Source organism: Nerophis ophidion, linkage group LG01 (genome assembly GCF_033978795.1).
Source record: "Nerophis ophidion isolate RoL-2023_Sa linkage group LG01, RoL_Noph_v1.0, whole genome shotgun sequence".
In the NCBI taxonomy this organism is placed as follows: domain Eukaryota; kingdom Metazoa; phylum Chordata; class Actinopteri; order Syngnathiformes; family Syngnathidae; genus Nerophis; species Nerophis ophidion.
The window spans coordinates 77,978,846-78,050,934 of record NC_084611.1 but is presented as its reverse complement, the minus strand read 5'-3'; the positions used below and the strand labels follow the sequence as shown (position 1 = coordinate 78,050,934).

Below are 72,089 nucleotides of genomic sequence, written 5' to 3'. Positions count from 1 at the left end.
CCTTACGAGAGACCCACTTTTAAAAGAGCTGTTTTCTGGTGTTCCAGGGTCAGAGCTAGCAGGGGCGGGGGTTTATGTACACATACGTATACACGTGTGTGTGTGTGTGTGTGTGTGTGTGTGTATATATGTATATATATATAAATATATAATGTTTGTATACATATGTATATTCACACACACGTATTTATATATGTGTATATAATTGTATATATGTAAATACATGTGTGTACATACATATATACATGTGTGTATATATGGATGTACATGTGTGTATATTTATACACATGTACATGTTTGTGTGTGTGTATATATATATATATATATACACACACGTATGTAAATATAAATACGTATATATGTAAATACATGTGTGCGTGTATATATATATATATATATATACACGTATGTATACAAATATACACATGTATACATATATATATAGACATGTATATACATATGTATACACCTGCATACATGTGTATACATATGTATGTACATGCACACATGTAAATAAATGCATTCATATTTATATACATAAAAACACGTGTACACATGTATATTCATACATATGTATATACATACATGTATGTATGTATGTACATATGTATATTCTTACGTATATATGAACATTCATACATATGTATACACATACTTATGTATATATGTACATACGTACATATATACATTCACAGACATACATTTATGTGTATGTCTGTGAATGTACATACATACACATAAATATGTATATACATACATACACAATTTAAATACATACATATGAATATACAGACATACATAGATCTGTACATACATATAAATACACACATAAATATGTAAACATACATACATAAGTACATTGTTACTGTTACAATCTACAAGATTAATATAGGTTGCCTCTCTTCCCTTTCATCTTTCAGTATTCTTTTTTTTTTTCATTTATTTATTCATTTTTTTAAAATTATCTTTGTAGCTATCATTATGTACACGTATCCTTGCATTTGAACAACTTTATTGTTGATAATAGAGGTAAACTATTGGTTTTGTTCATGATCAATAGCGCTTTTTCTATTGGTATTTGTATTGCTCCAGTTTTAGTGTAAAAATGCTCATTGTCATTACTATATTATTTCACTAACCGCTTATTTGCTATCACTTTTACGATCATATTTGTACATATTATGTATGTGCTGGTGTTGTTCTATTGTTGTTGTTGTTTTTCTCTCTCTGTCTAATCCCCCTCTTATCCCCACAATTTCCCCCTCTGTCTTCCTTTTTTTCTCTTTCTATCCCCTCCTGCTCCGGCCCGGCGGCACCAAATGATAATATGAATACATTTAATAAAGTCACATTCAAATAAGACAAAAAGAGAAGTATCTTACACTTCTCTTTTGTAAAGTAAATCTGAACAGCCGATATGGGCATCTACATCAACTATATGATTTGCCTGAGTAGCTGGACAGGACAAAAAAACATACATACATTTATACATACATATGTATATACATACAGGACATGTATGCACATCAATACATATTTATACACATCCATACACATGTATACAAATCCGTACATTAACACATATGTATAAACAGATACATATGCATGTACATACATATGTACTAGCTGTCGTAGGTCGGGACCCAGGATGGACCGCTCGCTTGTGTATCGGCTGGGACATGTCTGCGCTGCTGATCCGCCTCTGCTTGGGATGGTTTCCTGCTGGCTCCATTTTGGACGGGACTCTCTCTGCTGTGTTGGATCCACTTTGGACTGGACTCTTACGATTGTGTTGGATCCAGTATGGATTTAACTTTCACAGTATCATGTTAGACTCTATCGACATCCATTGCTTTCGGTTCCCCTAGGGGAGGGAAATCGAAAGCATATGCGGTTCTCTCCAAGGTTTCTCATAGTAATCATTGTCACCGGGTCATTCAGTCATTCTCACTGGGTGTGAGTTTTCCTTGCCCTTATGAGGGCCTACCAAGGATGTCGTAGTGGTTATTGTTGTGGTTTGTGCAGCCCTTTGAGACACTTGTGATTTAGAGCTATATAAAAAATCATTGATTGATACATATGTATATACATATACACATAAATATGTATCTACTTACATATATATGTATAACCATACATGTGTCTATACATACATACGTGTATGCACACATATGTACATACATACATATGTATGTACATATGTACTTGCACACATACATATGTATATACATATACATACATATATAGATATGTATACTTATACATACGTAGGTAAATACACATACATATGTATATACATGTGTATATATATACATACGCATGTAAATACATACGTACTAATATACATTTATATCTATGTCTGTGTATGTACATACACACATAAATATGTAAATACATGCATATGTACATACACACTTATACATGTATATACATACATACGAATATACAGATATACATGCATATATTTATACATACATATGTACATACTTTTATACATATGTATATATATATATGTATATATACATACATATGTAATTACATACAACCATACGTATAAACATACATAGGTATAGTATATACATACATACCACATACATACATACATACGTATTTACACACATACATACATACATACATATGTATTTACACACATTCATACATACATACATACATAGGTATTTACGTACATAAATATGTAGATACAAACATACTAATGTATAAACATACATACATACATAAGTCTATACATAAATACATATATTTACATATATATACATACATACATACATACATATGTAAACACACATGTATATACATACATACATATGTATATACACTTAAATGTATATATATGTATGTATGTATGTGAATGTATATACATATATACATACATATACATGTGAAAGTATGTACATATGTATATACATACATACATATGTATATACATACATTTGTATGTTTGTATATATATACATACATACAAACATACATGTACAAACATACATGTACAGACGTACATGTATATGTACAGACATACATACATACATACACATATATGTACATACGTATATGCACACATATATACATACATTTGTATGTATGTATATATATATATATCTATATATCTATATATATATATATATAGATATATATATATATATATACTGTACATACTTACGAATGTAGGTAAATACATACAAATACATGTATTTACATACATACACATGTACATACATACATACATATACATACATACGTACATACTTTCATACATATGTATGTATACATAAATGCATGCATACATATGTATGTATATACAGACATACGTATGTATATACATACATATGTACATGCATACATAAATACATACATTCATACATACATATTTACATTCATACAAACATACGTATATACTTACATACATATGTATGTAAACATACATATGTATGTACATACATGCATACACATGTATGTATGTATATATATATAAATTATATATACATATATAAACATACATACATACGTATATAAATACATTTAAATACATATGTACATACATTTGTATATAAATATATATACGTACATGTATTTACAAATATACGTTTGTATCAACATACATACATGCATACATATGTGTATACAAACATATATACATATATGATACGAACATTAACAACATACATACATACATACATACATATATAGATATATACATACATAAATACAATCATATGTATACACATACATTCATACATACACATTATATACATACATCCGTATATACATACATATGTATTAACATTCATACATATGTATATATATACATACATACATCCATACATATATACATACAAACAAACATACATACATATATACATACACAAATACGTATATACATACATACACGTTTATACATACATACATACATACACATGTATATACATAAATACATACATACATACATACATTTATACACATGTTAATACATACATACATATGTATATACATACATACATATGTATATACATACATACATATATATGTATATGCATACATACATATATGCATACATACATACATATATATGTGCGTACATACATACATACATACATAAATACACACATATATACATACATACGTATATACGTACGTACGTACGTACATACATACATAAATACGTGTATACATAAATACACATGTTTATAGATACATACATACATACACAGGTTTATACATACATACATACATACACAGGTTTATACATACATACATACATACATACATACATACATACATACATACATATATACATACATATGTATATACATACATACATACATACATACATACATACGTATATACATACATACATACATATGTATATACATACATACATATGTATATACATACATACATACGTATATACATACATACATACGTATATGCATACATACATACATATATATGTATATACATATATACATACATACATATATACGTACGTACGTACATACATACATACATACATACGTATATACATACATACATACATATATACATACATACACATGTTTATACATACATACATACATACATACACATGTTTATACATACATACATACACGTTTATACATACATACATACATATGTATATACATACATACATACATACATACATACATACATTTATACACATGTTAATACATACATACATACATACATATTTATATACATATATACATATGCATATATATACATACATACATACATACATACATACATACATACATACATACATACATACATATTTATATACATATGCATATACATACATACATACATACATACATATATACATACATACATATGTATATACATACATATGTATATGCATACATACATACTAGCATTAGTATATACATACATACATATGTATATACATACATAAAAACATACATACATAAGCATATACATACAAACATACATATGTATATACATGCATACAAAAATACATATGTATATACATCGATACGTACGTGTATACATAGATACATATGTATATACACAGATACATAAGTATAAACATACATACATGCATGTGTATATACATACATACATACATACATATGTATATACATACATACATACATACATACATACATACATACATACATACATACATACATACATATGTATATACATACATACATACATACATACATACATACATACATACATATGTATATACATACATACATACATACATACATACACACGTACGTATAAACATACATACATATACGCATACATACATACACACTTATACATGTATATACATACATACTAATATACGGACATACATGCATTTATTTATACATGAATACATACTGTATATACATACATTTAAATACATATTTGCATAAATTTGTATATAAATATATATATACATACGTATGTATACACTTAGACGTATATACATGTATACATTTGCATCAACATACATACATGCATTCATATGTGTATACAAACATATATAATACATGGATACGTACATTCATACATACATACTTAGATACATACATACATACGTACTTACTTAAATAGATAAATACATACATACGTAAATACAATCATATGTATACACATACATACATACATACACATTATATACTTATATACGTATATACATAAAACATATGTATTAACATAATTACAAACGCATGTTACTACATACATACATATGTATACACATACATACATACATTTATACACATGTTAATACATACATACGTACACACATACATATTTATATATATACATACATACATACATACATACATACATACATGCGTATGTATATACATACACACATACATACATATGTATATACATAAAGTGTTGGCCCTGCGATGAGGTGGCGACTTATCCAGTGTGTACCCCGCCTTCCGCCCAATTGTAGCTGAGGTAGGCGCCAGCGCCCCCCGCGACCCCGAAAGGGAATAAGCGGTAGGAAATGGATGGATGGACATACATACATATGTATATACATACATACATACATACATACGGACATACATATATGTATATCCATATGTATGTACATATATACATACATACATACATATGTATATCCATACAAATACATGCATATGAATATACATATGTATATACATACATACATATTAATATACATACATACATACATATGTATATACATGCATACATACATTTGTATATGCATACATACACATGTTCATACATACATACATACATACATACATTCATACATAGATATGTATATACATAGATATTAACATACATATGTATACATATCTATATACATACATACATGCATACGTACGTACATACACACATATGTATTTGCATACAAATGTATATACATACATACATTAATTTTTATAAATATATATACATACATATATATATACATATGTATGTATATACATATGTATATACATATATATACACATATGTATATATACACATGAATTTATATATAGATATGTAAATACATACATACACACATACATACATGTATACATACATAAATATGTACATCGATTATATATATATATATATATATATATATATATATATATACATTTTTACGAATGTATATAAATACATTCATAGATACATATGTATTTAAATACATACATACACACATACATACATACATATGTATATATACATACATATGCATAAATATGTACATATGTAGATATACATATATTCATGCATGCATACATATGTATGTAAATACATACATAAGTATTTAAATACATACATACATACATATGTATATACATACATATGTACATGCATACATGAATACATACATTCATAAATACATATGTATTTACATTCATACAAATATACGTATATACATACATACACATGTAAGTACATATGTATGGATATACATACATACATACATACGTGTATGTATATATCCATAAATTATTCATACATATATATACATACATACATATGTAAATACATACACACATATGTAAATACATACATTTAAATACATATGTACATACATATGTATAAAAATATATATACATGCTAATGTATATACATACATTTATATACATATATACATATGGATCAACATACATACATACATATGTCTATACAAAAATACATACATACATACATACATGGATTCGTACATACATAGATACATACATACATACATACATACATACATACATACATACATACATACATACATACATACATACATACATACATACATAAGTATATAAATATGTTTTGATTGGATTATCCAGAGAATAGTGCTCGATACCGTGGTATCGTCAGGAGATCCTCAATTTCCTGACTATTGAGGGAAAACCTCATGAAACAGTGCTGTAGAGATGAAGTAAGCTTGTGATTTTTGCACACATACATACATACATATATACATATGTATACAAATAAATACATTAATACATTATTTCATACATATTTTCATACATATGTATATACATACATACATAAAGACACACATACATACTTTTACACAGATGTATATATACATACATACGCACATATGCATATACATACATATGAATATACAAACATATGTATATACATACATAGATACATACATACATACATACATACATACATATACATACATATGTATATACATAAATATGTATGTACATACATACATATATATGTATATACATAAATGCGTATATACATACATACGTACATACATACATTTGTGTTGATATACACACATCTATATGTATATGCATACACACATACATACGTATGTATATACATACACACATATTACATACATATGTATATACATACACACATTAATTCATATGTAGACACGTACACACATACATATGCATATACATACATGCATATACATATATTCAGATGCATTTACATACATGCATATGCATATGCATATGCATACATACATACATGCATATGTATATACATAAATGCATACATACATATGTATATAAAAACATACATATATACATACATATGTATATACATGCATACATATGTATATACATACATTCATATGTATATACATACATTCATATGTATATACATACATTCATACATACGTATATACATACATACATACATACATACATACATACATACATACATACATACATACATACATACATACATACATACATACATACATACATACATTCATATGTATATACATACATACATACATACATACATACATACATACATACATACATATGTATATACATACATACAAAAATACATATGTATATACATGCATACATACATTTGTTTATACATACATACGTACATACATACATACATACATACATACATATGTATATACATAGATACCAACATACATATGTATACATATGTATACACGTACATATGTATATACATACATACATGCATACGTACGTACATACACACATATGTATGTACATACAAACGTATATACATTTTTACGAATGTATATAAATACATTCATACATACATACATACATACATACATACATATATATACATACATATGCATAAATATGTACATATGTAGATACACATACATTTATGCATGCATACATATGTATGTTAATACATACATAAGTAGTTAAATACATACATTCATACATACATATGTATATACATACATAAGTACATGCATACATGAATACATACATTCATAAATACATATGTATTTACATTCATAAAAATATACGTATATACATACATACACATGTATATACATACATACATATGTATGTACATACATACATACATACACATGTAAGTACATATGTATGGATATACATACATACATACATACATCTATACATACATCTATACATACATACATACATACGTACGTGTATGTATATATACATAAACTATTCATACATATATACATACATACATATGTAAATACATACATACATATGTAAATACATACATTTAAATACATATGTACGTACATATGTATAAAATATATATACATGCTAATGTATATACATACATTTATATACATATATACATATGGATCAACATACATACATACATATGTCTATACAAACATACATACATACATACATGGATTTGTATATACATACATACATACATACATACATACATACATACATACATACACACATACATACATATGTATATAAATATGTTTTGATTGGATTATCCAGAGAATAGTGCTCGATACCGTGGTATCATCAGGAGATCCTCAATTTCCTGACTATTGAGGGAACACCTCATGAAACAGTGCTGTAGAGATGAAGTAAGCTTGTGATTTTTGCACATATACATACATGCATATATACATATGTATACAAATAAATACATTAATAAATTATTTCATACATATTTTCATACATATGTATATACATACATACATACATACATACATAAATACACACATACAAACTTTTACACAGATGTATATATACATACATACGCACATATGCATATACATAAATATGAATATACATACATATGTATGTACATACATACAGACATACATACATACATACATACATACATATACATACATACATATGTGTATACATAAATATGTATGTACATACATACATACATATGTATATACATAAACACGTATATACATACATACGTACATACATACATTTGTGTTGATATACACACATCTATATGTATATGCATACACACATACATATGTATGTATATACATACACACATAATACATACATATGTATATACATACACACATTAATTCATATGTAGACACGTACAAACATACATATGCATATACATACATGCATATACATACATTCAGATGCATTTACATACATGCATATGCATATACATACATACATATGTATATACATACATGCATACATACATATGTATATAAAAACATACATATGTACATACATATGTATATACATACATTCATATGTATATACATACATACAAAAATACATATGTACATACATACATACATATGTATATACATACATACATACATACATATGTATATACATACATACATACAAAAATACATATGTATATACATACATACATACATACATACATACATATGCATGTGCATACATACATACATACATATGTATATACATACATACAAAAATACTTGTGTATATACATACATACATACATACATATGCATATACATACATACATATGTATATGCATACATACATATGTATATACATACATACATACATACATACATATGTATATACATACATACATACATATGTATATATATGTATATAATTACATACATATGTAAGTATGTATATACATGCATACATACATACATATGTATATACATACATACATGCATACATATATACATATGTATATACATACATACATACATACATATGTATATACCTACATACATGCATATGTGTATACATACATACATATGTGTATACATACATACATACATACATACATACAAATGTATATAATTCCATATGTATGTATGTGCATACATACATACATAAATACATACATACATACATACAAACGTATAAAATACATACATACATACATTAATGTGTATATACATACATTTATACGTACGTACTTACATATGTATATACATACATACATACATATGTATATACATACGTATATATATACACATACATATAAATACATCTATATGCATATACATACACACATATATATTTATACATACATATGTATACATATATGTATATAATTTCATATGTATGTATATACATACACACATACATGATTACATATGTATGTATATACATACATACATGCATGCATTTATATGTATGTACATACATTTATACGTACGTACTTACATATGCATATACATTCATATATACATACATATGTATATACATACATATGTATATATACAAACGTATGTATATATACATACATATAAATACATACATATGTAAATACAAACATACAAATGTAATTACATACATATGTGTATACATATGTATGTATGTATGTATGTACATGCATACATATGTATATACATTCATACATACATACATACATACATGCATACATATGTATATACATACATACATATGTATGTATATACATATGTATGTATATACATACATATGTATATGCATACATATGTTTATAAAACCATACATACATACATATGAACTTAGATACATACAAACAAACAAACATACATACATACATACATACATACATACTCATACATACATACATACATACATACATACATACATACATATATATCCATACATATGTACATACTTAAATATATACACATACATACATATATGTATATACATACATATGTATATACATACATACATATGTATATACATACATACATTCATACATATACACATACATACATAGATATGTTTATAGATAAATTCGTATATACATACATACACACGTACATATATATATTTTTATGTACATAAATACATACGTATGTACATACATTAATACATACTTGTATACGTACATACATACATACATACATACATAAGTATATATATACACGTACATACAGACATACATATGTATATACATATGTATGATGGTATGTGCATATGTATTAAGGTATGTATGTATATACATATGTATGAAGGTATGTATATATGTATGTATGTATGTATGTATGTATGTATGTATGTTTGTGTGTGTGTATATATATATATATATACGTATGGGAGAATATATACATATATGTATGTACATATGTATACATGTATGTAGGTATGTCCGTATGTATATACATGTATGTATGTATGTCCGTATGTATATATGTATGTATGTATGTATGTATGTATGTATGTATGTATGTATGTATGCATGTATGTAAATATGCATTCATGTATTTATGTATGTATGTATGTATGTATATACATTTGTATGTATGTATGTATATACGTATGTATGTATGTATTTGCATATGTATGTATATACGTATATATGTATATGCATATGTATGTTTTTGCATATGTGCGTATGTATGTACGTATGTATGTGTGTATGTATGTATGTATGCATGTATGTATGTATGTATGTATGTATGCATGTATGTAAATATGCATGCATGTATTTATGTATGTATGTATGTATGTATATACATATGTATGTATGTATGTATGTATGTATTTACATATGTATGTATGTATGTATATACATATGTATTTTTTTGCATATGTACGTATGTATGTATGTATGTATGTATGTATGTATGTATGTATGTTTATACGTATGCATGTACATATGTATGTATGTCTGTATGTATATACATATAAATATATGTATGTATGTTTGTATGTATGTATATACATACATACATATAAACATATGTGTATAGTTTTGTTCAATTTTAGGACTAGATAGAACAATCCCATGATACAAAATAACCTGGGCAGAGTGGAAATAATAGGCTACCTCCTTCAGCTTTGCCTCAGAGCGGTTGTGGTGTTGGACCTGGTTGGGTGGGATTGCAAGATGGGGGGGGGGGGGGGGGGGGCAGAGAGGAGGAAGGGTAATGGTTGTCAGCTTCATTGGGGTCATCAGGCAGGCACCCTCCTTCACCGGCGTTTCAATGATAGGCCCACGACACCTCCAGAGGGCTCATCGGCAACACCTGGCGTCCCTGGTGATCCCCCTCTGCTTTTAACCATTATGTGATGTAGGTCTTACTACATCCCCAGATGGTGTCTCTCCTCTTCACCTACAGCCACCGACTGGCTGTCTCTGCTGCTCCTGAGAGGGCTTTGATGGTGTTTCGCAGGGTTTGGCCTCGAACTCCGATGTCCTTAAGCAGCCTGATTGTTGTCTGGCCCACAAAACCTCTGCAGTCAACTTCCACTGGGCAGACCTTGCCTTTCTATCTATTCTGCTCAGCATCAACTACCAGCTCGGTGTACTTAAGGCTTTTGCGTTCGAATGCCTCCTCCACAGCAGCCTCCCAGGGAACAGTGAGTTCTATTATATACACAATACGCAGTGAGGAAGACCAGAGCACAATGTCTGGTCTGAGGTTTGACATGGCTATCTTAAGGAAAGCAGAACTTTTGATCAAGATCCACCGCCATTTTCCAGTCACGAGCCCTTCCGAGCTGGCCTATGTCTGTTATATGGCCTTTGGTGGACTCTGCACCTTCTCGGATGAACTCTCTTGTGGCTGTAGGATGAACTTTTGGCGGGGGCAGGGCATTGATCTTCGCTCTTCTGGCCTCTAACGTGGCTGCTAGGCACTTCAGAACCTGGTTGTGCCGCCAGGTGTAGCGCCCTTGTGACAGACTTGTCTTGCAGCCAAAGAGAATGTGTTTGAGGTTAGCTGGAGATGGACAGAGGGGGTATGTAGGGTCCTCTCCATACCACTGTTTGAGGTTGGAAGGGGAGGGAAGGGCAACATAAGTGGAGCGTAAGATGAAGCTGATGTGACCTGCCTCCATGCCCAACAGCATATGTACATACATATGTATATACATAAACATATGTACATACATACATACATATGTATATCCATACATACATATGTATATACCTACCTACATACATACATACATACATACATACATACATACATACATACATACATACATACATACATACATACATACATAAGTACATACATACATACATACATACATACATACATACATACATACATACATACATACATACATACATACATACATACATACATACATACATACATACATAAGTACATACATACATACATACATACATATACACGTATATACATAAATACGTATTTATATACATAGATACGTATAACAAATATATACATACATACATATATACGTACATACATAAGTAAGTATATACATACCTATATATGTACATACAAACATATATACGTATATACATACACACATACAAACGCAAAGACGTACATATGTATATAAATACATACATATGTACATACAAATATAACTAAAAACATACATACATACATCCATCAATACATACATACATATATACATACGTATATACATACATACATACATACATGCATATACACAGACATATGTATATACATGCATACATATGTATATACATACATACATACATACGTTTATTTATACATACATACATACATACATATATGTACAAACATATATACATACATATGTATATACATACATATGTATGTAAATACATATGTAAGTACAAACATATATACATACATTTACATACATATACATACATATATGTATATATATGTATGTTTATACATACATATGTAGATACATATATACATACCTACATACATATGTATATACCTTAATACATACGTATATACATACATACATACATCTGTATATACATACATGCGTATATACATTCATACATATGTATATACATTCATACATACATACGTACACACATACATACATACACACACATATGTATATTCATACATACATACATATGTATATACACACATACATATATATATACATACATACATACATACATATGTATATACATACATATATACATACATATGTATATACATACATGTATACATATGTATATACATACATATTTGTATACATACATACATACATACATACATACATACATACATACACACACACACATATAAACATATGTATATACATGCATACATACATATGTATACAGTATACACACATGCATACATATGCATATACATACATACCTACATACATACCTACATACATACATATGTATACAGTATACACACATGCATACATATGCATATACATAGATACATACCTACGTACATACATACATACATACATACATACATACATACATACATACATACATACATATGTATATACAAACATTATACATATGTATATACAAACATTATGTGTATATATATATATATATATATATATACATACACACATATGTATATACATAAATACCTACGTACATACATACATACATACATACATACATATGTATATACAAACATTATACATATGTATATACAAACATTATACATATGTGTATATATATATATATATATATATATATACACATATATATATATATATATATATATATATACACACATGTATACACATACTTACCTATGTATATAAATACATATGTATAGACATACATACATACATACATACATATGTATAGACAAGACATACATAGGTATAGACATACATACATAGGTATATTCATACATACATAGGTATATTCATACATACATAGGTATATTCATACATACATAGGTATATTCATACCTATGTATGTACATACATATTGATTCAATAAATAAAGTATTTTTATGTTCATTGTATCCGGCATTATGTATCAGTCTAACTGATTTTTTTGTAACACGGTTAGTGAATGAATTAATAATTTTACTTTAATTTCATTTTACGACTTAGTTTTCAAGCCAACGCCAGAGTTATGTGATTTTAGTCTATTTTCTTTTCTTTTAAGTATTTATTGTCTTTTTAGTGAAATGTTCTTTTTTTACAATTGACATTTTTTCATCCTTCTTTTAAATGTGTGTTTTAACTCATGTGCAACGCTTTGTGAAACTTTGTTATTGTTTCTTTGAAATGTGCTATATAAATAAAGTGGATTGGACTGGAAGTGTCAACATGTCCCGAGCTAATATTTAAACTGTATGTGTGTTCGAGTGTTTTGTCATTTTTCCATAGGAATAACTTTTGTGGGAAAGCAGCATGTATGTTTGTTTGATTACACCCTACACTGGAGTTTAAAGTACCTCTTTTGAACTCTTGCGATCGATCACGTTATGTAGATTTTAGCAGTGTATTGAGTACTGTATCAACTTTGGAGGTCGCCTATGGGATGAGTGCAAATAACCGACTGTGTTAACGGTAAAAATTGGGAAAAGGGGGGCGATGCAAATGGTTTGATAGCCGGGTAAATGACAAGACGTATGAGCGATAATAGTATGTTTAATCCAGTTAATAACGTCAGATTTCCTCTGCTGTAGGAATAGGAATCATTGAACGTAACCACGTTACATCGTTGGATGAGACAACTGCTAAGACAGTTGCTAAGACAACTGATGATACGATGACATCACATTCCAAAAATATATTGTAACACTACTTGTGGTTTAATGCTGAGTTGAATCTTACTTTAGTAACACAGAATGAGTTAGAAATAAGTCTTTCTTTGCTTCTAAAAGGTGTTTTGATTTTAAAAAACTACAGACAAATAACTTTATTTTGCCAACTTGAAAACATATCTTTCAACATCGTGTCATTGATTATATGGTCTAACTAAGCTTTCAAGCCACATCATGCAGTTAAAAAAAAAGATGAACAATTAGTTTTGCATGAATGGTAAATGTTTTTAAACTTTTAAAACTTCAAATGTCTGTTTTTTCCTTTGTAAGATTTTAAGAAAAAATATCTTTAGTTTGTTTTTCATATTGCAGGAGTTTTGATCCATGCTTTGTTTGAATAGCATTAATGTCTAATCCGCATGTTTTTTTTCCCCAAATGGTAATTGTGAAGTGAATAATATTTATATAGCGCTTTTCTCTAGTGACTCAATGCGCTTTACATAGTGAAACCCAATATCTAAGTTACATTTAAACCAGTGTGGGTGGCACTGGGAGCAGGTGGGTAAAGTGTTTTGCCCAAGGACACAACGGCAGTAACTAGGATGGCGGAAGCGGGGATCGAACCTGCAACCCTCAAGTTGCTGGCACGGCCACCCTACCAACCGAGCTATACAGCCCCACTAATTCTTAGACTTCCTTTTATTGTCGTACAAATTTGAACTTTACAATACAGATAAGAACAAAATTTTGTTGCATTAGTTCGTCGTAGTGCAGTATAAAAGAGCAATAAGGTGCAGATATAAATCGATTTATGTACAGATAAATATATTGCACTTTTGCATATGCATCCATGTTTATGGATGTATGTTATATTGTCTTTGTATTACAGCGAGTTAATCCATTTTTGGTAGAAACTGAGGGGATTATTTTGATGCGTTCAAGAGTCTTATGGCCTGAGGGAAGAAACTGTCACAGAACCTGGAGCTTCTGCTACGGAGGCTGCGGAACCTCTTTCTAGAGTCCAGCAGTGAAAGCCGTCTTTGGTGGGAGTGGAAGGAGTCTCTACAGATTTTCTGAGCCTTGGTCAGGCAGCGGCTTTTTGCCATTCCGTGAATAGGAGGAAGAGGAGTCCGCTTAGCATCTAACAATCTCTGTGAAACCTTTCAATCCGGTTTCAGGGCAAATCACTAAATGACTAATGATCTATTGCGAACGATGGACCATCTGATGCATCATCTATGTTGCTGCTCCACTTGCACTTACAGATGTAGCGACAACCTGTATTTAGTGACAGTGGTTTTCTGAAGTGTTCCTGAGCCCATGTGGTGATATCCTTTAGAGATTGATGTTGGTTTTTGATACAGTGCCGTCTGAGGGATCGAAGGTCATGGTCATTCAATGTTGGTTTCCGGCCATGCCGCTTACCTGGAGTGAGTTCTGCAGATTCTCTGAACCTTTTGATGATATTATGGACCGTAAATGTTGAAATCCCTACATTTCATGCAATTGCACTTTGAGAAACTTTGTTCTTAAACTGTTTGAATATTTGCTCACGAAGTTGTGGACAAACGGAACATCCTTTCTTGTAAAATACTGAGCATTTTTTGGGAAGCTGTTTTTATACCCAATCATGGCAGCCACCTGTTCCCAATTAGTCTGCACACTTGTGGGATGTTCCAAATAAGTCTTTGATGTGCATCCCGCAACTTTATCAGTATTTATTGCCACATTTCCCAACTTCTTAGTCACATGTTGCTGGCATCAAATTCTAAAGTTTATGATTATTTGCACAAAATTTTTTTTTTTTATCAGTTTGAACATCCACTGTGTTGTCTTTGTAGCATTTTCAACTGAATATGGGTTAAAAATGATTTGCAAATGTGATAGCAAAATTACTTGTACTTGTTTTAATTGATGATGTTCTTTGAACGGGTCGCCAAAAGTTGTTTATTGGGCTCAGGAATGTGACACTTAGCAAGACATCTATTATCTGATCAAGCTCTGTCTCCTGTGTCTTTGATGTAACGTGGACTATAGTTGACCTGGGCACATGTGTCATCTATTCTTGACCCCCAACAGAGCTAAATTGTTCCCCTTTCCTGAGTGACCCCCCACCCCCTTCTGGGCAAACGACACCCTCTCCTTCTTCACATGACTTTGGGTATTCATTCCACTGGTGTACTGTATGTGAATGAGCATGGAGGGTGGGACGTCTGAGAATGTATAATTGTCATGTAAAATCCCAAAGGAGTTACAACAAGCTGGAACGAACGGATGTGTCGTTCAGGTTTGGTCTCGCTTTGCAAAGCTTGTTATTATTTGTTTGTTACTTTAATAGATCATTTTAAAGCTATTTGTCACTAAAGGATCGTCTTTAAGAAATTTCCACGACACAAATCATTGTATTCCGTTCATATTTACATCCAACACAATTTCCCAACTTATATGGAAACATGGTTTGTCGTTGTCTTTAATGGCTATCTCAGCCAAAAACGTTCCAGACCCCTGATGTACTTACTGCAGCTGCACGTACAGCCTTTCTGTTAGTCATGTATAGTATGTCATTAGTCTACTGATAAGATAGAGCTCAAGCAAAATTATTTGGAAGCGGAACAGCGGAACAGCGGAACAGGCGTTACGCAACTGATAAAACCACAATGACTAGCATTTAGTACACAGAAATCACGCCTTCAGCTCAAGTGCACCTAGGCTGTGGACAGCTCTCGCTGACCGTCTTAGATCTGGGCAAAATACGGCCCGTTAAGCTTTTAACATGGCCTGCCGGACTTTTCCAAATGATTATCATTAAAGAGTATTCCAATCGCTGCAATATGCACTTTGGAGTGATAAATGGGTTATTACTGGACACATTTAAAACAGCAGTTTTTTTCATTAAAAAAATGTCGGCTAATTTTTATACTTAGGTTTGACACCCCTGCTCTAGGTGGAAGTGGACTTCTTGTTGGCTGAAGTGTGAACATTACTACTGACACGGATGATGGTATAAACGTTATTTTTCAAACTGTAGTTTTTAAGTATACATTGAAGAGTTATGATGTCATTATGGGTGGATGGATGGATAGTTTTAAAAACCTTTTTATCCAAAAAACACCTATGTGCTCATAAGTCCAACTTTTTTTAAGAAACAAAATAATATGTCAATCAATCAGTCATTCAATGTTTATTTATATAGCCCTAAATCACAAGTGTCTCAAAAGGCAGCACAAGCCACAACGACATCCACGCTACAGAGCCCACATAAGGGCAAGGAAAAACTCATCCCAGTGGGATGTCGATGTGAATGACTACGAGAAACCTTGGAGAGGACCGCAAAAGCAATGGACGTCGAGCGGGTTTGACATAATATTGTGAAAGTCGAGTCCATAGTGGATCTAACATGTTCACACTTCAGCCAACAAGAAGTCCACTTCCACCTAGAGCAGGGGTGTCAAACCTAAGTATAAAAATTAGCCGGAATTTTTTAATGAAAGAAACTGCTGTTTTAAATGTGTCCAATAGATGTCGCAATAGCAATTCCTTGTATCTCTGTAGGTTATGCCAGTGGTCCCCAACCACCGGGCCGCAGAATATTTTTTTATTCATTTTTATTAAAAAAAAAAAAAAAAAAAAAGATGTATATATATCCATCCATCCATCCATTTTCTACCGCTTATTCCCTTTTGGGGTCGCAGGGGGCGCTGGCGCCTATCTCAGCTACAATCGGGCGGAAGGCGGGGTACACCCTGGACAAGTCGCCACCCCATCGCAGGGCCAACACAGATGGACAAACAACATTCACACTCACATTCACACACTAGGGCCAATTTAGTGTTGCCAATCAACCTATCCCCAGGTGCATGTCTTTGGAAGTGGGAGGAAGCCGGAGTACCCGGAGGGAACCCACGCATTCACGGGGAGAACATGCAAACTCCACACAGAAAGATCCCGAGACTGGATTTGAACCCAGGACTGCAGGACCTTCGTATTGTGAGGCAGACGCACTAACCCCTCTTCCACCGTGAATATATATATATATATATATATATATATATATATATATATATATATATATATATATATATATATATATATGTATATATATATACACATATATATATATTTTTATATATATATATATATATATATATATATATATATATATATATATATATATATATATATATATATATATACATATATATATACATATATATATATATATATATATATATATATATATATATACATAAATTTTTTTTAATTATTAAATCAACATAAAAAACACAATATACACTTACAATCAGTGCACCAACCACAAAAACCTCCCTTTTTCATTACAAAAACGTCCCTTTTTCATGACAAAGAGAAAGAAAAAAAAAAAAGAGAAAAAAAAAAGGAATCCCCCGACGACAACCCCCCACCCACCCGGGACAAATTATTAAGCGTTGACCGGTCCGCGGATACAAAAAGGTTGGGGACCACTGGGTTATCCTATACTGTATATGTAAAAATAAACTATACCACAGGGAGCGGTATAGCTCGGTTGGTAGAGTGGCCGTGCCAGCAACTTGGGGGTTGCAGGTTCGATTCCCACTTCTGCCATCCTAGTCACTGCCGTTGTGTCCTTGGGCAAGACACTTTACCCACCTGCTCCCAGTGCCACCCACACTGGTTTAAATGTAACTTGGATAGACTAGAGAAAAGCGCTATATAAATATAATTCACACTTCACGTGATGTTAGTACATCAGAACATCTTGTAATTTGATTTTGATATTTTTTTTTTATCTTGACAGATTGAAAATGAACACCAGTGAGGTGACTGATGAACGTTATCAGATAATTTATTCAGAAAGTATAAATAACGACAAATAAAGGTAGAATTTGATTGATTGATTGAGACTTTCATTAGTAGATTGCACAGTTCAGTACATATTCCGTACAACGGACCAATAAATGATAACACCCGAATACGTTTTTCAACTTGTTTAAGTCGGGGTCCACGTTAATCAATTCATGGTACAAAATATTATTATCCGTATCATGTAAGTGTAAAAAAAAACCCAACAACATTATAATTTGTACATTTTCAGAATATCCTTGTTGTATTTTCAAACAAAGAAAACAATCTGAAGTTGTCTTTATTATTAAGTTACCATGCCGTGATTTTACCAGTCCGGCCCACTTGGGAGTAGATTTTTCTCCACGTGGCCCCCCATCTAAAATGAGTTTGACACCCCTGCCCTAGAAAAACCCTGGTGTGGTAAATTGGAGATATTTTAGCTGAACGTATGCTAACATTATAGCCCTGTAATAACATCATACTGTAAGTATTATGATTAACGTGGACCCCGACTTAAACAAGTTGAAAAACGTATTCGGGTGTCACCATTTAGTGGTCAATAATTGTACGGAATATGTACTGTACTGTGCAATCTACTAATAAAAGTTTCAATCAATCAATCAATGCAAAGCCATGTGAACTTGCTGAGTGAATGACTGTCACAGTGTGTGTGTGTGTTGACACAAGTTAAGCGCTTCAGAGCACTTTTATCAATTGTCGCGTCATAAGTGTTATTATACATTAACGTTTTGCGCTGGTTTGCTTTAGGCAATTGCATCTCAGTGCGGAAAGAATGAAGTTCATTGTTGACATTGCAACGGAAATAGCAGTCGGATTGGTCACTGCAAATAAAAAGTTTTATATTAATCTTTATCCATATACATCATCCATATCTGCGCAGCTGACTGCATGAGCCTGGAAAAATTTGCTCTCCGTCCATGGCTATCTGTCGGTTTTCGGACTCCCACTTTATCCATTACCTGAACGATGCATTAGTTTGACAATATCAATTCAATAGTTCAATTTGAGGGAGTTCCTCAGACCTCGCCCCCCCCCAAATTCAAGACTCTCATGGGAAAAAAATGCATTCTAATATTTTGCCACCACACAGTGGAATGCACTACCAACAGGCCTTAAAATCTGATGTTCCGTACTAAATTTTAAAACTGCCTTAAAATCATGGCTCAGCTCAACCTCTACCTGATCAGAACCAAAATTGATCCCCAGCAGCTCTTCGAAGCTTCAAACAGGTTTATATGTGGTTATAGTGGGGCGGAATAGCTCGGTTGATAGAGTGGCCGTGCCAGCAACTTGAGGGATCCAGGTTCGATCCCCACTTCCGCCATCCTAGTCACTGCCGTTGTGTCCTTGGGCAAGACACTTTACCCACCTGCTCCCAGTTTCACCCACACTGGGAGCAGGTGAGATCCGCCTGTCGTGAGATCGACAGGCGGATCGGTGCGGCGTCTTCAGTAATGCGGACGTTGTACTGATCCGTTGTGGTGAAGAAGGAGCTGAGCCGGAAGGCAAAGCTCTCAATTTACCGGTCGATCTACGTTCCCATCCTCACCTATGGTCATGAGCTTTGGGTCATGACCGAAAGGATAAGATCACGGGTACAAGCGGCCGAAATGAGTTTCCTCCGCTGTGTGGCGGGGCTCTCCCTTAGAGATAGGGTGAGAAGCTCTGCCATCCGGGAGGGACTCAAAGTAAAGCCGCTGCTCCTCCACATCGAGAGGAGCCAGATGAGGTGGTTCGGGCATCTGGTCAGGATGCCACCCGAACGCCTCCCTAGGGAGGTGTTTAGGGCACGTGCAACCGGTAGGAGGCCACGGGGAAGACCCAGGACACGTTGGGAAGACTATGTCTCCCGGCTGGCCTGGGAACGCCTCGGGATCCCCCAGGAAGAGCTAGACGAAGTGGCTGGGGAGAGGGAAGTCTGGGTTTCCCTGCTTAGGCTGTTGCCCCCGCGACCCGACCTCAGATAAACGGAAGATGATGAATGGATGGATGGTTTAAATGTAACTAAGATATTGGGTTTCACTATGTACAGCGCTTTGAGTCACTAGAGAAAAGCGCTATATAAATATAATTCACTTCACTATAGTGTGTATATATATTTTCTCATTCTGTTTTGCACACTCTTGGAGTCAACATGTACATAGTGTCATGTACATAGCGTATCAATTTATCAATTTTTAACGTACATTTTTATGTACATGTTACAGGTTATATATCTTTTATTAGCTCGGTTGGTAGAGTGGCCCTGCCAGCAACTTGAGGGTTGCAGGTTAGATTCCTGCTTCCGCCATCCTAGTCACTGCCGTTGTGTCCTTGGGCAAGACACTTTACCCACCTGCTCCCAGTGCCACCCACACTGGTTTAAATGTAACTTAGATATTGGGTTTCACTATGTAAAGCGCTTTGAGTCACTAGAGAAAAGCGCTATATAAATATAATTCACTTCACTTCACTATTACTGAATGGATCTAATGTGATGAAAATTTAATGGACCACAATGAAAACAAACCTTTTGGTTTTTTGTGCCATCCATTTGCCTTTTTAAAGCATTACATGGATTCAATTGTTAAAGATGTCAATAAACTTCTCAATCAATCAATCAATCAATCAATAACTGTACCCACTCGAGATCCATTGTGGCCGGTCACTCTGGAAGGGGAGTCCGACTTTTGCCATCCCTTCACAAGGTGTTTTCTTTTTTGCCATCGGGGTTGTTTGTAGTTTTTCCTTGCCCGGATGTGGGTTTCGATCAGGGGGTGTCCTTGTGGTCTGTGATTAGGGCTATATGAAAACGTGTTTTGATTGATTGATTGATTTGTCGATCAGTGCAACAGTTTGGACAACAAAAATAAATAGCATTGGGACCTCTCTGTCAGAAGGTGGACTTTGGTGCAGTTTTCGGCATGGATAGTTTTCCTGGGATGCAAAAGAAGGTGACGGGACATGGCGTGAAGGTAAATACATGTTTTAATTATACTATAAAAGTGCAAACAAAAGGCGCGCACAAGGCAGAGACACAAAACTAACACTAAGGCAGAACTATGTACATAAAACAAAAACACTTACGCTGACGAGAGCAGAGCAGCATGAACGATGAAAACAGTCAATGGGGACATCTCATGCTTATCAAAGTTGACTAAAACTGTCTTACACTTACACTTTTGACCGTTTAGATCATGGGTGTCAAACTCTGGCCCGCGGGCCAAATTTGGCCCGCCGTGTAATTTAATTTGGCCCTTGAGGCAATATCAAATTAACACTAGAGCTGACCCGCCAGTATTATAACACCGCATTCACCGCTAATACTCATACTTACCAACCCTCCCGATTTTCCCGGGAGACTCCCGAATTTCAGTGCCCTTGCCGAAAATCACCCGGGGCAAACATTCTCCCGAATTTCTCTCGATTTCCACCCAAACAACATCATTGGGGACGTGCCTTAAAGGCACTGCATTCAACGTCCTCTACAACCTGTCGTCTCGTCCGCTTTTTCTCCATACAAACATTGTGTCACATACTATATGCGGATTTTACACACAAACAAGTGAATGCAATGCATAGTTGGTCAACCGCCATACACATCACACTGAGGGTGGCCGTATAAACAACTTTAACACTGTTACAAATATGCACCACACTGTGAACCCACACCAAACAAGAATGACAACCACATTTAGGGAGAACATCCGCACAGTAACCCAACATAAACACAACAGAACAAATACCCAGAACCCCTTTCAGCACTAACTTTTTTCCGGGATGCTACAATATTTGAAAATCGATTTTGCATGTCACTATAAAGTTATACAAGCCTTGCTCGTTCAATATTCAACGCAAAACTTGTTTGGGTCCCTATTAAAAGGTTAATTTGTTCAACCTTGGCCCGCGGCTTTGTTCCGTTTAAAATTTTGGCCCACGCTGTATTTGAGTTTGACACCCCAGGTTAAGATGTATTCCGTGTTTGTTGTGTAATTCTAATACAGTGCCAAAAAGTTGTGAGCGAAAAGATCTTGCAAGTGCATCACAGGAACCTCCTGTGGGCTAAGCAACCCCTGTTCTTCAAACTGAGTGACGCCCCGGATCTACTCCTTTCTTCCTGGATTACTGGGACAGAGTTTAAACCGCCAATGGTATGACCTCTGTTCTGTTTTACCCATTGATTCCATTAATATGTTTCCCAAATTTACAGGGTCTCGCCCACCGACCCAAATAGCTCCATCAGGATAAAAACCCGCCTCGCGTTGCTTCTGATTGGTTTACAATACATGGTGCCTTTTGTGGCTGCAAAGATTCAGGCACACAGGACTGATGCATTGGTTTGGTTCTGGTAATCTCGGTCAGTCAATCGAAGTTACTCGAACTACTGCAAGCCGTGAGGACTGAAGTTTACTGTCATTAAAAAAATATGATTGCATAAATATAAGCGTTCCAAAGACATGCACCTGGGGATAGGTTGATTGGCAACACTAAATTGGCCCTAATGTGTGAATGTGAGTGTGAATGTTGTCTGTCGATCTGTGTTGGCCCTGCGATGAGGTGGCGACTTGTCTAGGGTGTACACTGCCTTCCGCCCGATTGTAGCTGAGATAGGCGCCAGCGCCCCCCGCGACCCCGAAAGGGAATAAGCGGTAGAAAATGGATGGATGGATGGATGGAAATATAAGCGTGAGAAATGTTAAGTGTGGCGTGAGAATGGGTTCAATTGCGGGACTATCTCTCTCAAAGCGTGAGGCTTGGCAGCGTTTTAGTACTACTTCTACTGCTGTGCATGTGGAGAGCTGTGTTGTGCTGCGGCATGTGAAGGCTGTAATTACTGCTTAACTAACAGGTGTGCTATGAAGATTGCTACTGCTATTGCTGTGATATTTTGAGTGTGTGAATCTGATTGTTTCTCGTGCACTGCCTTTGTTCTATGCTGCACGATTATTAGACCTTTTTTTTCCCTGCAACATCACCTTTCATTGCAGTTTAACTGTTCTGCTTTTATTTTAATATCTACCTACTTACTTTCTGGGATACACAGAGTCGCTGCATGAACAACCATTTTGTTAGTCATGCCAAAGACATGCACCTGGGGATAGGTTGATTGGCAACACTAAATTGGCCCTAGTGTGTGAATATAAGTGTGAATGTTGTCTGTCTGTCTGTGTTGGCCCTGGGATGAGGTTGCGACTTGTCCAGGGTGTACCCAGCCTTCCGCCTGAATGCAGCTGAGATAGACTCCAGCATCCCCCGCCACCCCAAAAGGGACAAGCGGTAGAAAAATGGATGGATTTATACTGTCAGTCTACTGATACGGCAAATAAACAGAGTCCAATTTGTTGAACTTGCTCTTTTAAGTTAAAACTTAACTTTAACTTTAACTTGAAGGGGAAGTTCAACAAATTGGACTCTGTTCATGAGCCGTATCGCAGAACAGACATGACATAACTGATAAAACTCAAATAATGAACAGCTTTCAGCAAACAGAAATCACACCTTTAAGTGAGCTGCACCCATTCTGTAGAACGTACACTCACCCTGACTATCTGTGGCAGACCTATATGCAAAATACGGCCCGCGGTCCATACCCGGCCCGTTAAGCTTTCAACTCGGCCTGCCGGACGTCTTCAAATTATTATTATTTTTAAACTTTAAACATCGAAACCGGAATGGCCAATTGGATTTGCAATGCAGTTTTCAAATTACCGCAAGGTTGGAATTTGTGCGTTTGAGTGAAATACGGGTTATTACGGTAATATCCGTCACAGACAAGGCATAAAACAGGGTTTATTTAAAAAACTGCCAGCCTGAGTCGTGAGTGTCAGGGAAAGACACGGAAACATGTTTTGGTTACAACAGAAAAGTAATACAATATCGGATTTGTGAGTGTGTTTTTTTTTTATCCTCTGTGTTCATGTTTTGTTGTGTTTGTTACATATTTGTTGCATTTTGATTTATTGTAAAAGATCAAACCTGCACTGGCTTCCTGTGCACTTAAGATGTGACTTTAAGGTTTTACTACTTACGTATAAAATACTACACGGTCTAGCTCCAGCATATCTTGCCGATTGTATTGTACCATATGTCCCGGCAAGAAATCTGCGTTCAAAAGACTTCGGCTTATTAGTGATTCCTAGAGCCCAAAAAAAGTCTGCGGGCTATAGAGCGTTTTCCGTTCGGGCTCCAGTACTCTGGAATGCCCTCCCGGTAACAGTTCGAGATGCTACCTCAGTAGAAGCATTTAAGTCTCACCTTAAAACTCGATAACAGTCTGGATAGTTCACTTCCGCTTTGGTCCGGACGACACGATGTCGAATATTTCCAAAAACAATTTGAAATGTGGACTCGTCAGACCACAGAACACTTTTCCACTTTGCATCAGTCCATCTTAAATGATCTCGGGCCCAGAGAAGCCGACGGCGTTTCTGGATGTTGTTGATAAATGGCTTTCGCTTTGCATAGTAGAGCTTTAACTTGCAGTTACAGATGATGCGACGACCTGTATTTAGTGACAGTGGTTTTCTGAAGTGTTCCTGAGCCCATGTGGCGATATCCTTAAGAGATTGATGCCAGTTTTTGATACAGTGCCATCTGAGGGATCGAAGGTCACGGTCATTCAATGTTGGTATCCGGCCATGCCGCTTACGTGGAGTGATTTCTCCAGATTCTCTGAACCAATTGATGATATTATGGACCGTAGATTTTGAAATCCCTAATTTTTTTGCAATTGCACTTGGAGAAACATTCTTAAACTGTTTGACTATTTGCTCACGCAGTTGTGGACAAAGGGGTGTACCTCGCCCCATCCTTTTTGTGAAAGACTGAGCCTTTTTTGGAAAGCTGTTTTTATACCCAATCATGGCAGCCACCTGTTCCCAAGTAGCCTGCACACCTGTGGGATGTTCCAAATAAGTGTTTGACGAGCATTCCTCAACTTTATCAGTATTTATTGCCACCTTTCCCAACTTCTTTGTCACGCGTTGCTGGCATCAAATTCTAAAGTTAATGATCATTTGCAAAAAACATGTTTATCAGTTTGAACATCAAATATGTTGTCTTTGTAGCATATTCAACTGAATATGGGTTGAAAATGATTTTCAAATCATTGTATTCCATTTATATTTGCATCTAACACAATTTCCCAATTCATATAGAAAAGGGGTTTTTACATTCTGGGTGTTTTATCCAGCGAAAAACAGTTATGAGTTGGTCTGTGACAATGTTTTTAGTATTCTCTCAGTCATTATTGTGTAAAACTTTGCAGATAAATAGATATGATGCAAAAATATTTATATTTTGATTTTGTAGATAATGTATTTTAGCTACCTGCTTCTCTTGTTCAGTGCTCAATTAATAACGGGTGCTTGTCTCAGAGAGGTTTGCTTTGGATAACATTAGTGAACTTCTGATATAGTTCTACCGAATTTCTTCTGATAAGAAGTCACACCCAGGTTTCAGTTTCCAGGTCTCCATCCAAACCAATCAGATTCAACAGGATATCAGGCGATTTCAAGATCCCAACCTATAAAACAGAAGGTTCCCCTGACTCTCATCATTAGTCTGACCACAGAAGGTCCCTGCACTTCTTACCGGTCTGATATTGTCTGTCAACTCTTCAACTTGTGAGTACATGCACGTCTGGTCATTGATCAGTCATACTCTGCTCCTATCAATCTTTCTAGATATATCCTGGTTTGGTTTTGTATTTGTTTATCAAATGTACTAAATTATTCAACGTCTTACTCCAAAGAACATCAGATGACTGCACCTTTGTCTATCCTCAACAACAGAATGTGATTTCCAATGCATGTTAACACTCTTATTCCTATTAATAGGTGAGTCCCCATCTCCAGAAGAACCTCCACATTACAGAAACCAGGCCACCACTGCTTTCTTCGTTTGTGTGTCTCTGGACTATCAGGAAGGTGAGTTGAAAGTAGAGTAGATATCTACCGCCCAGCTGTTAAGCAACAGTCTGTTTAACCATTAACCTGGAAAGTACATTGTTCACACTCTGCTACAGATCTTCAGGAAGTCCCGTAATTGTTAAATATATTGAAGAGCATTTCTCTTTCAGGTTATTAAACATGGCGACGTCACTCTATTTAATTGGTGGACAGGGTGGCTATTCATTTTCTTTGAATGGCATTGGCAATGGTGCCACCCTCAAGAAGATTGGAGTGGCAGTGGGCGGCTGGCAGATCAAAGCCGTGCGGGCTGAACTGACCGACGGGCGTGTGCAGACCTTTGGAAATGCGCACACTTTCAGTGAGTTTACGTTCAACCTTGGCGAGCGCATCACCAAGCTGTCCCTGTGGGGGAATGGAGCCGGGTCACGTCTAGGTGGCATCAGGTTCTGGACGAGTTCTGGACGAGAGTTCTTCGCACACATGACTGACTGGCCCCTGAAGACTGAGTACTCTATAGATGTTGGGTCTGGAATCTGTCTGGGGTTGGAGGGGAGAGCTGGCTCAGACATCGACTGTATGGGGTTCCTCTTCATCAATGCCATCAAGTCGTCTGTGCTAACCAACATGACCTATCCCAGCCTGGCCTTGTACACACCCCAGGTGAGTGGTACTATGTGTGGATCACCTGAGTCCCAATATGGCAAGATAAGTGCAATACGTTTTAATAATTTTTTTTCTCTATTAACTCCAACAAGCAATTGAAATGGGATAATTATTTTCAATGCATAAATAGCACTTCTTTTTAAAGTACAAGCCGCTCCGGAGTATAGGTCGCACCTGCCAAAAATGCATAGTAAAGAAGGGAAAAAACATATATAAGTCGCACTTTTTGGGGAAATTTATTTTATAAAACCCAACACCAAGAATAGACATTTGAGAGGCAATTTAAAATAAATAAAGAATAGTGAACAACAGGCTGAATAAGTATACGTTATATGACGCATAAATAACCAACTGAGAAGGTGCCTGGTATGTTAACGTAACATATTATGGTAAGAGTCATTCAAATATCTATAACATATAGAACATGCTATACGTTTACCAAACAATCTGTCACTCCTAATCGCTAAATCCCATGAAATCTTAGACGTCTAGTCTCTTACGTGAATGAGCTAAATAATATTATTTGATATTTTACGGTAATGTGTTAATAATTTCACGCATAAGTCGCTCCTGAGTATAAGTCGCACCCCCGGCCAAACTATGAAAAAAACTGCGACCTATAGTCCGAAAAATACGGTAGGTTGTATCCAGGACAGATATTGCCAAGTATTTTTACTATTTCCTACCACTGACAAAAGCATGTTTTATATTTAAAGGTCAGAGGGTATAATAACATGTTGTATTAGCAGTTGTCACAAGGTTTTTTTTTTTTTATAAGAGAATAATTAAGGACTTGTTTGGATCTCTAGCGGCCTGGGTCGGAGAAGGTCGGAGGATGGCCCCCGAACCTGGTTTTGGGCCTCTTTCACGGCTTGGACCCTGAAGAGCTCAGATCATGCAAACAGTTTCATTCTGATTACCACTACTACAAGAACTGGAAGTATGCACACAGGACTGATGCATTGGTTTGGTTCTGGTAATCTCGGTCAGTCAATCGAAGTTACTCGAACTACTGCAAGCCGCGAGGACTGAAGTTTACTGTCATTAAAAAAATATGATTGCGTAAATATAAGCGTTCCAAAGACATGCACCTGGGGATAGGTTGATTGGCAACACTAAATTGGCCCTAGTGTGTGAATGTGAGTGTGAATGTTGTCTGTCTATCTGTGTTGGCCCTGCGATGAGGTGGCGACTTGTCCAGGGTGTACGCTGCCTTCCGCCGGATTGTAGCTGAGATAGGCGCCAGCGCCCCCCGCGACCCCGAAAGGGAATAAGCGGTAGAAAATGGATGGATGGATGGATGGAAATATAAGCGTGAGAAATGTTAAGTGTGGCATGAGAATGGGTTCAATTGCGGGACTATCTCTCTCAAAGCGTGAGGCTTGGCAGCGTTTTAGTACTACTTCTACTGCTGTGCATGTGGAGAGCTGTGTTGTGCTGCGGCGTGTGAAGGCTGTAATTACTGCTTAACTAACAGGTGTGCTATGAAGATTGCTACTGCTATTGCTGTGATATTTTGAGTGTGTGAATCTGATTGTTTCTCGTGCATTGCCTTTGTTCTATGCTGCACGATTATTAGACCTTTTTTTCCCATGCAACATCACCTTTCATTGCAGTTTAACTGTTCTGCTTTTATTTTAATATCTACCTACTTACTTTCTGGGATACACAGAGTCGCTGCATGAACAACCATTTTGTTAGTCATGCCAAAGACATGCACCTGGGGATAGGTTAATTGGCAACACTAAATTGGCCCTAGTGTGTGAATATAAGTGTGAATGTTGTCTGTCTGTCTGTGTTGGCCCTGGGATGAGGTTGCGACTTGTCCAGGGTGTACCCAGCCTTCCGCCTGAATGCAGCTGAGATAGACTCCAGCATCCCCCGCCACCCCAAAAGGGACAAGCGGTAGAAAAATGGATGGATTTATACTGTCAGTCTACTGATACGGCAAATAAACAGAGTCCAATTTGTTGAACTTGCATTTTAAGTTAAAACTTAACTTTAACTTTAACTTGAAGGGGAAGTTCAACAAATTGGACTCTGTTCATGAGCCGTATCGCAGAACAGACATGACATAACTGATAAAACTCAAATAATGAACAGCTTTCAGCAAACAGAAATCACACCTTTAAGTGAGCTGCACCCATTCTGTAGAACGTACACTCACCCTGACTATCTGTGGCAGACCTATATGCAAAATACGGCCCGCGGTCCATACCCGGCCCGTTAAGCTTTCAACTCGGCCTGCCGGACGTCTTCAAATTATTATTATTTTTAAACTTTAAACATCGAAACCGGAATGGCCAATTAGATTTGCAATGCAGTTTTCAAATTACCGCAAGGTTGGAATTTGTGCGTTTGAGTGAAATACGGGTTATTACGGTAATATCCGTCACAGACAAGGCATAAAACAGGGTTTATTTACAAAGCTGCCAGCCTGAGTCGTGAGTGTCAGGGAAAGACACGGAAACATGTTTTGGTTACAACAGAAAAGTAATACAATATCGGATTTGTGAGTGTGGTTTTTTTTTTATCCTCTGTGTTCATGTTTTGTTGTGTTTGTTACATATTTGTTGCATTTTGATTTATTGTAAAAGATCAAACCTGCACTGGCTTCCTGTGCACTTAAGATGTGACTTTAAGGTTTTACTACTTACGTATAAAATACTACACGGTCTAGCTCCAGCCTATCTTGCCGATTGTATTGTACCATATGTCCCGGCAAAAAATCTGCGTTCAAAAGACTCCGGCTTATTAGTGATTCCTAAAGCCCCAAAAAAGTCTGCGGGCTATAGAGCGTTTTCCGTTCGGGCTCCAGTACTCTGGAATGCCCTCCCGGTAACAGTTCGAGATGCTACCTCAGTAGAAGCATTTAAGTCTCACCTTAAAACTCATCTGTATACTCTAGCCTTTAAATAGTCCTCCTTTTTAGACCAGTTGATCTGCCGCTTCTTTTCTTTCTCCTATGTCCCCCCCTCCCTTGTGGAGGGGGTCCGGTCCGATAACCATGGATGAAGTACTGGCTGTCCAGAGTCGAGACCCAGGATGGACCGCTCGTCGGGACCCAGGATGGACCGCTCGCCTGTATCGATTGGGGACATCTCTACGCTGCTGATCCGCCTCCGCTTGAGATGGTCTCCTGTGGATGGGACTATCGCTGCTGTCTTGGATCCGCTTTGAACTGAACTCTCGCGGCTGTGTTGGAGCCACTATGGATTGAACTTCCACACTATCATGTTAGACCCGCTCGACATCCATTGCTTTCGGTCCCCTAGAGGGGGAGGGGGGGTTGCCCACATCTGAGGTCCTCTCCAAGGTTTCTCATAGTCAGCATTGTCATTGGCGTCCCACTGGATGTGAATTCTCCCTGCCCACTGGGTGTGTGTTTTCCTTGCCCTTTTGTGGGTTCTTCCGAGGATGTTGTAGTCGTAATGATTTGTGCAGTCCTTTGAGACATTTGTGATTTGAGGCTATATAAATAAACATTGATTGATTGATTGATTGAATCTGGAGGAGGTGGTCTGCAAACAAATATTTGTTTTTAAATATTGAGTATTTTTTCATTTATATTTAAAGGGGCTGTTTGCAACATTCACACGGTTGCCTTGAGGGCGCTAACTTTCCATCTTACAAAACCAGTTTCCATTTGAGTTGGGAAATTGTGTTAGAGGTAAATAAAAACAAAACATAATGATTTGGAAATACTTTTCAACCCATATTGAATTGAATGCACAACAAAGACAAGATATTTGATGTACAAACTCATAATCTTTTTTTTTTTTTTTTTGCAAATAATAATTAACTTAGAATTTCATGGCTGCAACACGTGCCAAAATAGTTGGGAAAGGACATGTTCACCACTGTGTTACATCACCTTATCTTTTAACAACACTCAATAAACGTTTGGGAACTGAGGAAACTAATTGTTGAAGCTTTGAAAGTGGAATTCTTTCCCATTCTTGTTTTATGTAGAGCTTCAGTCGTTCAACAGTCCGGGGTCTCCGCTGTCGTATTTTACGTTTCATAATGCGCCACACATTTTCGATGGGAGACTGGTCTGGACTGCAGTCGGGCCAGGAAAGTACCCGCACTCTTTTTTCACGAAGCCACGCTGTTGTAACACGTGCTGAATGTGGCTAGGCATTGCCTTGCTGAAATAAGCAGGGGCGTCCATCAAAAAGACGGCACTTAAATGGCAGCATATGTTGTTCCAAAACCTGTATGTACCTTTCAGCATTAATGGCGCCTTCTCAGAAGTGTAAGTTACCCATGCCTTGGGCACTAATGCACCCCCATACCATCACAGATGCTGGCTTTTGAACTTTGCGTCGATAACAGTCTGGATAGTTCACTTCCGCTTTGGTCCGGACGACACGATGTCGAATATTTCCAAAAACAATTTGAAATGTGGACTCGTCAGACCACAGAACACTTTTCCACTTTGCATCAGTCCATCTTAAATGATCTCGGGCCCAGAGAAGCCGACGGCGTTTCTGGATGTTGTTGATAAATGGCTTTCGCTTTGCATAGTAGAGCTTTAACTTGCAGTTACAGATGATGCGACGACCTGTATTTAGTGACAGTGGTTTTCTGAAGTGTTCCTGAGCCCATGTGGCGATATCCTTAAGAGATTGATGCCAGTTTTTGATACAGTGCCATCTGAGGGATCGAAGGTCACGGTCATTCAATGTTGGTATCCGGCCATGCCGCTTACGTGGAGTGATTTCTCCAGATTCTCTGAACCAATTGATGATATTATGGACCGTAGATTTTGAAATCCCTAATTTTTTTGCAATTGCACTTGGAGAAACGTTCTTAAACTGTTTGACTATTTGCTCACGCAGTTGTGGACAAAGGGGTGTACCTCGCCCCATCTTTTTTGTGAAAGACTGAGCCTTTTTTGGAAAGCTGTTTTTATACCCAATCATGGCAGCCACCTGTTCCCAAGTAGCCTGCACACCTGTGGGATGTTCCAAATAAGTGTTTGACGAGCATTCCTCAACTTTATCAGTATTTATTGCCACCTTTCCCAACTTCTTTGTCACGCGTTGCTGGCATCAAATTCTAAAGTTAATGATCATTTGCAAAAAACATGTTTATCAGTTTGAACATCAAATATGTTGTCTTTGTAGCATATTCAACTGAATATGGGTTGAAAATGATTTTCAAATCATTGTATTCCATTTATATTTGCATCTAACACAATTTCCCAATTCATATAGAAAAGGGGTTTTTACATTCTGGGTGTTTTATCCAGCGAAAAACAGTTTTGAGTTGGTCTGTGACAATGTTTTTAGTATTCTCTCAGTCATTATTGTGTAAAACTTTGCAGATAAAGGGAATAAGCGGTAGAAAATGGATGGATGGATAGATATGATGCAAAAATATTTATATTTTGATCTTGTAGATAATGTATTTTAGCTACCTGCTTCTCTTGTTCAGTGCTCAATTAATAACGGGTGCTTGTCTCAGAGAGGTTTGCTTTGGATAACATTAGTGAACTTCTGATATAGTTCTACCGAATTTCTTCTGATAAGAAGTCACACCCAGGTTTCAGTTTCCAGGTCTCCATCCAAACCAATCAGATTCAACAGGATATCAGGCGATTTCAAGATCCCAACCTATAAAAGAGAAGGTTCCCCTGACTCTCATCATTAGTCTGACCACAGAAGGTCCCTGCACTTCTTACCGGTCTGATATTGTCTGTCCACTCTTCAACTTGTGAGTACATGCACGTCTGGTCATTGATCAGTCATACTCTGCTCCTATCAATCTTTCTAGATATATCCTGGTTTGGTTTTGTATTTGTTTATCAAATGTACTAAATTATTCAACGTCTTACTCCAAAGAACATCAGATGACTGCACCTTTGTCTATCCTCAACAACAGAATGTGATTTCCAATGCATGTTAACACTCTTATTCCTATTAATAGGTGAGTCCCCATCTCCAGAAGAACCTCCACATTACAGAAACCAGGCCACCACTGCTTTATTCGTTTGTGTGTCTCTGGACTATCAGGAAGGTGAGTTGAAAGTAGAGTAGATATCTACCGCCCAGCTGTTAAGCAACAGTCTGTTTAACCATTAACCTGGAAAGTACATTGTTCACACTCTGCTACAGATCTTCAGGAAGTCCCGTAATTGTTAAATATATTGAAGAGCATTTCTCTTTCAGGTTGTTAAACATGGCGACGTCACTCTATTTAATTGGTGGACAGGGTGGCTATTCATTTTCTTTGAATGGCATTGGCAATGGTGCCACCCTCAAGAAGATTGGAGTGGCAGTGGGCGGCTGGCAGATCAAAGCCGTGCGGGCTGAACTGACCGACGGGCGTGTGCAGACCTTTGGAAATGCGCACACTTTCAGTGAGTTTACGTTCAACCTTGGCGAGCGCATCACCAAGCTGTCCCTGTGGGGGAATGGAGCCGGGTCACGTCTAGGTGGCATCAGGTTCTGGACGAGTTCTGGACGAGAGTTCTTCGCACACATGACTGACTGGCCCCTGAAGACCGAGTACTCTATAGATGTTGGGTCTGGAATCTGTCTGGGGTTGGAGGGGAGAGCTGGCTCAGACATCGACTGTATGGGGTTCCTCTTCATCAATGCCATCAAGTCGTCTGTGCTAACCAACATGACCTATCCCAGCCTGGCCTTGTACACACCCCAGGTGAGTGGTACTATGTGTGGATCACCTGAGTCCCAATATGGCAAGATAAGTGCAATACGTTTTAATAATTTTTTTTCTCTATTAACTCCAACAAGCAATTGAAATGGGATAATTATTTTCAATGCATAAATAGCACTTCTTTTTAAAGTACAAGCCGCTCCGGAGTATAGGTCGCACCTGCCAAAAATGCATAGTAAAGAAGGGAAAAAACATATATAAGTCGCACTTTTTGGGGAAATTTATTTTATAAAACCCAACACCAAGAATAGACATTTGAGAGGCAATTTAAAATAAATAAAGAATAGTGAACAACAGGCTGAATAAGTATACGTTATATGAGGCATAAATAACCAACTGAGAAGGTGCCTGGTATGTTAACGTAACATATTATGGTAAGAGTCATTCAAATATCTATAACATATAGAACATGCTATACGTTTACCAAACAATCTGTCACTCCTAATCGCTAAATCCCATGAAATCTTAGACGTCTAGTCTCTTACGTGAATGAGCTAAATAATATTATTTGATATTTTACGGTAATGTGTTAATAATTTCACGCATAAGTCGCTCCTGAGTATAAGTCGCACCCCCGGCCAAACTATGAAAAAAACTGCGACCTATAGTCCGAAAAATAGGGTAGGTTGTATCCAGGACAGATATTGCCAAGTATTTTTACTATTTCCTATCACTGACAAAAGCATGTTTTATATTTAAAGGTCAGAGGGTATAATAACATGTTGTATTAGCAGTTGTCACAAGGTTTTTTTTTTTTTTATAAGAGAATAATTAAGGACTTGTTTGGATCCCTAGCGGCCTGGGTCGGAGAAGGTCGGAGGATGGCCCCCGAACCTGGTTTTGGGCCTCTTTCACGGCTTGGACCCGGAAGAGCTCAGATCATGCAAACAGTTTCATTCTGATTACCACTACTACAAGAACTGGAAGTATGCGTGCTTATAAGTTGCCCCGGTCAGGATGAGTCATGGTTGCTAAAATCTTACCAAGACTGACTTTAGTGATTTAGGCTTTATTTTCACTCTCACATTTCAATTTCCGACGTGTAAATTGGTCTCCAAGTGTATTTGGGATAAAATCGTCATCAACCATCCACCGATGTCATCAGTCACTTGTCAACAAAGTACAAGCTCGGTGAGCCTTCTTTACTCAGAAGCTCTTTACAGTAAACATAAAAGTGGAGCGGTAAAGCGCAAAGAAAAGAAGAAAAAGAGAACAAGAGGTTGTGTACTCTCTCTCTCTCTTGGCTGCGTTGGGTTTTTCCTACTGCTCCGAGCAGAGATCAAACCCAAGGCGTGCGGCGTGGGGCAGTGGGAGAGTGGCCGTGCGCAACCCGAGGGTCCCTGGTTCAAATCCCACCTAGTACCATCCTCGTCACGTCCGTTGTGTCCTGAGCAAGACACTTCACCCTTGCTCCTGATGGGTGCTGGTTGGCGCCTTGCATGGCAGCTCCCTCCATCAGTGTGTGTGAATGTATGTGTGAATGGGTAAATGTGGAAGTAATGTCAAAGTGCTTTGAGTACCTTGAAGGTAGAAAAGCGCTATACAAGTACAACCCATTTATTTATTTATTTATTTACTGAGCTAAAAACCCGATCCAGCACCTCGATAAGCAGAGTTTAAAGGGACGTGCCCATGGCTTGGATCTGATTAGTTCCGCCACTGTGCCCACCATAAAGATTGTAATTTGATATTGGTTTGACAGTAATGTATTTTGTTTGATTTAATAGGTCAATAAAATAGTGTCATATTTCAAAAATTTCCCCCATAGGATTAATAAGTCTAAGTGTTAAGTAGGTCAAATATATCAATATATCAAATTTAAGTAGGAATGTATGTTTTGTAAAAGCACATTCGCTTGATAACTTTATAAAAAGTTTATATTTTCTGTCCTGGTTACTAATTTATTTTGTGTTAACTAAACAATATGCTTATGTTTGTGTTTTCCTGTTTGGGGGTTTTGTCTGGTTCTTTGATCTAGGTCAACAAAGAATACATCAAATCGGTGTCTTACCACAACGACACCACTGAGGCTCAAGAGCAGAAATGTACCTACAGCAGATCTGTGACCAAGTCTCAAACCTGGAGCACCACCAATAAGATCGAGTCCACCGTCAGCATGACCGTTTCAGCAGGGATCCCGGATCTGGTGGAGGTGTCCGGTGGGTTTAGCGTGACCGTGGGAGCTGAGACGACCTCCGCAATGACCCATGAAGAGACCATAACAGAATCAGATGAGGTTAATGTGAAGGTCCCGGCAAAAAAGACAGTGAGCGTTGAGTTGTCAGTGGGACGAGCAACCATCGACCTCCCCTACTCGGCCACCGTGAAAATCACATGCCTGAATGGCAGCCAGCTGGAATTCGCATCCACTGGCAACTACACCGGTGTGGCTTACACTGCAGTGAATGTGAAAACCACTCAGTCTGACAAAGTCATGAATGTTGAATAAGATGCATCAACATCTTCCTGTGCACCGTTTTTACGTTGATTTTGAACATTGGTTTGATTGCCAATGCATGAATTGATTAACGTGGACCCCGACTTAAACAAGTTGAAAATATTATTCGGGTGTTACCATTTAGTGGTCCATTGTACGGAATATGTACTGCACTGTGCAATCTACTAATAAAATTTCCAATCAATCAATCAATCAATCAATGCAAAGCCATGTGAACTTGCTGTGTGAATGACTGTCACAGATAAATAAATCATCACCATAAAAGTTGAAATTATGGATGCTCACACTGTGGTGGTTTTATACTGCGTCTCCTTTGCAATTTTTTTTTTAAATTGTTCAAGGCGTCTATGCTGCAACTTGTTATTGTGTTACTGTTTTGACACCATAATTCAGACCTGGGCAAATTAAGGCCCGGGCCTATTGGGCTTTTCAATCTGGCCCGCCGGACATTCCCAAATAATTGTTTTAGATGTTTAAAGGCCTAATAAAATGAGATTTTCTTATTTAAACGGGGATAGCAGGTCCATTGTATGTGCCATAAAAAAAAACAAAAAAACTTTTCTAGACACTCAAAGCGCTCACAGAGAAGTGGGACTCAACATTCATTCACACCTGGTGGTGGTAAGCTACATCTGTAGCCACAGCTGCCCTGGGGTAGACTGACGGAAGCGTGGCTGCCAATTTGCGGCCCCTCCAACCACCACCTATCATTCATTCATCATTCATTCACAAGTGTGAGTGGCACCGGGGGCAAAGGGTGAAGTGTCCTGCCCAAGGACACAAAGGCAACGATTTTTGGGATGTCAATAGGTGGGAAGCAAACCTGCAACCCTCAGGTTTCTGGCCGGCCACTCTACCCACTACGCCATGTCACCCCATACTTGATCCTTTCGCGATATTGCCATATTTTTGCTGAAGGGATTTAGTAGAGAACATCGACGATAAAGTTCGCAACTTTTGGTGCTGATGAAAAAGCCTCGCCTTTACCGGAAGTTGCAGACGATGACGTCACAAGGGTGAGGGCTCCTCACGTCCTCACATTGTTTTTAATGGGAGCCTCCAGCAGCAAGAGCTATTTGGACCGAGAAAACGACAATTTCCCAATTAATTTGAGCGAGGATGAAAGATTCGTGGATGATGATATTGATAGCGAAGGACTAGAAAAAATTTGTGTTTAAAGGAGTTTCGACTATGTGCAAAAACTGAACAGTGGCAGCTGGACTACTGTTCAGAAAAGTCCAATTGCATCAAATAAACATTTTTGATGACTGACAATCACACACATATTTCTAAACTATTTGACTTTAACCAACATTTCAATCAATCAATCAAAGTGGATTTATATAGCCCTAGTTTTAAGTCTCGTCTTAAGACCCACTTTTATTCTTTGGCTTTTAACACTACGTGAGTTGTGTGGTCCTCTGTTCTCTGTTGTCCTCTGTGTTTTTTATACACTTTGATTTGTATTTTACTGTTTTAATTGATTTTACCCTTTAAAATAGTTTTTAATCATATTTGTTTTTATATTGTTTTTATTGGTTTTATATTTATTTATTTTTTGTTTTTATTCAGTCATTGGTTTAGCATAATATATATATATACTTTTTTTAAATTGTATTTTATTTTATTTATTTATTTTTTTACAATTGTTTTTAACATGGCTGTGCAGCACTTTGGAAACGTTATTGTTGTTTAAATGTCCTATATAAATAAAGTGGATTGGATTGGATTAATCATAAGTGTCTCAAAGGGCTGCACAAGCCACAACGATCCCACATCAGGGCCAGAAAAACCTCAACCCAATGGGATACAATGAGAAACCTTGGAGGGGACCGCAGATATGGGGACCCCCCACCCCTGGGTGACCGGTACAATGGACGTCGAGTGGATCAAGTTAATAGAGTGAGAGTCCAGTCCACTAAGGGCCAGCAGGGGGTCATCTTAAGTGGAGACAAGTCAGCAACGCAGAGAAAAGTGTTAAAAAAAAGTATTACTTTTTTTTTTTTTTACTTTCAACAGTCAAGTCTCAGTCTACTGTAGACAGAGAAGAAAATAGGAGAACACAGCACTGAGTTTATCCTGTTTTTTTTTTGGTGCTGGGTTTAAAAACAAATGCTGTGGTCTGTCTTTTAAAAAGGTATTTATCCAAATTACTCAGTATTCTTCTTCCCCCAAACAAGACAAGTTGAGTTTATACCATAACATTTTATTTTGGTTTCATCTGACCACATGACATTCTCCCAATCCTCTGCTGTATCATCCATGTATCCATTTTGGTATAAACTCAACTCATCGTGTTTGGAGGAAGAAGAATACTGAGTTGCATCCCAAGAACACCACACCTACTGTGAAGCATGGGGGTGGAAACATCATGCTTTGGGGCTGTTTTTCTGCTAAGGGGACAGGACGATTGATCCGTGTTAAGGAAAGAATGAATAGGGCCATGTATCGTGAGATTTTGAGCCAAAACCTCCTTCCATCAGTGAGAGCTTTGAATGGTTGACCAAATACTTATTTTCCACCATAATTTACAAATAAATTCTTTAAAATTCCTAAAATGGGAATTCCTGGATTTTTTTTCATATTCTGTCTCTCACAGTTGAAGTGTACCTATGATGAAAATTACAGACCTCTGTCATCATTTTAAGTGGGAGAACTTGCACAATCGGTGGCTGACTTAATACTTTTTTGCCCCACTGTATATATGTATGTGTATACATACACACACACACACACACACACACACACACACACACACACACACACACACACACACACACACACACACACACACACACACACACACACACACACACACAATATACATATATGTATATATATATATGTATATATAGTGTTGTCTTATATATGTGTATGTGTATACTTACATTCACACACAATATATATATATATATATATATATATATATATATATATATATATATATATATATATATATATATAGTCAAAGTTTCTGTGGTGTATCCGTTATACGGTGCTCAATACCGAAAGAGCGGAATATAATTTTAATAAGTTACACGGCAAAAGTAGCTTGCTACATCAACATTACATACATACATACATATATATACATATATATATTTATATATATATATACATATATATACATATATGTATATATACACATACATATATATATATATATATATATATATATATATATATACATACACACACACACATCTCCTCTCTGAGCTGCAACCTTATCGTGGTAGAGGAGTTTGCGTGTCCCAATGATCCTAAGAGCTATGTTGTCCGGGGGCATAAAGCCCCCTGGTAGGGTCTCCCAAGGCAAACAGGTTCTAGGTGAGGGATCAGACAAAGAGCAGCTCGAAGACCTTTATGAAGATGAAAAACCATGGACCCAGATTTCCCTCGCCCGGACGCGGGTCACCGGGGCCCCCCTCTGGAGCCAGGCCCGGAGGTGGGGCACGATGGCGAGCGCCTGGTGGCCGGGCCTGTTCCCATGGGGCCCGGCCGGGCACAGCCCGAAGAGGCAACGTGGGTCACCCCTCCAATGGGCTCACCACCCATAGGAGGGGCCATAGAGGTCGGGTGCATTGTGAGCTGGGCGACAGCCGAAGGCAGGGCACTTGGCGGTCCGATCCTCGGCTACAGAAGCTAGCTCTTGGGACGTGGAACGTCACGTCACTGGGGGGGAAAGAGCCTGAGCTAGTGCGCGAAGTCGATAAATTCCGGCTGGATATAGTCGGACTCACTTCGACGCACAGCAAGGGCTCTGGAACCACTTCTCCCGAGAGGGATTGGACCCTCTTCCACTCTGGCGTTGCCGGCAGTGAGAGGCGACGGGCTGGGGTGGCAATTCTTGTTTCCCCCCGGCTCAAAGCCTGTACGTTGGAGTTCAACCCGGTGGACGAAAGGGTAGCCTCCCTCCGCCTTCGGGTGGGGGGACGGGTCCTGACTGTTGTTTGTGCTTATGCACCAAACAGCAGTTCAGAGTACCCACCCTTTTTGGGAACACTCGAGGGAGTACTGGAAAGTGCTCCCCCGGGTGATTCCCTTGTCCTACTGGGAAGCTTCAACGCTCACGTTGGCAACGACAGTGAAACCTGGAGAGGCGTGATTGGGAAGAATGGCCGCCCGGATCTGAACCCGAGTGGTGTTTTGTTATTGGACTTTTGTGCTCGTCACAGTTTGTCCATAACAAACACCATGTTCAAACATAAGGGTGTCCATATGTGCACTTGGCACCAAGACACCCTAGGCCGCAGTTCCATGATCGACTTTGTAGTTGTGTCATCGGATTTGCGGCCTCATGTTTTGGACACTCGGGTGAAGAGAGGGGCGGAGCTTTCTACCGATCACCACCTGGTGGTGAGTTGGCTGCGATGGTGGGGGAGGATGCCGGACAGACCTGGGAGGCCCAAACGCATTGTGAGGGTCTGCTGGGAACGTCTGGCAGAGTCTCCTGTCAGACAAAGTTTCAATTCCCACCTCCGGAAGACCTTTGAACATGTCACGAGGGAGGTGCTGGACATTGAGTCCGAGTGGACCATGTTCCGCACCTCTATTGTCGAGGCGGCAGATCGGAGCTGTGGCCGCAAGGTAGTTGGTGCCTGTCGGGGCGGCAATCCTAAAACCCCTTGGTGGACACCAGCGGTGAGGGATGCCGTCAAGCTGAAGAAGGAGTCCTATCGGATCCTTTTGGCTCATAGGACTCCGGAGGCAGTGGACAGGTACCAACAGGCCAAGCGGTGTGCAGCTTCAGCGGTCGCGGAGGCAAAAACTCGGACATGGGAAGAGTTCGGGGAAGCCATGGAAAATGACTTCAGGACGGCTTCGAAGCGATTCTGGACAACCGTCCGCCGCCTCAGGAAGGGGAAGCAGTGCACTATCAACACCGTGTATGGTGCGGATGGTGTTCCGCTGACCTCGACTGCGGATGTTGTGGATAGGTGGAAGGAATACTTCGAAGACCTCCTCAATCCCACCAACACGTCTTCCTATGAGGAAGCAGTGCCTGGGGAATCTGTGGTGGACTCTCCTATTTCTGGGGCTGAGGTCGCTGAGGTAGTTAAAAAGCTCCTCGGTGGCAAGGCCCCAGGGGTGGACGAGATCCGCCCGGAGTTCCTTAAGGCTCTGGATGCTGTGGGGCTGTCTTGGTTGACAAGACTTTGCAGCATCGCGTGGACATCGGGGGCGGTACCTCTGGATTGGCAGACCGGGGTGGTGGTTCCTCTCTTTAAGAAGGGGGACCGGAGGGTGTGTTCCAACTATCGTGGGATCACACTCCTCAGCCTTCCCGGTAAGGTTTATTCAGGTGTACTGGAGAGGAGGCTACGTCGGATAGTCGAACCTCGGATTCAGGAGGAACAGTGTGGTTTTCGTCCTGGTCGTGGAACTGTGGACCAGCTCTATACTCTCGGCAGGGTTCTTGAGGGTGCATGGGAGTTTGCCCAACCAGTCTACATGTGCTTTGTGGACTTGGAGAAGGCATTCGACCGTGTCCCTCGGGAAGTCCTGTGGGGAGTGCTCAGAGAGTATGGGGTATCGGACTGTCTTATTGTGGCGGTCCGTTCCCTGTACGATCAGTGCCAGAGCTTGGTTCGCATTGCCGGCAGTAAGTCGAACACATTTCCAGTGAGGGTTGGACTCCGCCAAGGCTGTCCTTTGTCACCGATTCTGTTCATAACTTTTATGGACAGAATTTCTAGGCGCAGTCAAGGCGTTGAGGGGTTCCGGTTTGGTAACCGCAGGATTAGGTCTCTGCTTTTTGCAGATGATGTGGTCCTGATGGCTTCATCTGACCGGGATCTTCAGCTCTCGCTGGATCGGTTCGCAGCCGAGTGTGAAGCGACCGGAATGAGAATCAGCACCTCCAAGTCCGAGTCCATGGTTCTCGCCCGGAAAAGGGTGGAGTGCCATCTCCGGGTTGGGGAGGAGACCCTGCCCCAAGTGGAGGAGTTCAAGTACCTAGGAGTCTTGTTCACGAGTGAGGGAAGAGTGGATCGTGAGATCGACAGGCGGATCGGTGCGGCGTCTTCAGTAATGCGGACGTTGTACCGATCCGTTGTGGTGAAGAAGGAGGTGAGCCGGAAGGCAAAGCTCTCAATTTACCGGTCGATCTACGTTCCCATCCTCACCTATGGTCATGAGCTTTGGGTCATGACCGAAAGGATAAGATCACGGGTACAAGCGGCCGAAATGAGTTTCCTCCGCCGTGTGGCGGGGCTCTCCCTTAGAGATAGGGTGAGAAGCTCTGCCATCCGGGAGGAACTCAAAGTAAAGCCGCTGCTCCTCCACATCGAGAGGAGCCAGATGAGGTGGTTCGGGCATCTGGTCAGGATGCCACCCGAACGCCTCCCTAGGGAGGTGTTTAGGGCACGTCCAACCGGTAGGAGGCCACGGGGAAGACCCAGGACACGTTGGGAAGACTATGTCTCCCGGCTGGCCTGGGAACGCCTCGGGATCCCCCGGGAAGAGCTAGACGAAGTGGCTGGGGAGAGGGAAGTCTGGGTTTCCCTGCTTAGGCTGTTGCCCCCGCGACCCGACCTCGGATAAGCGGAAGATGATGATGGACATACACACACATATTAATACATACACATATATATACATACACACATATTAATATATACACATATATATATATATATATATATATATATATATATATATATATATATACACACATATATATTTACACACATATATATATATGCACATATATATATAAATATACATATATATAAATATACATATATAAATATACATACATACACATATATATATGTATATATATATATATATATATATATATATATATATACATATATATATATGTGTAAACTTGAGAAATACCAAGGGTTGAAAGAGCAGTTGGAACGGATGTGGAAGGTCAAGGCTAGCGTGGTCCCCGTGGTAGTGGGGGCGCTCGGACCAATAACCCCCAAACTGCCAGACTGGCTTTAACAGATCTCAAGAACAACATCGGAAGCCTCAGTCCAGAAGAGGGCAGTCCTAGGAACAGCCAAAATACTGTGCAGAACCCTCAAACTCCCAGGCCTCCGGTAGAGGACCCGAGCTTGAGGATGACACAGATGGCACTCAACCGGGGTGAGAAGGAGATTTATATAAATATATATATATATATATATAAATATATATATATATATATATATATATATATATATATATATATATATATATATATATATATTATATGCACAGAGGCTATTTAATCCCTACAAGCCTGTTTCGCAGGTTTCTCTACTCATCAGGGAAATCCCTTGAAGAGAAACCTGCGAAACAGTGTCAGTTTGAAACAGACGGAGGTCCGTTTAAACAGGAAGTGAACTTGGCTGACGTCACACAAACCGGAAGTGAATACCCAAATTTCATGAGACAAAAAATATTCTAAATCGTTTACAAAGCAATATGAAATACTATATTTCCTTGAATTGCTGCAGGGTATATAACATGCGCCTGTCTTGAATTACTGCCGGGTCAAACTCACTTCCCAAAACAATTAGCGCATGCTTAGTATTACCGCCTGGTCAAACTCGTGACGTCACGAGTGACACTTCCCCTGTCATCATTTTCAAAATGGAGGATGCTGATTTCAATACTGGTAATTTGAAATCGCATAAGGGGAAGAAGATTAAGAGCTATTCAGTAGGATTTAAGGTCCAAGCTTACATCACACTCAAATTTTAACTGCATACCTTTAGTAAGTGCTGGAGTGAGAAGAAGTTTTAAAATAATTAGCGCATGCTTACTTGTACTGCATGCCTTTGGTAAGTGCAGGAGTGAGAAGAGGTTTTAAATTAATTAACGCCCTGGCGGCAATTCAAGGAAATACGGTAAGATAAACATATTTAAACACACAATTAAAATAATATGGCTCTTATGAAGCCTGAACAATATTTGATTTTTCCTATGGCAGTAAGGTATAATGTTTGGGTATTTATTTTAGGTATTTAAAAAATAAAAAATCGGTTAAAAGATTTTAGTGTGTGTAAAAGTACTTTTTGAGCGCATTTCACAATATTGTGATAATAACAGAAACTTGATTTAAGTTTATTTCGAACATGTTTGCAGTCACAATATGATACTTCATACAATTTACACATTGTCCTTTATCTTCAAAACATATCTGAAAAGTAGTAGGAAGAAACAAAGCTTATTTAACCCTCCTACTTTTCCAATTCATTGCTGTTACTGCCACATACTGTATGATCACTACCTATTCTCACATTGTAACACAATTTACATCAATGAAATGCAACACTTCTCCTCACGGTTGTACTTTTCCATAACGAGATGAGTTATTTATCATTTGCAATAAGGTTCAATACGTTTATCAAAATTCTTATTTTATCTTCCTTGTACTGTGTAAACCAGGGGTGTCCAAACTTTTTCCACTGAGGGCCGCACACGAAAAAATTCAAGCATGCAGGGTCCATTTTGATATTTTTCATTTTCAAACCATAACAAAATATATGGATTTTTTTTAAAAATCCTTAGGGCTCCTGGGTAGCATAGAGTGTCTCAGTCACTAAAATGTTAAGAATAAGTCAAATTATTATTATTATTTTTTGTTTAATGTTTACAGTAAATCTCTATATCAACTTGAGGTTGATATAAAGTAAAACAAATAAGGTTTATGCCTTTTCTGTCAAGGACAACTTTGTTTTTATAGTAAAACTGAAATATGCAGTATTTAGTACTTTATTGATTCCTTCAGGAGAGTTCCTTTATTCACCAATTAAAGCTCTCAAAGATCAATAATGCAGGAAATTATTGATTTTAATTATTTAATATGTTTGAGTAATCACAGTGAAAAGTTAAATAAAATCCTCCTAAATATATTTGAGATCCCAAAGGTTCCCCACTCATAAAGTGATGTATTTTTATGAGTTGTTTTTTTTTACTTTTAACACTTACATTTCAAGATCAACTTCCGATATATCTGTCGATTTTAAGTTTGAACTATTATTTTGTTTGTTTTATGCTCTTTTGTCAAAACGTTGATGTTTTTATATGGCAACCACACAACATATGCAATATTTTTTCCACATAAAACATTTTAAAGTGATAATTTTCAAGTAATAATTCATTATAACATAGATTTTTTTGTCCGTTTTTTTTTTTTTTGAGTGATGGAAAAAGAAAAAAAAAAGACAGAAGAAACAACAAAACTGCCTGTAAGGCAGCTTTGTGTCAACATTGCCACTTTTTGTCATTAGTGGAAATGTTCCACTTTTTTTAAATGTTTTTTTAAATTTTTGCAATATTATCAATTTTGCAATTTTTGCAGAATGTATGGCGGGCCGGTAAACGATTAGCTGCGGGCCGCAAATGGCCCCCAGGCCGCAGTTTGTTCACCCCTGGTGTAAACACTTCCGTTTGAACTGGATCATATTTGTACTTTGACTTCTTTGCGTAATCTTTTACGTAATTTAATCCCACACACTAACATACTAAAGGTGCTAAGTGTTGTTCGTGCATACAAATGTTTCAAGTTGCATTTTTCTCCAAGATCAGATATTTGTTTTTCTGAGAAGAGTTGCTGTATATTCTTGGGTAGCAGGTTCTAGTATGCTTCGTGCATCATTTTAGCTGTTTGCAAACGTGCCGAATCTGTCGGTCTTAAATCAAAAGATGCTGAGAAGCAGGCGTAGCGTAGGTCAACATGACTTTAATGTCACAAGCAAAGTAGGAATATTGCACCTTGGATGCGCACACAGAACACGAGCAGACGTGACACAACAGGTGACAATGCTCTAGCCCTGTGTGGAATATGAAGAAGCGTGATTGGCAATCTGCAACAGGTGTGCCCTGACTGACATTTGGGGACAGGTGAGGGAAACAGCGTTCAGGCCAGAGAAGTGGCGAAGGCAAACAGGAAGGAAAACCAAAATAAGAGCGCAGGAAAGGAACTTGATACAGAAATAAGGAGGTAAAATAGAAAATAAAGGTCAGGCCAGACATGACAGGCCCTAACAAAATCATTGAATTTCAATGTTTTTGATTCAATAAATAAAGGGTTTGTATGTCATTTATGTTGTCACGGCCCGGGCCCGCGTCAGTGCGCAGACATCTGTGCAGCTTTGGAGAGCCAGACCGGCGGCAGCGAGAAGCTGCAATCAATCACCGGGAATCTGCATACCTGAAGCTGAAGATCAGACCCGCCTTCAAAAGCCTGCACAACCTGCTATCCCGTGCCGGAACGTAACCGTCTGTTGGCGTACAGTAAGTGATCTGATGCTTGATGAAATCCTGCTCTCTCTCTGTTTTCCCCTCCGTGTTTTATTGTCTTGTGTTGTTCCCGCAGCAAATCCATGTTCCTGCGCGGCAAGCAGTGCGTTTTGTCTTCCTCGTTTTTCTTTTTGGTTCTCTGGCTGCCCGTTGTATCTTGACCCCTCGCTTTGGACATGGACCTGTTGACGCCCCGCTTAGCCCCCGACTTCCTGCTGGCCACAAGGACCTCCGAGCTCTGCCTTGTCCTCCTGATGTTCCGCCTCTCACTCATCACTTCTGGTAAACACTTGGCAATTAATTCCTACATATAGTTTTATACTTAGACAAACTTTAATGATCCCATACACACTCTTGGATTTTGTCACACCATTCTCTGGTTAATTTATTAGTATTGTTTCATTATTTTATATATATTATATTGTGTGTATAGCTCGGTTGGTAGAGTGGCCGTGCCGGCAACTTGGGGGTTGCGGGTTCGATTCCCACTTCCACCATCCTAGTCACTGCCGTTGTGTCCTTGAGCAAGACACTTTACCCACCTGCTCCCAGTGCCACCCACACTGGTTTAGATGTAACTTAGCTATTGGGTTTCACTATGTAAAGCGCTTTGAGTCACTAGAGAAAAGCGCTATATAAATATAATTCACTTCACTTCATATATAAAATAAATCATGGAGCTTAACTGTCCCCTTGTGGAACCGTGCCGTCACTCCTCCTCCACACGTAACAATACGTTCCGGCCAATTGATGAGGGACCAGATGGCACAGTTTCTTGATCCCTGCTCACAGTGACCTTAGCCACGCCCCCAGTGACTTTTGGCCCCTCTCAGGATGTGTTTTTCTTTTACATTCGCCCTGGAAAATGTTTCTAGTCCAAAGTTACGTTGTACTTGTGTAATGACACTAAAGACCTATCATTCTATCCGTCTATCTATCTATCTATCTATCTATCTATCTCCTCATCAATATCATGGACTGTTTAGCAGTGCGGTAGGGATGGAAGAATTTTGTCGCGACGTACATTACCAGTTTCTTAATGCGATATTTAGCTTTTGCGCAACGGTATGAAAAGGCAGCTACAGATAGCACACTAGGGCCACAATGCCATCTGAATTAACATCAACAAATCTAAAGACAAGACTGGTTCATTTTTATATTTAGTTTTACAGGCTTTAAAGGTGGACGTGGAAACACAAGCAGGTTTATGATGATGATTTATTTATCTGTGACAGTCATTCACTCAGCAAGTTCACATGGCTCTGCATTAGCAATCAAATCAATGTTATGCAATCAACATAAAAACGGTGCACAGGAAGATGTTGATGCATCTTATTCAACATTCATGACTTTGTCAGACTGAGTGGTTTTCACATTCACTGCAGTGTAAGCCACACCGATGTAGTTGCCAGTGGATGCGAAGTCCAGCTGACTGCCATTCAGGCATGTGATTTTCACGGTGGCCGAGTAGGGGAGGTCGATGATTGCTCGTCCCACTGACAACTCAACGCTCACGGTCTTTCCTGGCGGGACCTTCACACTGACCTCATCTGATTCTGTTATGGTCTCTTCATGGGTAATTGAAGAGGTCGTCTCAGCTCCCACGGTCAAGCTAAACCCACCCGACACCTCCACCAGATCCGGGATCCCTGCTGAAACGGTCATGCTGACGGTGGACTCGATCTTATTGGTGGTGCTCCAGGTTTGAGACTTGATCACAGATCTGCTGTAGCTACATTTCTGCTCTTGAACCTCAGCGGTGTCATTGCGATAGGACACCGATTTGATGTATTCTTTGTTGACCTAGATCAAACAACCAGACCCACACACACACAGACACAGAAAAGCACAAAAAGATGCATTTTGTTTAGGAATAACACAAACTAATTCTTGATAACCAGGACAGACATAGTCAACTTATTTTTAAAGTGATAAGGCAAATTAGTTTTTACAAAACATGCATGCATACATTTATTTGATATGTTTGTTTGTGATGACCTGCTTAACATTTAGACTTTAACACTATATTAATCCCCTGGGGAAACATTTTGAAATATGATGCTATTTTATTCACCTATTGTAATTAAACAAACTACATTACTGTCAACCCCATATCAAATTACAATGTTTGTGGTGGACACAGTGGCGGAACTAACCAGAGCCGTGCCAGGGGCAGGGAACTTGACCGAGCCCTTTAAACCCTTTGCTTTTCGAGTGGCAAGATCAGGTTTTTAGCTCGGTAATCAGCACGCTCAGCTCTCATGCCAGCAATTTGGGTTTGTGCCCTTCTCGGAGCAGAAGGAAAATCTCAACGCAGTCGAGAGAGAGAGAGTATACAACCGCTTGTCTTTTTTCCTTTTCTTTGCGCTTTGCTGCTCCTGTCATGATCCGCGGCACAGATCAAGTCATATTCTGGTTTTGTTCTGTTTGTATATCACATCCTGTTTGGTTTTTGTCTTCCTTAGTTCCTGGTGGCACTTCCTGTTTGTTTCCGTTGCCATAGCCACGCATTAGTGTCACCTGCATCTTGTTTTTCACGCGCACCCGCCCGCTCTGTGATTATCTCCTTTATTTAAGCCTGCCCTTTTCATTCATTCGCTCTCACAGTCTAGTTTGCTGTCCGATGCAATAGGTGACGTCGCTATCCCCGATTATGGTAAAGAACTTTTTGTATTTGTTAGCTTCCACGCTATTCCTCTGTTTGTTTACCCAGCTCACAGTGTGTGAATGTGTGTGTGAATGGGCGAATGTGGAAATACTGTCAAAGCGCTTTGGGCTCCTTAAAAAGGGGTAAGAAATCACTATACAAGTACAACCCATTTACCATTTTACCATTTACCATTTACATGCTAGCGCTTTCAGTTCTTTCTAGCTCCCACGCTAGTTCTGTTTGTTTTGTCTTTAGTGCCTTGTGCAAGTGTTTTCTGTTCGTAGTCTGTTTTTGTAGTGTTAAATAAACCATCATTCCTTGCCTTCACGATGTGTCCATATCCGACTGCTTCCTCGAGAGAACAAAACCCGCACCACAATGCCATCTAAGCGTCACAGCTCCGCTTCTCTGTTTACTGTAATGAACCAGCTCATGCCAGCTTCTTAGGAAAAATGCTCACCTAGCTTGTACTTTGTTGACAAGTGACTGGTGACGTTGCTCGACAGTTGATGACGATTTTACCCCAAATTCACTTGGAGACAATATCGTTGATCTATTTGTGAATTTGCACGTCGGAAAGTGAAACGTGAGAGGGAAAATAAAGACACACACACAGATCATTTGTTACATTCTTAACACCTGTTGAATCACTAAAGTCAGTCTCGTAAAGTTTATAGCAACCATGACTCATCCTGACTGGGACAACCTATAAGCACGCATAGGTCCAGTTCTTCTTTTAGTGGTAATTAGGAAAAAAACTTTTACATGAGTGAGTTTCAGTTTTGTCTGCAATGCATTCCATGCCATAAGGGCAGCAATGCCAAAAGCTCTTTTGCCAAATTCAGTTCGTACATGGGGAACAGTTAAAATATACAAATTGTTAGAACGTAACGCATAAGAGCTGTTTTTTATTTTTTTTAAAAAGTACACAAGTATGGAGGTATTAAACCTAAAACAGCTTTATAAATGATGGTCAGCCAATGTGTGTATCTGCGTGCACTCAATGAAGATAAGTCTGACTTCATATACAGTTGACAGTGGTGGGTGAGACTACGACAGCCAGTAACAAATCTTAGTGCTGAGTGAAAAACAGTGTCCAAGGACTGGAGGCATTTAGATGAAGCACTAAAATAAAGCACGTCTCCATAATCAATTACGGGCAAGATAGTCGCTGTCACCAATTTCTTTCTGACTTTAAGAGAGAAGCAGTTTTTATTTCTAAAAAGGAAACCAAGCTTTACCCTAAGCTCAGAGACCAAGTTGTTAATATGGGCTTTAAATGAAAGCTCCTGATCCAGAGTAAAACCCAAGTACTTGTAATTTAAGACCTGCTCTATAGGGTTTCCATTTAATGTTACAATATTTGGAATATTGCGATGTTGATATTGTTACATCCCTAGAAACGTATCGAAACGTATTTTACTTATCTTGCAATATTGTGACTCAGGTGATCCACACATAGTACCACTCACCTGGGGTTTGTACAAGGCCAGGCTGGGATAGGTCATGTTTGTTAGCACAGACGACTTGATGGCATTGATGAAGAGGAACCCCATACAGTCGATGTCTGAGTCAGCTCTCCCCTGCAAACCCAGGCAGACTCCAGACCCAGTGTTGATAGAGTACTCGATCTTCAGGGGCCAGTCAGTCATGTGTGCGAAGAACTCTCGTCCAGAACTCGTCCAGAACCTGATGCCACCTAGACGTGACCCGGCTCCGTTCCCCCACAGGGACAGCTTGGTGATGTGCTCGCCAAGGTTGAACGTAAACTCACTGAAAGTGTGCGCATTTCCAAAGGTCTGCACACGCCCGTCGGTCAGTTCAGCCCGCACGGCTTTGATCTGCCAGCCGCCCACTGCCACTCCAATCTTCTTGAGGGTGGCACCATTCTTAAGGCCAGTGAAGGCAAATGCATTGCCTCCATTTCCACCGATTAGATGCAGTGTAGTCGCCATGTTTAACAACCTGAAAGAGAAATGTTCTTCAATATATTTAACAATTACTGGACATCCTGAAGATCTGTAGCAAAGTGTGGTGAACAATGTATTTTCCACATCAGTGGTTAAACAAACTTCTGTTGTTTACCAGCTGGGCTGTAGGCATCTATTCTAGTTTCAACTCACCTTCCTAATAGTCCAGAGATACACAAACCAAGAAAACAGTGAAAGCTTCGGTTCTGTAATGTGGAGGTTTTTCTGGAGATGAGGTTTGCAAGGTAAAGGACTTACCTATTAATAAAAAGAAGGGGGTTAACATGCATCAGAACTCACATCCTGTTGTTGAGAATGAACAAAGCAGATTAAAGATTTGCAAATAAATATATAAGACAAGTCTAATCATCCGATGGCCTTCTGGAATGAGAAGTATAACACATTTTTTTTTAAATTTGGTGGACTTAATGAGCATACATAAAACTAAACCAGGATAGATGTAGATATATTGTGACGGGAACAGAATTTGAATCATCTAAGACCAGATGTGCATACTCACAAATTGAAGAGTGGAGGGATGATATTAGACCCTAAGAAGTGCAGGGATGCTGTGATCAGTTTTTCCTGGTTTTATAGGCAATGAGGTTGGGGGTTGTGATATTACCTGAGATTCTGTTGAATCTGATTGGTTTGGATGGAGCCAAAGGGGGAATTGGACACGGACATCTGGGTGTGACTTCTGATCAGAGGCAGTTCCGTGGAAATGTCAGTAAAGGTCACCTATGATATCTAGAGCATCGCTCTTTGAGACAATAGCCTCAATAAATAATAGATATGAGTGAGCAATAAAAATGGTCAATCTGAACACATTCACATTTAAAGTGTGTAATATACTGTAGTTTAGAATCAAAAACTGATGAATTTATATATATATATATATATATATATATATATATATATATATATATATATATATATATATATATATATATATATACATACATATATATACATATATATATACAACTGGTTCACAAAGAGTCAAGCACAAAGATAAAGGTGACGCTTTAAATTTGGAAGTGCCGCGCTGCAATCACTGCTTTAAAAAAAGCCTCGCCAAAAGCGTTAATGCAGTATGACCACCTTTGCTTCAAACTAAAGTGAGCATTTAAATAAACACTCACATCTGGTCAAGGAGTTTGAAGAACGGCAGGTAATGTAGTTAACCAGATGGTAGTTAACCACATACAGATACTTAGATACGCACACAGCCAGTTTGTTGGCAATTATTAGTGGAGTCGAAACTGCCAACGCAGCGTAAACTAATGCAAGTGAATTGATTTAATTATTTCAAACAAATTATTATAATTTGTGTTTTATCATTTACAACAGTGGTCCCCAACAGTGGTCCCCGCGGCCTGATTGGTACCGGGCCGCAGAATAATTTTTTATTCATTTTTATTTAAAAAAAAAAAAAAATAAATAAATATATATATATTTTTTAATGAAATCAACATAAAAAAACACAATATAAACTTACAATTAGTACACCAACCACAAAAACCTCCCTTTTTCATGACAAAAACGTCCCTTTTTCATGACAAAGAAAAAAAAAAAAAAGGATGTGTGCGTGACGTCACCGGTGTGAGGGCTCCTCACATCCTCACATTGTTCACAATGTGAGCCACCAGCATTAAGAGCAATTCGGACCGAGAAAGTGACGATATCCCCATTAATTTGAGAGAGGATGAAAGATTCGTGGATGACGAAAGTTAGAGTGAAGCTCAAAAAAAAAAAAAGAAAAGGCGAAGGCTCCAGGCAGCAGAGTTTCAGATGTAATTAAACACATTTACTAGGATAATTCTGGAAGATCCCTCAACTGAATATTGTGTTAATAGTATTTTAGTGAGATTATAAAGTCATATCTGAAGGTTGGATGGCTGCGGTGAACGCCAGTGTCTCTGAGAGAAGCCGAGGAGCCAAGATCACAGCTGCCTTTTTGAGCTGCAGGATGAGGCCGCGTAATCCACTCAAGTCTCCGGTAAGAGCCGACTTAATATCACAATTTTCCCATCCAAAAACTTGCTGGTTGACGTAGAGAAACATGTTCGCTTGACCGCTCTGTGTTAAAGCTTCAGAACAAACAAAGAAACACCGCAGCTGCAATCCACCGCTTTCCACCAACAGCATTCTTATTTATAGTCTCCATTATTAATTGAACAAATTGCAAAAGATTCAGCAACACAGATGTCCAAATTACTGTGTAAATGCGCAATGAAAAGAGCCGACTTTTAGCCGTAAGTGGTGCTTGGCTAATATGTGCCCTCCAACCAATAACGTCACAAACACGCGTCATCATTCCGCGACGTTTTCAACAGGAAACTCCGCGGGAAATTTAAAATTGTAATTTAGTAAACTAAACCGTCCGTATTGGCATGTGTTGCAATGTTGATATTTCATCATTGATATATAAACTATCAGACTGTGTGGTCGGTAGTAGTGGGTTTCAGTAGGCCTTCAAGAACATATGACAGCCATCGAAACACATTCAATCTATTTAACAAGCAGAGACAAAACAATCGGGTGAAAATATTTAAAAGAGCTAGCATCAGAGCCAACAATCTGCCTTTGCTAAATGCTAAAGCTAACAAACACAGCACTAGGCAGTGGGCAGGCACACACACACACACACACTCACACACACAAGCACACACACTCACACACACTGCTCCAATATGAAAAGTCTCTCAACTGCATATGCCAGATGTTAGATATTTGTTTTTTTTAAAGTAACGTATAATTACTTTACCTAGTAATTAATTACATTAACTAAAAAGTAATTCCATTTCTTTTTTGGTAAAGTAACGAGTAAGTAGGTAATTACTTTTTAAAAGTAATTTTCAGAACACTGGCTATATGTCATACATACACTTTGTTCTTTGAGTGCAATAAGAAAAGCCAAATATGTTTAGGGCCTTTTAATTTTTGCTTTTATCTTCTAAAATTGTTCTTTGAGTGCTGTAGGAAACATGTTTAAAGTATTGTAAGATTTTCTGTGAAAATTAAGCCAAAAATTAAACATTTTTTGTGGTCTCATTTCTTTTGAAAAGTATCAAAATTAATTTTGGTACTGGGACAACCCTAGTACCTGTGTAAATATGGTTTGGGCTGGGAACATCATGTTCTGGCGTGGATTTAAGAATTTACATTGACTTATGTTTGTCTATGTCAGATATTTTCTGTTGCACCCCCAGCCCAGCTCTCCACCATAAATAGTATCATTTCTGTATAAAATTGTTATAACTATATCCCTGCATAACATAGTAAGCTTCTTATACTTTAAAGGAAACAACACACCCGTTTTTCCTTGTCCCCCACCGTGGCTCCAGTGAAGCCAGGGGCTACATACACTTCATCATGCTCTAGTACGGTAAAAAACATGTTCCCCGAGGTCAAGCGTGCAATGCCAGGGGGATCCGCCCTACTATTTGAGATGGTCTATATAAACAGTATACTCGTTCCCCTCCTTCAGCGTCTTTGCTGTTGAAGACTCCACTCCCTTCATAAGCCAGCGCATCCTGCGTTTCAGTGCCAGAACGTAGCTACCTGTCTCAATACTGTAAGCCTACAGGTCTCTAGCTCTCTTTATGTGCATTCGCTCTCTCTGTGTTTCCCTTCCTCTGTGCTCATCGTCTTGTGTCCTGCGTCGTCAACTGGTTTTCGAGTTGTGTGCCTCGTCTCCCCGGATCGCCTCTGGACTCCCTGCTGCCTTTGTGGATCTCGACCTCACGTCTGGACACGGACCTTACCGCCTCGATCCTACCTTTGACCTCCCGCTTGCCCACGGACCTCCCAAGCTTGCCTTACCCTCCCTGGACTTCCGCCTCTCGCTCAACACGCACCTTCAACAACTCCTGGTAACACTCAATTAAAGACAACACATAGTCACACCATACTTATTCGGATTAATTACACATTCCACTTCCTTGTGTTGGATAAACACATCTCAAACTATCGACGTCCCTGTCTCAGGGCCGTCTCCTTCTCCATAGTACTGTCACAACTTTCACTTTATTTGTCATAACTTCATTAAATTACTTATGTTTAATACTGTGCATGGAAGAGTGAACCATCTCAGGTCTCAATTCGGGTCAGCTAACACCTCCTCCCACCTAGACAAAGTAAGATTAATATTACATTTTTTTATCTGCAGTCACAATTCCGGCTTCTATTGTAATCTAATGCAATGTCAGCAGAAAACTTCATTCATTGCACAATAAACTGTGAACGCATAAAGCAAACCAGGGCATGACAGTGCAGTGCAATCAAACATTTATCTGCAATATCAATTCTAACAGGACAAGCAATAAAAGTGCACTGAAGCGCTGATCTTGTGTCAACACACAAGGAGACACCAAGATTTTTTATTATTTAATGTCTGACTTTACTGGCTATCTTTGTGGAGTCATTTTGAAGACCTTGTGTGCTTTGTGTGTCTACCACAGAAGAACTTTTGTCCGTCTCTGTGTGTTCTTGTATTTCTACCCTTCTTGAGACATCAACAAGGAAAAGCACCTTCCATATGAGGACCGATGAACAAGTTAGGACCGAAATTATGGTCCCATACGGAAAAACCATTGCATCTAATAGAGAATGTCTCATTTTCTCCCCTGTGGGTTAAATCTATACAAATTAGGGTGGTCCCAAAATTGAGGGATTTTTCAATTTGACTGTGTCGGTTTTAAAAGTGCTCTCCCTCTGGTCAACATATGAAATAACAAGTGTGTGTAAAAATTTGAAGCGCTTACTTCTTACTTACTTATGGCAGTCCATCGATGTCGATGATGACGTTGCTCCAAACGAAGTATTGGATTGGTTATTGTTGTGCTTTTCGCCTGTGCATAGCCAGGTGGCTGCTCAGGCCTATGCGTGATCCACAGACTTTGTCACAGGAGGGGCAGGGGAAGGCAGCGGTGATGGTCGCTGGTGCTGTGGCACGTTGGTGTCTTTGTGCACGCCGCTGTGCTCTCCGCTCTGTGAACTTCTCCTGAAGATGAGTGATTCCCTGGTGGCAAGTAGAGCTCCAAGTCTGGCGGTCAGCAGCCAGGGACTCCAGTGCTGGTGGTTTGATGTCACACTTTTTCAGGAGAGTTTTAATGTGGTCCTTGTGCCGTTTTTTCTGGCCCCCGGCAGACCTTTGACCGACTGAAAGCTGGCCATACAATATTTGACGGGGTAGGCGGTGGGCTGGCATACGAATCACATGTCCGACCCATCTTAGGTGTTTTTGGCCAAGGAGTGCTGTGATGCTGGGTGTGTTGGTCCGGTCATAAATTTCAGTGTAGGGCACCCTGTCTTCCCAGGTCAGACCCAGGATCCTTTGGAGGCAGCGGATGTGGAAGGCCTCGAGACTCTGGATGTGCCTCTGGTAGGGTGTCCAGGTTTCGGAACTATAGAGCAGCGTGGAGAGGCAGACTGCCTTATACACGACTGTCTTGGTGGAGATGGTTAGATTCCTGTTCAGGAAAACCCTGGACCGTAGCCTTCCAAAGGCAGCAGAGGCCAGGCCAATACGGGCCTGGACGTCATCGTCAATGGTGCAGGTTGGCGACAGGGTGCTTCCGAGGTAGGTGAAGTGGGGGACGGTGGCTAATGGGTGCCCGTCAAGGGTGAAGATTGGCGTGTTTGGCTGGGGAGTAAACTCCTGCACCAGTATTTGTGTTTTCTTGGTGTTTATCTGAAGACCAATGGCACTGTAGATGGAGGCTACCACATTCAGTGCGCGCTGGAGAGACTCTGGTGAGTGTGCAAGTACAGCGCAGTCATCTGCATACTGTAGTTCCAGAATATGCTGGGAGGTGAGTTTAGTGCTGGCTTGGAGGCGACGGATGTTAAAAAGGTTACCATCCAGCCGGTATTGTATCTGAATCCCATCTGTGGGGTCCAGGTGTTTATGGGACAGGAGGGTGACAGTGGAAATAAACATGTTGAATATGGTTGGGGCAAGGACACACCCTTGCTTGACCCCCACATCCACACTGAAAAATGGGGATTGTTGGCCGCCGTTGCTCACACAGGCCTGCATGCCATCATGTAGCTGCCGCAGTAGGTTGCAGAACTTTGCTGGTACACCTAATTTTCCAAGTACTTCCCACAGCAAGTCCCGGTTTACTGTATCGAAGGCCTTGGACAGGTCAATGAATGCCATGTACAAGTCTTTGCGGTGTTCTCTGCATTTTTCCTGTACCTGTCTGGCCACAAAGATCATGTCTGCGGTGCTCCGATCACGTCTAAAGCCGCATTGAGATTCGGGCAGGATGTTTTCGGTGACATGAGTTGCTACTCGATGTAACATGATCCTTGCTAGCACCTTCCCGGCTGCGGATAGTAGGGAGATACCTCTGCTGTTGCCGCAGTCTGCTTTGTCGCCTTTGCGCTTATAGATCGTTATGATGTTAGCATCCTTCCAATCTTGCGGGATGACTTCAGACGACCAGATGGCAGTGATCAGCTGGTGCATTCTGCGGTGCAGGAGATATCCACCGTGCTTCAAGATTTCTCCCGGGATCTTGTCAAGGCCTGGGCTCTTGTTGTTTTTTAGACCCTTGATGGCCTTGAGTACCTCTGAGAAGCTTGGAGAGGAGTCCAGCGAGTCTACAGGGGGCAGGCATGGGAGGTCAGAGAGTATGTCTGTCTGTACAGGGTTTGTGGTGTTCAGCAGTACCCTGAAGTGCTCAGCCCATCTGTCCAGGATCTGTTGTTTGTCCTTATAGAGAGTGGTTCCGTCAGCTGATCTAACTGGGGTGATGTTCTTCCTCTGTGGGCCATAGATGGACTTGATGGAGTCGTACAAGGCATGAGAGTTGTTGGTGTCTGCGTGATGTTGTATTTCGCGGGCCTTCTGTGTCCACCAGTCATTCTCCATGGCTCTGAGGGTGCGCTGGGTTTCACTTCTGAGGCGGATGAGCTGAGCCTTCAGGACGGTGGATTGAGGGTTTGATATGTGAGCTGCAAGGGCCTTGTGCTTTGCCTGAAGCAGGTCATAGATTCCTGGCGCACTATTGTCAAACCAGTCTTGATGTCGCCTTGTGGTGTACCCTATAGACTCCACGGCCGCCTGGTGGAGGGCAGCGCGTAGGGTGCTCCAGGTAGTTCCAGTGTCCAGCTCTGGTGGCACCCAAGGAATCTTGAACAGCTGATCTGCTACATTTTTCCTGAGCTGGTTGACGCAGTGCGTGGACTTCAGTGCATCGCAGTTGAGCCTCTTGGAAGGTGGTGTTTTTCTCTGTTGAGGACGTATTTCTAAGTCAATCTTTGTTCTGATCAGGCGGTGGTCAGTCCAACAGTCAGCTCCACGCATGGCCCTAGTGATGCGCACCTCTTTCCTGTCCGCGTGGCGGGTGATGATGTAATCTAGGAGATGCCAGTGTTTAGAGCGAGGGTGTTGCCAGGATGTTTTGTACTTGTTTTTCAGTTGGAACAAGGTGTTTGTGATGACCAGTTGATGCTCAGAACATAGAGTGAAAAGACGGAGACCATTGCTGTTGAGCTTGCCAACACCGTGCCGACCCATCACATCCCTCCACAGTACACTGTCCGAGCCCACTCCTGCGTTAAAATCCCCTAGAAGGATGAGCTTGTCAGTGAGTGGTGTTTTGCTGATGACGGAGTGCAGGGAGGCATAGAACTCTTCCTTACATTGCAGGTCGGCAATCAGTGTTGGGGCATAGGCGCTGATGAGGGTGCAGTAACGGTTATTTGTGAGGGGAATCCTCCAGGTCATCAACCGTTCACTAATGCCAACTGGAGATTCGGGAAGCTTCTGAAGTAGGGAGGTCCGCACAGCGAAGCCTACACCATGGAGGCGACGGGAGCCTTCCGGAAGCCCTTTCCAGAAGAAAGTGTATCCTTCTCCCACCTCGGCTATGGAGTCCTCCCCATGGAAGCGGGTCTCGCTGAGGGCCGCAATGTCGATGTTATACCTCTTCAGTTCGTGCGCCACCAACGCTGTTCTTCTGCGGGCACGAGATGAATCATCACGCACATCCAAAAGCGTACGGACGTTCCAAGTCGCTAGTGTGAGTGTCAGTCGGGTTTTATTCTTGTGTTTTCGACCGCATGGGGGGATGACCCGGCAGCTGCGGTAGGCTGGCCGGGAGTGGAGGAACAGACCATTTTTAGGCCATATTTTCTAGGCCCTTCCCATCTCAGGGTGAGCAGGGTGGGGCTGCTCAGTCACGTGGGGAGCTGCCGAAGAGACACGCTGTTCCATCCCGTACCTCAGCGACCGTCTATCCCACACCGCCTGCGTGCAGAGTTGGGCTAGATACTCCCAGTCACATCCAGACCTGTATCTGCCACCCTTCTCCATCGCCGCAGGACTTGAAGGGGAGGGGATGGGGTGGGAAAGGGGGTGAGGGTGTTTGGAGCAGGCCTGCGCAAGGAGTAGATTAGAGTGAAGGAAGTGGTGCGCAGTCACTACCCTCACTACCTTGGCTCCCCCCTACGTCTTCCAGTGGCATGAAAAGCTCATGACGACCTTCTACAGGAAGGAGTTGCAGAAGACTGCCAGCACACCGGTCTGTTGATGGCTGCCTGATGCGGGTCTTCCCAACAGATTTGTCGTTAGAGGTTTACTCCCGTAGCCAAACACACGGTGCACCCAGTAGGCAGTGAGGCACCCTTAACCTTCATCCGCCTTTACTGCCGGAGGCGACGCGTCATTATCCGCCAGTTCCGCCGTTGAGGTTTTTGGATCGCGCTTCGTCTGGAACTTCCCCCTCGACCTTACCGCCATGGTTGAACCTACCAGGAGCCGAGGCTCCCGACGGCATCGCTCTTAGGTTCATTGGAACACACAAGACTCTCCACCACGACAAAGTGGCGACCCGTGGAGAAAAATTTGAAGTGCTCCCCCTCTGGCTAACATATGTAATAACAAGTGTGTGTAAGAAATTGAAATGCGCCACCTTTGGCCAAAATTAATTTAAAAATTAAATAAAGATGTATATAGAGACATACTGTAATAACTAAGTAAATAATGAAGATTACAAAAAAAAATCAACTAAAAGCTTACCTTTTTTATATTTGCATAGCTTGTATATGTTGTAAATACAAATTTTTATATAGCTCCAAAGGGTGGTCCTAAAGAGGTAAGCAATTTTCAGAGGTCTCAAGAAGGTACTAAACACAAGAATGTGTGTGTGTCAGAGACAGAGAGACTACTATAGCATGTACAACAAAAGAAGCACATTTTGCAGTCACTTACATTAAGACATTATAACAGGGCTAACGTTAGCATATGCGCAGCTGAAACATTAAAAAATCTACACCTTACCACAACATGTGTTCTCTATTTGGAAGAGCAATTCTTGTGGGCTGAAACGTAAACATATCTACTGACACAGACAATGTTATGTTTCATACAGGAGGAACGGGATTCATATGGCCCCATTCGTTGCGATTTGCCTGACACTAGAAATGTGACGAATTTGGGGCGTGCTATCCATTTCAGCCACCAGATGGCAGTCAAGTATTGAATATCTTAAAGGCCTACTGAAACCCACTACTACCGACCACACAGGCTAAAAGTCGTCTGCTTTAATCGCATAATTACATAGTATTTTGGACGTCTGTGTTGCTGAATCTTTTGCAATTTGTTCATTTAATAATGGAGACTATAAAGAACAATGCTGTTGGTGGAAAGCGGTGGATTGCAGCTGTCTTTATCACCGAGACACAGCCGGTGTTTCTTTGTTTGTTGTGAAGCTTTAACACAGAGCGGTCAAGCGAACATGTTTTCTCTACGTCAACCAGCATGTTTTTGGATGGGGCGATTGTGATATATATCTTACCGGAGACATCAGTGGATTATTCGTCGTCCTGCAGCAGCTGTCAAAAAAGGCAGCTGTGATCTTGGCTCCTCGGCTTCTCTCTGAGACACTGCGTGTTCACCGCAGCCATCCGACCTCCAGGTATGTCTTTACAATCTTTAAAATCTCACTAAAACACTATTAAAGCAATAAGCAGATAAGGGATCTTCCAGAATTATCCTAGTAAATGTGTCTAATTACATCTGAAACGCTCACACTGCCGCCGCCCGGAGCTTTTTTTTTTTCCTTCCCAGTCCTTCACTATCTTTCATCCTCGCTCAAATTATTGGGGAAATTGTCGCTTTCTCTGTCCGAATTGCTCTTACTGCTGGTGGCTCCCATTAAAAACAATGTGAATATGTGTGGAGCCCTGCAACCCGTGACGTCACGCGCACATACTTCCGGTAAAGGCAGGGCATTTCTATTAGCGACCAAAAGTTGCGAACTTTATCGTCGATGTTCTCTACTAAATCCTTTCAGCAAAAATATGGCAATATCGCGAAATGATCAAGTATGACACATAGAATGGACCTGTTATTCCCGTTTAAATAAGAAAATCTAATTTCAGTAGGCCTTTAAAATGTGTTTTGTGGCAAAACCAACTTTGACCACAGGGCCAATTGCTATGTAGTCATACTTGCCAACTCTCCCGACTTTTTCCTTGAGAGTTTCGAGTTTTAATGCACCTTTCGAAAATCTCCCGTGGCTACCATTCTCTTGAATTTCACCCGATTGCCACCCGGACAACCAATTGCTGCATCACTCTTCACTGGTTGCCGTTTACGGCCAAACAATAATAAAAGTCACATCTCAAAATCAAGTACGGCAATCAGAACAAACGAAGGAGAAGAACAGACGTGTTTCAGACATTGCAAGTAAAAAGAGGAAGTATACATTCTCTTTTTATGTATGTACCTGTATCTGTTGTTGTATTGCAGGTCTATTCAACTAGTAGCCCGCGGGCCACATCCGGCCCACCAAAGCTTTTCATTTGGCCCGCCAAACATCACCCAAATAGGCTTGATGAGACCATTCAAAACAGGGTTAACAGGGACGCATTTGTGTCATAATGAAGCAGCAGTGGGTGCACTGCAAAAACAAAAATATAAGTAAAATGAAATATCTCAAAAAAGGGAGATATTTGCTAATTTTCTGTCTGATAAGATAATTCTTCTCATGATGTTAGAGTCTTTTACTTGTTTTAAGTGTTTTAGTCCTAAATGATCTCAGTAAGATATTACAGCCTGTAGCTGAGATTTAATGACCTATATTGAGTAAAACATGCTTGAAACTAGAACATCAACTGTTGCAAAGCTGTGTCATCAACACTCACAAGTAAAAAACTACTTTTTTAAAGTAATAATTTCTTACTTCAAGCATAAAAAAAAAAATCCTGATGCCGAGCGCATATCATTATGTGAAGATAATGGCAGTATCATTTACTCAATTTAAGAATATTTTTCAACACATATAGCAAAAAGGTCTCATTTTTTTTCTACCAAGAAAAGTGCACTTATTATTAGTGAGAGTATACTTATTTTAAGGTATTTAGGGGTTCATTGAAGTTTTCTAATTGTACTTGTTTTGGAAAGTCTTGACAGGTTGAATTTTCTTGTTCTGTTGGCAGATAATTTTGCTTAGTTCAAATAAAATACCCCTCAGTTGTGTTTGTTTTTTTCTTGTTTCTGAACACTGACTTTTTGCAGTGTGAGTAGAAGAAGATGGCACTATTGAACCTAAAAAAAATTAAAAACAAATGCCGAAAATCTGACTTTTAACAGCGACTGGACAACAAAGTATGAATGTATGGATTCTGATGCGTCATCTATGTTGCTGCTCCTCGATCTTAGCGATGCTTTCGATACCGTCGATCATAATGTTTTATTAGAGCGTATCAAAACACGAATTGGTATGTCAGACTTAGCCCTGTCTTGGTTTAACTCTTATCTTACTGACAGGGTGCAGTGCGTCTCCCATAACAGTGTGACCTCGGACTTTGCTATGGTAACGTGTGGAGTTCCCCAGAGTTCGGTCCTTGGCCCTGCACTCTTCAGCATCTACATGCTGCCGCTGGGTGACGTCATACGCAAATACGGTGTTAGCTTTCACTGTTATGCTGATGACACCAAACTCTACATGCCCCTAAAGCTGACCAACACGCCGGACTGTAGTCAGCTGGAGGCGTGTCTTAATGAAATTAAACAATGGATGTCCGCTAACTTTTTGCAACTCAACGCCAAAAAACGGAAATGCTGATTATCGGTCCTGCTAGACACCGACCTCTATTTAATAAAACAACTTTAACAAATAATTAAACAACGTGACTCGGTAAAGAATCTGGGTATTTTCTTCGACCCAACTCTCTCCTTTGAGTCACACATTAAAAGCGTTACTAAAACCGCCTTCTTTCATCTCCGTAATATCGCTAAAATATACTCCAGTTTTGTCCACTAACGACGCAGAGATCATTATCCATGCGTTTGTTACGTCTCGTCTCGATTACTGTAACGTATTATTTTCGGGTCTCCCCATGTCTAGCATTAAACGATTACAGTTGGTACAAAATGCGGCTGCTAGACTTTTGACAAGAACAAGAAAGTTTGATCACATTACGCCTGTACTGGCTCACCTGCACTGGCTTCCTGTGCACTTAAGATGCGACTTTAAGGTTTTACTACTTACGTATAAAATACTACACGGTCCAGCTCCATCCTATCTTGCCGATTGTATTGTACCATATGCGGCAAGAAGTCTGCGTTCAAAGGACTCTGGCTTATTAGTGATTCCTAAAGCCCAAAAAAAGTCTGCGGGCTATAGAGCGTTTTCCGTTCGGGTTCCAGTACTCTGGAATGCCCTCCCGGTAACAGTTCGGGATGCTACCTCAGTAGAACCATTTAAGTCTCACCTTAAAACAGATTTATATACTCTAGCCTTTAAATAGACCTCCTTTTTAGACCAGTTGATCTGCCGCTTCTTTTCTTTTTCTCCTCTGTCCCGCCCTCCCTTGTGGAGGGGGTCTGGTCCGATGGCCATGGATGAAGTACTGGCTATTCAGAGTCGGGACCCAGGATGGACCGCTCGCCTGTGTATCGGTTGGGGACATCTCTACGATGCTGATCCGACTCCGCTTGGGATGGTTTCCTGTGGACGGGACTCTTGCTGCCGTCTTGGATCCGCTTTGAACTGAACTTTCGCGGCTGTGTTGGAGCCACTATGGATTGAACTTTCACAGTCCCACTGGGTGTGAATTCGGCGTCCCACTGGGTGTGAATTCTCCCTGCCCACTGGGTGAGTTTTCCTTGCCCTTATGTGGGTTCTTCAGAGGATGTCGTAGTGGTTTGTACAGTCCTTTGAGACATTTGTGATTTAGGGCTATATAAATAAACATTGATTGATTGATGGTATTGAAATTGCTGACTTTTTGATGTATTTTTGTATTTGTGGTCGTGTTGTCTGGCGATCAAAAACTGGTTAAATACATGTAGTGTTGAATTTGACCAGCAGAGGGTAATAAAGCTACACCTTTGGTTTAATTGTGTTAAACCACATGTGTGCAATGTTTGCTGTGTGTATAAACACTAACACACCTATTTTGTCGATGTAACATACACAATGGACAATATGTAAAATGCATAATGGACGTTATAAACATTATAAAAGTATAATTTCAGTCTTAAATAAAGGAAGATGCATCAAGAAACACAACTGAGGTGGAAACATTATTAAAAAGAAGGAAAAGCAATCATCCTCAAAACCAGCTTTTGTTTCTTCATGCTGTTAAATAGTGATGGTCAGATGAAGCCTCATGAGGCATTGAAACACTTCAGACAATTGGTTCAAGAATTTCTCAAGACTTCAATGCATGTTTCAGCACAAGACTCCGCCTGCTGGTCAAATGTGTGATTACAATCAGCTGCATCTTAACCACATGTGTGATGCATTGAAATGTTGCATCGGTTATGGCTAGTGTAAATGACAATGAATAACAATAAATGTTTGGCAAAATGGTTTTGCTAGGTAAATATACAAAGCATAATAAAATATGCTTTATATATATATATATATATATATATATATATATATATATATATATATATATATATATATATATATATATATAGTGTTTGTCTTTTGCCAACATTTTATAATGGGGCAGGTTGAATAATGTTAATCTGTCACCTTGAGGAAATGGCATAAATCCAATCAATTCAATCCACTTTATTTATATAGCACATTTAAACAACAATAACGTTTCCAAAGTGCTGCACAGCCATGTTAAAAACAATATTATGCTCCACCAATGACTGAATAAAACAAAAAATAAATTAAAATAAAACCAATAAAAACAATATAAAAACAAATATGATTAAAAACGATTTTAAAGGGTAAAATCAATTAAAACAGTAAAATAAAAATCAAAGTGTATAAAAAACACAGAGGACAACAGAGGACAGAGGACCACACAACTCACATAGTGTTAAAAGTCAAAGAATACAAGTGGGTCTTAAGATGAGACTTAAAACACTCCACTGTGGAAGCAGCTGGAACATGGAGCGGCAGAGTGTTCCAGAGCTTAGGGCCGACCACAGAGAAGGCCCTGTCTCCCCTGGTCTTAAGTCTGGTCTTGGGCACCACGAGCTGGAGCTGGCTCTCGGACCTTAGAGCGCGCGCAGGAATGTAAATTTGGATGAGGTCCGAGATATATTGAGGTGCCAGTCCATGTAAAGATTTAAAAACAAACAGCAATGTTTTAAAATCAATTCTAAAATGAACAGGGAGCCAGTGCAAACTCTGAAGAATTGGGGTTATATGCTGGCGTTTCCTGGCCCCTGTTAAAAGTCGTGCTGCCGCGTTCTGGACTAACTGCAACCGGGAGAGAGCTTTTTGGCTAATGCCAGCATAAAGTGCATTGCAGTAGTCCAGGTGACTTGAAATAAAAGCATGCACGACTTGTTCAAAAAGATTAAAAGATAAAAAGGGTTTAACCTTTACTAAAAGACGAAGGTGATAAAAACACGATTTTAAAACGCCATTGACTTGTTTGTCTAGTTTAAAATCGCTGTCTATAGTGACGCCAAGGCTGATGGAAGATGACCATATAATGAACTTGGTCAGTGATTTACAGAACAAAGGAGATTTAGATAATTTTATTTGTTTTGGTTATAGGCAATTTGTTGTGGCACAGGCGCAGTCTGTGTCTCCCTCCGCTGACAGCGCACCCGGACACGCCCTCGCTTACGCCGAGCGCAGCACGCCCACGCAGCGACAAGCCTGCACTCATTTACCAATCTACTCACCTGGTATTGATGAGGGCAAGCTCTATAAAGTACCTGTGGACCCAAGGATCGGCGCGGGAACTTAGTTCTCTAATCGTATACCTGTTTCCCTTCCGTTGCCCTGGATTTGTACTGCCTCCCTTGTTTCCCGACTATTCGCTCGCCCCCGGACTCTGACGTCTCTCTCTCTGCCCCACGCACCCCTCTCGAAATTTGGACTCCTTTGCCTTGCCCTCTTTGGTTTACAGTAACACACATTTCAGTTAATCTACACACATAGTTCGCACTTGGGTTTGACACACTCCATTTCCTTGGGTTATCTTATTAGTTTAGTATTGTTTATTCTTCTTCTTCTTATATATATTTACTATATATAATAAAGTATTGAAAATACTGACCCCTGGTGTCCGTTTGCTGCCACTCCCTCTGCAATAAATAACACATCTCTGTGACGATCTGTTACTTGACATCTGGTTATGTTTCCTTAGTTTGTGTTTATTTCCTGTCAGCGCTCCTATTTTAGTTCCACTTCCTGCATGTCTCCCCGATCGCTCCTTCTGGTTGCAGTTGCCAATCAGGCTGCCATTTATGCCTGCCTCGCCCTCCAGTCAGGGCTCGAGGATTGATTATGTTACTGACTTTTAGCGGCATGCATAACTTTTCCTCCTGTGTTGAGTAGTACACTTAAAGACTTGTCATACCTGTACATCGTTCTCCTGTCTCCTGCATCTTGGGGTTACAACTACTGCAGCCATGCGAGTCCGTGACAGATTCTTTTTTTTTTTGACAAAACCTCTCCATCCAGCTATTGATTTCTGGTTGATCGTTAAAAAGAATAAATACAGAATGTGTTATTTTAATAAATTTAATGTTTACAGTGATAAACATTTGAGAAATGACGTTGCCGAGAATCGAACCCACGCCTTGTGGAATAAGTGCAATCTGTTGCTCTATCAAAGTTCTGATGATGTTTCCAACACAAAGTGATTATTTAATATTCATTACACATATATTAATATACAGTTGTTGAAACAAACAAATGTATTTACCTTGTACAGATGACAATGCTGATCTCCTTTTTTTTGGTACAATGCGACCCCAGCTCATTGGGATTACTTACAAATGTCCAACGTTCTCCAGGAAGCAAAATAAATTCACATTTAGTGGGTAGTTGCAAGTTGATGCTCATGTTTGTGTAGTACAGTTGGTTTATCCTTGTAATTGTCTCTCTCCAGTCCAAGGTATTGTACGACCAATCAGCTGTGGTGATACGAGTGACATCTTCTTGCAGGAATTCGCGTCTTCCGGGTTAAGGCTTAACCCAGAAATTATTCATCTTCATTTATATTTGACAATGTGATAGTTTATTTTTATTAATCACATGCGTTAACGTGCTAAGTTTGACAGCCCTAATATACATGTATTATATATATATATATATATACACATGTATTATATATATATATATATATATATATATATATATATATATTGGATATATAATTAATAATTAATATAACTGGATGTTAAGAGTATGTAAAAGTTGGACTCCTACCTTGTTTACCTCCGTTTGTTGGTTTGGAGTGGATGATCAAGTTTTCTTCTAGGTGATTAGTAGTTTTTCAGAGGGATCAATTTCTGCCTTCCTCTTCTTGTCTTCCAGAGCCTGGGTGCGTCAACAGCTGCCTTTCAGCTACAAAATCTCTTTGCCCACACTTTGCACAAAGTTAACTATGAAAAAGATGCTGCTTGATTACTTATTAATTCACCGTATTTCCCGGACTATAAGGCGCACTTAAAATCTTTTTTGTCTCAAAAACTCGACAGTGCGCCTAATGTAAGGAATAAGTTTGATTGAGCTCACCCACCTCGAAGCTATTTTATTTGGTACATGGTGTAATGATAAGTGTGACCAGTCGATGGCAGTCAAACATAAAGGATACCGTATTTCCTTGAATTGCCGCCCGGGCGCTAATTAATTTAAAACTTCTTCTTACTCCGGCGCTCACCAAAGGCATGCGGTAAATTTTGGCCTGCTCTTAAAAATTTGAGTGTGATGTAAGGATACCATCATGAAAAGCACATTTAATAAAAAAAAAACGTTATCATGGTCTTACCTTTACTGATAAATGAAATCCATGCGCAGCTCCGTCTGATCAAAAGCATTGATAACTTGTTTATAGAAGTCTTCCTTATCTTTCTTCAGTTTTAAAAGTCTGGATGGAGATCTTCCTTTATTACCTCCTGCTTCGATTGAAAGTCCAGTTTAGAAAACTTTTTTATTTTAGATATGTAATCCTCCATGTTCAAAGTGCAATCGAGAGGAAGAGGTTGGTAGATATGTAGCCATACCTCCCGACGTGCAGACCGCTGCTGTCAGTTAGCTCAGCACCTCACGTGTAGTGCGGGCGACGACAGAATTACCCTCAGACAACTCCCCCTCTCGTTCTGCTCCATGGTTGATCTCTTTATCTCACCGCTGCCACCATGAAGTGTTATTGTATAAATAATACATTGGGTATTTATGACTGGAACATGCTTTATTTCAGCCCGGTTGCTTACGTAGCCAGCACGAGAGTAAATGATAAATGGATTGTACTTGTATAGCGCTTTTCTACCTTCCAGGTACTCAAAGCGCTTTGACACTACTTCCACATTTACCCATTCACACACTGATGGAGGGAGCTGCCATGCAAGTAGTGGTGTTACATCCTAAAACGTCCGTCGTGCACTCCCCACGTCAAACCCGTTCCCAGCACATATCACAACACTTGTTGTCACTTCTTCTGCAACACAGTAGTCGCAAGAAGGATCACTAGTGCCCTCTACCACCAGGAGGCGGGAGTCATTTAATGACTCATAGTTGACACACGCAGCTACGGTATATTAATAAAACATAGCTGCTTACTGTTCTTCTTAGCATATTCAATAGCTTGGACCTTGAATCCTATTGAATAGCTCTTAATTTTCTTCCCTTTATGCGGTTTCTAATTATTGAAATCAGCCTCCTCCATTTTGAAAATTATGACAGGGGAAATGTCCCTTGTGACGTGACGAGTTTGACCCGGCGGTAATACTAAGCACGTGCTAATTATTTTGCGAAACGAGTTTGACCCGGCAGTAATTCAAGGCAGGGGCATACTATATACCCGGCGTAAATTCAAGGAAATACGGTAAGTGTAGATTGCACTATGATGGGTCTCAGGTAAACAACACCAACATTTGAAATGTTCCATTGAAAATATACTTTACACACGGCGCTCCAAAATCTATGAACATGTTTCAGTACGACTTTGGTAAGCTATGAAGCCGCACCATTTGAAGGATTGTCAGTGCATTAAACATCGGAGTATTATTATGGTGTGTGTGTATAAGGTAAGACATTATCTGCTGTTTTGTTTCGCAATATTATGCAAA

General features: G+C 39.0%; 3 protein-coding genes across 4 annotated transcripts; 2 read left to right on the top strand and 1 right to left on the bottom strand.

Moving 5' to 3' along the window:
* Positions 1-28,320: 28,320 nt before the first annotated feature.
* Positions 28,321-29,655, top strand: LOC133539818 (aerolysin-like protein). The gene is made up of 3 exons (XM_061882081.1): positions 28,321-28,605; positions 28,819-28,908; positions 29,061-29,655. Exon 3 carries the CDS (start codon positions 29,071-29,073, stop codon positions 29,653-29,655), a length of 585 nt encoding a protein of 194 aa, XP_061738065.1. The 5' UTR covers positions 28,321-28,605; positions 28,819-28,908; positions 29,061-29,070.
* Positions 29,656-35,217: 5,562 nt separating this feature from the next.
* Positions 35,218-39,067, top strand: LOC133539756 (aerolysin-like protein). Its single transcript, XM_061881946.1, has 4 exons — positions 35,218-35,277; positions 35,491-35,580; positions 35,733-36,225; positions 38,222-39,067. The coding sequence occupies exons 3-4, from the start codon at positions 35,743-35,745 to the stop codon at positions 38,690-38,692; spliced, it is 954 nt and encodes a 317-aa protein (XP_061737930.1). The 5' UTR covers positions 35,218-35,277; positions 35,491-35,580; positions 35,733-35,742; the 3' UTR covers positions 38,693-39,067.
* An 11,114-nt stretch (positions 39,068-50,181) lies between these two features.
* On the bottom strand, positions 50,182-54,120 carry LOC133539646 (aerolysin-like protein). Of its 2 annotated transcripts, XM_061881828.1 has the most exons (4): positions 54,084-54,120; positions 53,717-53,821; positions 53,066-53,558; positions 50,182-50,746 (listed from the first exon to the last, which is right to left on the bottom strand). In XM_061881828.1, exons 3-4 carry the CDS (start codon positions 53,546-53,548, stop codon positions 50,276-50,278), a joined length of 954 nt encoding a protein of 317 aa, XP_061737812.1. In that variant the 5' UTR covers positions 53,549-53,558; positions 53,717-53,821; positions 54,084-54,120; the 3' UTR covers positions 50,182-50,275. The 2 variants fall into 2 exon arrangements, with proteins under 2 accessions (XP_061737812.1, XP_061737728.1); XM_061881744.1 differs by lacking the exons at positions 53,717-53,821; positions 54,084-54,120 and adding an exon at positions 53,822-53,855.
* Positions 54,121-72,089: the final 17,969 nt, after the last annotated feature.

Bases quoted from the DNA above. Each gene is read 5' to 3' on its own strand.
- LOC133539818 (XM_061882081.1), top strand. From the start codon at position 29,071: ATGGCGACGTCACTCTATTTAATTGGTGGACAGGGTGGCTATTCATTT.
- LOC133539756 (XM_061881946.1), top strand. From the start codon at position 35,743: ATGGCGACGTCACTCTATTTAATTGGTGGACAGGGTGGCTATTCATTT. The intron at 36,226-38,221 runs GTGAGTGGTACT...TCTTTGATCTAG, and splicing joins TGGCCTTGTACACACCCCAG to GTCAACAAAGAATACATCAA.
- LOC133539646 (XM_061881744.1), bottom strand. From the start codon at position 53,853: ATGCATGTTAACCCCCTTCTTTTTATTAATAG. The intron at 53,559-53,821 runs GTAAGTCCTTTA...TTTCTCTTTCAG, and splicing joins CCCCTTCTTTTTATTAATAG to GTTGTTAAACATGGCGACTA. The intron at 50,747-53,065 runs GTGAGTGGTACT...TGTTTGATCTAG, and splicing joins TGGCCTTGTACAAACCCCAG to GTCAACAAAGAATACATCAA.